Source organism: Pseudonaja textilis, chromosome 7, assembly GCF_049901715.1.
Source record: "Pseudonaja textilis isolate UNSWEBS1 chromosome 7, rPseTex1.2, whole genome shotgun sequence".
Lineage (NCBI taxonomy): Eukaryota > Metazoa > Chordata > Lepidosauria > Squamata > Elapidae > Pseudonaja > Pseudonaja textilis.
This window is the reverse complement of record NC_141996.1, coordinates 57,374,115-57,446,203: the sequence shown is the minus strand read 5'-3', so window position 1 is coordinate 57,446,203 and position 72,089 is coordinate 57,374,115. Positions and strand designations below refer to the sequence as shown.

Sequence of the window (72,089 nt, the reverse complement as noted above, 5' to 3'; positions counted from 1 at the left end):
TCTTTCCACAGTTCTTTACTATAATAATTTTCCTATCTCTTCTACCAGGTATTACTAGCAAATTTATACCCCATTGTTTTAATAGTAATTGCTTTTCCAGGCAGAAAAACTATTTATATTATTGTATTTTTATTAAACTAATAATAAAAATACAATAGCATAAATAACATGATAATACAGGATCTAACAGCAGAGGTAAATTTCCAGGATAGTAAATATAAATGGTTGTCAATTATAGATACAAAATAGAATAGACTGTTGGAGATTAAATGGACCTACAGTATGTACATCTGGCATTAAACCATAGTATTAAGATAGGATGTTGCTTGATCTAAGCATCCCATGGGCCAGATGTGGCCTGCAGGCCTTGAGCTTGATACTCCTGCCCTAGTGTAAACTTCAGATGTTATAGATTGCAACCATATATTTAGGTTCACAAATCTTAGGGGTAATATTTACCAACAACTGCTCGATTTGCAGAAGAGATCACCTTCTTAGACCCAGAAGGCAGCTTCACCCTGGTCTTCTTTGTTTCAGGATTGTGGGAAATAACAGTGGCATAGTTTCCAGAAGCCCGAGCTAGTTTTCCACGATCTCCAGGTTTCTCTTCAAGACAGCAGACAATGGTGCCTTCTGGCATTGTTCCAACAGGCAGGACATTGCCAATGTTGAGCTGAGCTGAAAGGAATGCATTTGCATGAATGAAAATGCTCTTTAGAATACAGTAACCTGTATACAGGGTAACCAGTAACCAGGTTATAAAGGGAGAAGAATTGTCTTAATCTACAGCAATAAAATACTTGGCAAGTTTGGTAGCATGTTTAAGGCTAAGGGTGTAACCTTTTGAGAGCAGCAGATGCTCTTGATGCTTGATCCGTAACAAAGATGTTTGGCCTTGAAGATCTGCCAGACTTTGTTTCTCTTTTCTATTTCATGGTATTTTTTTCCAATACCAACTTTTCAAAGGATGCAGATGTTACAAGAAATCATAAATGGCCACCAATTGTCTTTACTTACCTTTCTTGCCACAATAAACGAACTGCCCTGTATGAATCCCTTCAGCTGCAATGAACAGTTCTGTTCGTTTTTTAAACCTATATGGATCACGGAAAACAACTTTGGCAAGAGGAGCTCCTCGGCCAGGATCATGAATGATGTCCTAGAAAGATATAATTAAAACTTGAGAAGTTTGAGAAGCGCGTGCCTTCAAAAATACGATTAACAATATTACAATTTTACTTAAGAAATATTTACTTGTGCTCCTGCAGCTCAAAATTACATTTTTATACCCACAAAATAATATTGCAAGGCCACAGAAACTAATAAGTACTTCAAGTGCCATGTATTTAATATTCACACTGCAACGATTATATTAGAAAAGAAGGGTATATGTGCACGTGAAAAGTTTAGATGCATTTTTATATTCCTCACCCAGATGGTGTTTGCTATATTTAAATAAGAATTTTAAATTCATATTTTAATTCTTATATGACACTCAAAAAACCTTTCAATCCAATCATAACTTTAAAAAGCCTGAAGCCTCTGTTCACTTTGATTTTAAGCAAACTGTTTGCAAAACTGTTCTCTTGATATTATCTTTTTTATTAGTAAAAACTGTTTTTAAACTTTAATAAAATGTACTCTGTTTCACAGGAACTCTACAACCTGATACTTGCCTTTACAATGCCCTTGATGTAGCCATGTCTTTCAGCAAAATCAATAGCCCTCAGCTTTGCAGCACCCTTTCTGTGTTTCACATGGGCCCTGAAAACAGAACCTGCACCTTTTCTTTGACCTCGTATTACACGGCCCATTGTACACTAAAAAACAATTGGAATCAGTTATTTAGGATTTTTTTATTTAAGAACCAATTATTTAATACCAATTGTAATGTCACATATCATTAAAATAAAAACTGTTAAGCTCCTGACAAGATCATAAATAAATCTACCTTTAGCTCTGGAAACTCAATCCATAACTTTAAGCCACCTCTTTCAGTCCTTTTAATATTGTTGGGATAAAATTAAAGATTTAATCTGTAATAATACAAGGCACCTTGAGTCCCTCAGGGGAAAGCAGAGTATACGCTGGAGAAACAAATTGATTTGAAAATTGTTAAACCAATTCTTTCTTCAAGGCTATTTCTGACTTTCCAACCAAGTTATATTTTACTGCCTGGGCTTTCCTTGTAGTTTTTCCTTTCTAAATACTAATTGATTCTAACTTAGTTTTCTTGAGATCAGCCAAATTGTGATCTTGCAGTAACAACGTACCAATACTAGCTGCAGTGCTATCCATAACTCAAATTTAAACATTCCCTCTACCTAGCATTTCATTTTTAAAACAAATTTCAACTAATATATAAGCTTTTATCTCTCTGTAACTTAATTTACAGTGATTAAATCAACCTGAAAGAACTATGATCCTTTTTAATCTGATCCATTTATCATTTATGCATCCTTAAACCTCCATTTAAAAACATTGTCATTGGTTGTTTTAAACATAAGCCTAATTTTTTGAAAGTTCCAACACATTCTGTGGACAAGTGAATTTAAGAGAAACTGGGGTACTTTTTCTTTTTTAACTTGAAGTTTTTCGTATGCAGTGGCAGTATGAAAATGGAATGTAAATGTTGATCAAAAGGTAAAAATGATTTAATGAGCAGTGGATCAATTGTGAATTATCTTGTACTAACCAAAAAGTTGAAAAGCTGACATGTTATAAATGTAGAGCTTCAAAAACAACTCGGAACGAGATTTTTTTTAAAAAAGACGATAATTTAAACTTTAAACATCTCGGGAACCTCGTTATATTTCTCCAACGTTGCTCGTGGCCCAAAGAGGACCGGCGCTCGTTTGCCGCGGAAACTAACTACAGAGAGCCCGAAAATGCCCGTCCTCCACTCTGAAAGGTTTCACAAGGTGGCAAGCAGCTCAATAACACTCAGAGGAAGGCAGGGAGGGGTCACGGAGACCCGATGGAGACGGATAACCCTCGGACCACTTCCTTACATCGGAGACATTCTTACCTCTGCCGGAGCCTGCCGCAGGAAAAAGAAAGCTGCGGCGATGACGGAACTACAAACTCCTTCCGGCCAAGACGGAAAGCGCCGAGCCAAGCTTTCTCGTGCCTGCTGGGTAATGTAGTTCTGGTACCCTAGAATCTGAATTCGTTCTTGTTTGGTCGCTGTCTTCTGAGATGTGCCGCGTGCGTTCAGCTTGCCTTCCGCGCGGAATTTTTGTCCTGTTTTCCTTTATTTCCCGTTTCATTACTTCCCTTATTTATGTATGTGTTTTTGTTTGTTCATTCAGTTTCGAGGCCCCCCGATTCCTTAAATATGCTGGGCGCTTTACAGATAAAAATTAAAAGAAAAGAAAATACATCAAGAAAAAATACAGCTGCCCGGAGATCGAAACCCCAAGGCCAAAAGCAAAGGGGTTCGATCCATATCCTAATAAACTGCCTCAGGATTACGTACAGCCCCTTCTGCAAGCTTTGAGTACCATCATAAGACCTTAATAAGTCATCATATAGATAATTATAAGTATCAATGTCGCAGAAAAAACACTCTTAAATACATGTTTGTAGTATAATCAAATTTTGACTAGTTTAATAATTAATAAAATTAAATCAAATTTAGTTTTTTTGTGGCCTTTTCAATGACTTATTGGGTACATCCGTTTCAATATTTGGGGAGAAGACAGATGGAATCGTTGGGTTGTGGATAGGTAAGGTCCATAATGGGTTTTATATGTTCCAAAGTAAGGTGGCTGTAAAAGATTCAGAGAATACAAATAATATTCATTAGGTAACAAAACTTTGGCAATTCCAAATTGAATAAAGGTGCTGATCTATGTTTGCAACTATCAATTTTATATATACATGTCGTTTAAACTCTTTTTTAGGCTTTTAGTTCTGAATTAATGTATTGTAGAAGGTTAGCACACACCCTTCTAGAAAAATGAAATATTATAGGAAATATTTAAAAGGCAGAATATTATAACTCCCTGGGTGAGAAAAGGAGAAACATGCTCATGGAAACCAGCCCCCACCTTTGTTAATAGTCCCCAAAAGGCAAAAGACATCTTATTACCACACAAAAGACCTTTAGCTCCAGGGTGAGGAGATTAAATCCAAACAAGGACAAAGACATTAAACCATAACAGGAACTGCCCAAAACCCCTTCATTACATCACCCAGCAAGATTCAACCAAGCTTGGGACTCAAGACAACCTACAAAGTTACCCCTGCATGGCCCCATGGGAGTCTGACAACCAATCAGGATACATTTCTTGCTACAGGAATAGGAAGCAAGTTCAAAGCGCAACAGAGGTTATGAAACTCTCTCCCTCACTCACCCATGTGCTCTTTTTGCTCAGGACCTCAATGTGGTTTTGTCCACCATTAAAACCATCTTTCCATGCAGTCTCCATGTTTCCAGTTTCTTTCTTCCCACTTGGAACTGAATCCAGATGGGCATTTGTTCCAATAGTATTTTGGGAATATTTTGTTCTGAAAGGGAACATAAAAACAATTACTGCTTCATTGATTTGGACAATTGTCCCTTCATTAAAATCTCCCTTTCCAAAGCTGAGCCTATAGATTCCTATACAAGAATGCATGCTCTCTGTATGTGGTGTATTTACTATAGGACCATGCTTATTTGTCATATATATATATATGACAAATAAATAGCATATGTGTGTGTGTGTGTGTATACATACATATATATATATATATATATGCTAATTTGTCAGCTAGCCTGCTGTTTGCTGCTATAGAAAAGGGGGGAGGGATCGGTGGAGAATTTTTCATTGCAGCTTTGCAACCACAGCCTGGATTTTGCTTCTCTCCAAGGCCTTTTTTGTTAGTTCTGGTATGCACGAGCCTCTGGTTGCCTAGCTACAAGGTGGTTGTGCTGTACAATTTGTTTCAAGTTGCTGTTTTCCTATGCTTTGCCTCACAGCTTGCTTGGAATTTCTTGCTTTAGGTTTGTTCCTAGTAAAAATACTTTTCTCTAAATCTATGGAGCTGAGGATTTTTCTTTCCAATTGTTGGAAGAAATGTCCACCTGGGTTCCGTTTCAAGTGAGGAGAAAGACACTGGAAATACAGAGGCTGATTGGAAAGTTGGTTTAATGGTGAAGCAGAACAAACACTAAGCATATGTGATTCTGGATAGCTGAACACATGGAGAAAGTGAATGTTATTTATACAACTCTCTTGGGCCTTTCCCATGAGCTTCCTGTTCTATTAGTTGCTATCAAAGCCCCATGGGGCTATGCAGAGGTCATGTTTGTCTTGAAGTCAAGTTTGGTTGAAACTTGGACTGATGCAATGCAATTCTTATTGTGGCTGAATGGCTTTGCCCTGAAGGATAATCCCATCATCTTGGAGCTGAAGGTCTTTTGTTTTGTAGATAGGCTGGCCCAGTCTTTTGTCTTATAGCAGGCTTGTCCAACCCGCGGCCCATGGGCCGCATGCGGCCCAGGTCGCCTCGTAATGCGGCCCAGTGCCCACCCCAACCTTCGTGCCAGAGCCAGCGAGGAGGAAGAGGAGAGGCAGGCGCGAGGCCGGGCGAGGCGAGCGCCAGGCCAAGCAGCAAGGAAAAAGGCGGGCGCCGTCAGAGCGCCACCTCCTGCTGTTGCCGCTGCCGGCACCGCCGCCGCTTCTGCCCCCGCCGTCGCTGCCACTGCTGCCCCCGCCGCTGCTGCCCCTGCTGCTGCCGCTTCTTTCCCCGCTGCCGCCGCCGCTTCTTCCCCTACCGCTGCTGCTTCTGCCCCCGCCACCGCTTCTGCCCCCGCCGTCGCTGCCACTGCTGCCCCTGCCGCTTCTTCCCCTGCCGCCGCCGTTTCTGCCACCACCACCGCTTCTTCCCCCACCACCGCTGCTGCTTCTGCCCCCGTTGCCGCTTCTGCCCCCACCACCGCCGCTTCTTCCCCCACCACCGCTGCTGCTTCTGCCCCCGTGGCGGGGGCAGAAGTGGCGGCGGTGGCGGGGGAAGAAGCAGCAGCGTTGGCGGAGGAAGGCTTCTGCCCCCGCCACTGCTGCTGCTGCTTCTGCCTTCCAGTCCTGCCTCATCCAGCTGGGCCATTTGCAGGAGGAGAGGTAGGCGTGAGGCGGGCGAGCTTTCTCCCCCCCTCCCCCCCTGCAAAATTTGGCCGGAAAATAAACTGTGATAAAAAAACTGTGATAAAAAACCGTGATAAAAAATAAATAATTTTAAATTAATATTAAATAATAAAAACATCTGACTAACTTCATTTCCAAATAAATTTAATATGTTAACTATGTTTTCTATGGTTTTTTGGGATGATCAGGTATCGTTACTGTTATTTTATTTTATGTGCGGCCCAAACCAAATTTTCATCTTCTAATGTGGCCCAGGGAAGGTGAAAGGTTGGATACCCCTGTCTTATAGATAGGCTGGCACCAAAATATCTGCTGGAAGAAAGGAGCTCGCTGGGGCTGAGTTTCTTTCTCTTTTAGGGGAAATATTCTATCTTTTTAATATTTCCTATAATATTTCATTCTTCTAGGGGCGGGGGTACTAACTTTCTACACTAGGCAGCTCTGACATCATTTAAAATTCTATTATTTTATCACCATTTATAAAAATTTTCCAATTTCTCACCATTACTGACCAGAGTCCATAAACATTAATGCTGCTTTTTATATCGTGATGTAGATATATTACTATTCTAATATAATTCTTTTCTGTATGGCATTAATTCTATGTTGAAATTAGAAAGTGATCTTATCCCAATCAAGTACGCTAATGCTTTTATAACATTCTAAAATACTACTACTGTCAGAAACAGACTTGTATGGTTTTTACAGACTTGTTAGAAGACATGTTGGCCTGTGAAGAAAATACATTCTATATGTTTCTAATCTAGAGGCCTCCAAACTTGGCAACTTTAACACTTATGGACTTCAACTCCCAGAATTCTACAGCCAGCACAGTTGCCAAGTTTGAGGACCCCTGTTCTAATCTCATGAGCTAAGCTGAAGCTTGAGAATTGTATTTAGGAGATAGGATCAGAGGCCTCTGCTATGCTAGAAATCGGCCATAACCAGAATTTACTGATATGATAGTTACTCTAGAGCAGGGGTGGGATTCAAATTTCTTTACAACTGGTTCTGTGGGCGTGGCCTAATTTGTGGGTGTGGTTTGGTTGTCATGTGGCTGACTGTGGCTTGCTGACTGGGCGTGGCTTGGTGGTCATGTGACTGGCTGAGCAAGACTTGTATGTAGATATTGTAAATATTTATGTAAATATTGGATTTTTTATTTAAAAAAGAGCAATTTTTACCCAAAATCAGGCAAAGCAGGCAGGCAGACTGAGTTGCTCACAGAATCACAGATTCACTCAGAGATCTACCTTTCTGCAATCTATTGCCTGAGTCTACACTGGAAAATAGAAGCTTCAGTCCTAAGAAAGGTTCGTCTCTGCTTTTAGATTAGCTAGAAAGCAAGAAATCCAACGATTTCCTGCTTTCTAGCTAATCTAAATACTCATTACAACTGGTAGTTGGAACAGATGATAGTCAGAGGAAAAAAGAAAAAAATAGGAACTTACCAAAAATTAGGCAAAGGCACAACGCAGGCAAGTTGGATGGCGCACATGCCAGGTAAGGAGTGAGGGAGTGGGGAGGGGAGGGGCCAGCCAGTGGAGCGATTTGCCAGTTCTCTGAACTACACAGAATTGTAACAACCAGTTCTATAGAACTGGTCCAACCAGGTAGAATCCCACCGCTGCTCTAGAGACAACCCCTAGGAACTAGGACCATAAAAAAATTTGTAAATAAGGGCAGGGGGAGAAAGAATTAGAATAGTGGGAGATGTAATTGGGGTGGAGATAATGTATTTGTCAGGTTTCCAAGTGATGAAATCAATTTAAAAAGAAAAGAACAAAACAGGTTTTTTTATTTAGGAAAGCATCAAATTGGCAAAGTCCATGGTAATTCCGGATCTGACACAACCCGGAATTACCCCACAATATTACAAGTTAGAAACAACCTCCCAAAGTCACATTCTCCAATAGAAGTAATTCAACATTGCTTGATGTCATAAATCTCCACCTCAAGGGACCCAAGCACGGACAGCTCATTTCCCAAAAGAAAGATTGCCTAGGCAAAACAACTCTCTTTATCTCCATTCCTCCCACCTTAGGAATGTGCCACAGAGAAAGTAAGAAAAAGAATATATACTAAGCCTAACTAAAATTGCTGCACATATTTCAATTTCGGGCTTGACAGTATTCATTTTAGACACTTTGAATAGGTTGTGACATAATTACTAAGCCAATGAGGAAAATGTGGGAGGTAAACTTGTAACAGTACTAGAGAATATAAGACAAATGTATTGATGATTTAGAGCAGGGGTGTCAAACTGGATTTCTTGGAGGGCTGGATCTGCATTACAGTTGTCGTCCACAGGCCGCACAGCCTCCTTCAGTATCCAGCCAGCCAAAACAAGATGTGGGATGGCCATGGGTGGCCCCCACATACCCAGTTTTGGCCTTGGAGTAGTTTAAAGGAGGCTCACTCCTCTGCCTCAGCTGTGCATTTTCAAGCAGCTGCTTGCAAATGCATGACTGGAGCCAAGGAGCAGTCCGTTAAGGTCCAAAACTGCTCCAGGGCTGGATTCCTTGTGGGTGCTGGAAGTACTGGTTTTCCATACATGGGATAAAGTGCCTGGAGTGAGAGGGGAGCGCAGGCTGACAAGGCGGGGAAAGCTGGTACTCCAGCACCCACAAGGAAGCCAGCCTTGGAGCAATTTAAAGGAGCCGCTTGAAAACACATGACTGGGGCGGGAGAGCAGTCCATTAAGCTCCAAAACTGCTCCAAGGCTAGATTTATGGGTGCTGGAAGTACCGGCTTTCCACACCCTGCCAGCCATGCTCCAGGCACCGATTCCCCCATGCACACGGGTTAAAGTGCCTGGAGTGAGAGGAGAGCATGGGCTGATTGGGTGGGGAAGGTGTTCCGGACTTCCAGTGCTCATGCGGGAGGCTTGCAGCAGCAGCAACCATTTGGAGCTTGTTAATAAGGACCACTCCTCCACCCCAAGCATGCATTTTCCAAACCCGGCTCCGGCTGCAGGCATGGGATTGTGAGGCCACGCTTTTCCTTTTGCTCAGAAAATCAGTAGGTAAAAGAGCCGGTGTGTCATGAGGAGAGAGCTACATCCTAAGCTCCATGGGGTTCCTATGGGGGCTGTATAAGGGGCCTAGCAGGGAGATGCATTCCCGTCCCCTTCAGGGGAGATGATTTTGCCAGCGTGGGAGATTCCGGAGAATTGGCAGGGGAGAGGAGAAGGGAAGGACTGGGAATTGTGCCTATTGTATAGGTTGTTTAGCGGTGAGTTTGCGCCGTTTTGTGTGGTCGGCCATGCAAGGCTGGGGCCATCACTTGTGTGTGTGTGTGTGTGTGTGTGTGTATAATCGGGGCATGGGGCATTGTGACTGGATGGTCGCTATCCCACGGGTTTTGCTCCAGAGCCCGATCCAATAGGTATGGATGTGATTTATGCAGCAGCAGCAAAGGGAAGGCCGCCGTGAAAATTTTTGCACATGCACGTGAATGGGGTGGGGGAAATCCAGACTTCTAAATTTTAGATTCTGTATTGTGCTTCCAAATTTGGATGGATGGAGAGAGAGAGAGAGAGAGAGAGAGAGAATCAGAATGAGAATCTGGATTCCAAACTTAGATAGGTATAGGCTAAAAAAAAACCCACCTGATTTCAAAATATTTTATCCAGATTTTCTTTTATTACTTTTTAGTTTTACTGTCATGCCTCTGTCAGAGTCTGACTCCAAGGAGGAAGATGAACAGCTAACAGGGAGTGGGAGTGTGGCTCTGTTGGCTGTGAAGGAAACTGGGGAAGGGCAAAATCTGGCTGGGCAGACCAGGGGAGAGATAGAGCAAGGGAGAGGGAGTTCAGAGGAAGATCCAGACCCACCACCTCTTCATCCTAGGGCATGCAGGGAGTAACAGAGAAGAGAACAACATGGGTTGCATAGCTTACAGGGGAGGAAAAGGCCCTGATTCAGGGGTGGGATTCTACCAGTTGGGACCAGTTCAGTAGAACCAGTTGTTATGATTCTCCGTATTTTGGAGAACTGGTAAATCAGGCCTCTGGCACATGGGTGACACTGCTGCCTGCAGCTTGCTTTTGTACGCCCGCCAGGCCAGCCATTGCTACCTGCCTTCTGCTGCAGCCCTGCCTGAACTTATCTCCTTGAGGGAGTGAGGTTCTGCAAGCCCTGGTCACCTTTCTGCCGCTGCCAGTCACCTTTCCCCCCCCACTTGCCCTTTGCCACCACCACGTCACCTTTCCCTCACCACTTGCCTTTTGCCACCGCCACTGGTAGCCTTCTCCCCCACTTGCCTTTTGCTGCCACTGGTCACCTTTCCTCCACCACTTGCCTTCCGCTGGGGAACAGGTGGAGAGCCTCGTGTAGGCTCCAGTCAGGTTAATGGCTGCTTCTCTTACCTCCTGCTCTAGCTGAGAGACCTAGAGATTTTCCTGGCATGGTGAAATGCTTGCAAGTCTCTCTCCCATTGGAAGCAGCTCCTGTGCAGCAGAGAACCAGCCAGGTTGAATCCTGCTTCTCTCTGCTGCTCGGGAGCAGTTTCCAATGGGAGGGGGACTTGCAAGCATTTCTCTGTGCCAGGAAAAACTCTCTTGCTCTCCCATCAAGAGCAGCAGGAAGGAACATGTAGGGAGGCTCGTGCCAGCACATCTCCCGTTGATTGAGTCTGGGACAGCTGATGGCGGCTGGTCCTGGAAGCCCCGATGCCGCCGGAATCACCATTGCCTTCCTTGCTGCCATCGCCATCGCCGCCTTGCTGCTGCTGCAACCCCCGCCCCCACAGGTATGATAAGCATGAGTCCTGGGACAGGTGCGCTTCACAAATGAGGAGGCTGTTTGCGGAGAAAGGAATATGGAGAAATGCATGACTTTTCTCTGCGCTGAGCTGTTTTCCAGGCTGTTTTCCCCAGCTAAGACTAGATTATCGAGGAAGAGAAAATAACATGCAGCAGATACCTAGCAACATTTAGTGATACTGCAGATTGGCTGTTTACATTGAAATCAGGTGCAAGGTAGTGATAATAGTTGGGCAGTTTAGTTTGGTATTTATTTCAGTAGGCTGATTTTAGAAAGCTAAATAGGATCAGGCATGATAAGTACTTGGCTGGGAAGCCAACACAAAATAGGGTGTGGGGAGGAATGGGGTTGGGAAGGAAAGAAGGAAGATAGGATAAGATAACTTTTATTTTCATTTTTTTATTGTAAGTACACTGGCACACGTTAAAAGTGAAATATATATATATATATAGATAGATCTTTGGTTGTTCGGGTTTTCTCCCGCGTAAGATTTGAAGTATCTAGGCAACGTTTCGATGAAGTCTCATTCATCATCTTCAGGCTTCTGTCTCCAGCTCTGTGCTTCTCAGAGTAATGGAGATTGCAGCTGCTTCCTCCTTTTAACTGCCAGTGGGGGTGGAACTTGATTGGGTGAACACATCTGACTACCAAACCAAGCTAACCAACCTACTCCAAGACCCCACATACAAACCCCTAAAGACAGACCCCACCACCTACCTAGAAAAAACTACCAAATCCAAAATAAAAGCCTCCCCTATCAGTGAAGAAATCCAGCAAGGAATCATACCCAGAGAAAAATCATCCAGATGCCCCAAGCTTTATGGTCTCCCCAAAATACACAAAGAAGGAACCCCACTCAGACCAATAGTCAGCTCCATAGGCTCACCTCTACAAAACCTGGCCAAATTTCTTGCCAAACAACTACAACCCTATGCAGAATCCATCAACTCACACGTAAGAAACTCATTCCAGTTCATCGAGATCATAAAGAAACAAAACTTACAACCTAGCGACCTACTAGTAAGCTTCGATGTCACATCCCTCTTCACCCAAGTGCCAATAAAAGAAGCCTTGACAGCCATCCAAAACAAATACAACCCCCCAAGCACATCCTAGATCTAACCAACCACTGCCTATCCAATACTTACTTCACCTACAATGGACAAAAATACAAACAAATAGAAGGAGCACCTATGGGATCACCCTCTCACCTGTCATCGCAAACCTCTACATGGAACACTTTGAAACACAAGCTCTAGAAAAATACGACCACAAACCCAAACTCTGGCTCAGATACGTAGATGACACCTTCATAATCTGGCCACACGGGAAAGAAAAACTGAACAACTTCCTCACATACCTCAACAGTCTACACCCCAAAATACAATTCACCATGGAAACAGAAGCCAACAATCAACTTCCTTCCTAGATGTCTTGGTATACAAAAGATCCGATGGCTCCCTAGGACACACCATCTACCAGAAGAAAACACATACTAACCGCTATTTACATGCACTCTCACACCACCACCCAGCACAGATCAATTCCGTAGCCAAGACACTCATCTCCAGAACAAAATGCTTAGCCGATGAACAACACCAAAAAACCGAACTACACACTCTCACCAACGTACTCACAGCCAATGGATTCCAAAGAAAGAAGATTACCCACCTAATCCAAAAAGAAGCCCCAACCAAAATCCAAGACAGAGAACAAGAAAACGGAAAAGCCCTCCTCCCATATATAAAAGGCACTACAGACAAAATTAGCAAGATCCTCCAAAAACACAACATCAAAACAGCATTCTGCACAAACAAAAATATCCACCATCCTAAGAAACCCCAAAGACAAAATCGAATTAGAAAACCAAGGAGTATACGAAATCCCTGCACAGCCTGCCCTAACACATACATTGGACAAACTAACAGAAGAATAAGCGCACGCATTGAAGAACATAAGAACTCAATCAAAAAGAAGAAACGACCTCTTCCCTGGTCCAACACCTCAAAGCCACAGGACATGAAATTGATTTTAAAAATACCAGAACTATCGCCAAAACCGAACACTTCAACAGCAGAATAATCAGAGAAGCCATAGAGATAGAAAAACACCCACACAGCATGAACAAACGAGATGACACCTCCCGCCTTCCAGCCATTTGGAAACCCGCCTCATGAACAGACGAGTACCTAACATGAAGAAGGACACTGGACCCACACCCATGAGAGCCACACAAGATGCCACCACCACACTTCCATGTAGAAAACAGACTCCCACCCATTCAGAAAATGAGAAACGACCATGGACCAGAAGCTGCACTGCAGCTGCATCACTACCCACTTCAAACCCTCTGAGCCATACATGAAGCAAACCAACACCCACTATGAAGATGCAGCAGGACCACGAACTAGAAGCCAAACAGCAAGATCACAACTCTCCAGCTCAAATCCCCAGCAACTAAAACTAACCTGAGCACAACCAAGCCCCCTCCTGAACAGAACACGCTCCAACCAATCAGAACACGGCTAACCCCCAACCAATCAGAACACAGCCAAACCCCTACCAATGAGAACACACCCCCACCCAATCAGAACACAGCCAAGCCCCCACCCAATCAAGTTCCACCCCACTGGCAGTTAAAGGAGGAAGCAGCTGCAATCTCCATTACTCTGAGAAGCACAGAGCTGGAGACAGAAGCCTGAAGATGATGAATGAGACTTCATCGAAACGCTGCCTAGATACTTCAAATCTTACGCGGAGAAAACCCGAACAACCAAAGATCTACATATAAATTGCTGAGAACCTCAGAAAACAAATATATATATATATATATATATATATATATATATATATATATATATATATATATATTTGTTTTCTGAGGTTCTCGCGTATTGTGGATCTTTGTATGTGAGTTCTCTTGCGTAGATTCAAAGTATCTAGACGCTGATGAAGTCTCATTCATCATCATCAGCCTCTGTCTTAGTTCTTGCTTTTCAGAGTGATGTGAATTGCAGCTGCTTTTTTCTTTCCAACTGCCAACTCACTGGCAGTTGGAAAGAAAAAGCAGCTGCAATTTCACATCACTCTGAAAAGCAAGAACCAAAGACAGAGGCCTGATGATGATGAATGAGACTTCATCAAACGCTGCCTAGATACTTTGAATCTTACGCGGGAGAAACCCGAACAACCAAAGATCCATATATATATATATATATATATATATATATATATATATATATATATATATATATATATATAATATCCATATCCATATCCATATCCATATCCATATCCATATCCATATCCATACACATACATAACACACATATACACATGCTACACACACACACACAGACACACACACTCATTGTCCATTATGAATACATAGCGGAAAGGAAGAAAGAGTATTGGATACATATGCACAAATGTGTGTGAAAAAATTGCAAAGGAATAGGATTATTAAAAACAGCTTCCAATCTTAGCAGTTATAGATGAGAGAGAGAAAGAGGGATGAGAGACAGAGATAAGGAGAAAGATAGAGATAAGAAAGAGAAAGAGAGAAAGTCTTCCGGTTTGAAGGGCTTCGGCGACAGACAGAAATCCGCGATCGTGCTCAGTTTCTGTCTGGGCTCGCCGCTGGAGCGCACCGAGCTGGCTGGAGCGCGCCGAGCTGGCTGGAGCGCGCCGAGCCGGCTGGTTTTGGGTAGAGGTGGTGAAGAGGGGGGCAGACCACCAGAAGGATTGAGGAGAGCTGCATCTCTCCTCCTCAGCTGGCCATTACTCCCTTTCCCGAAGGCGGTAGCAGCGGTGGTCAGAAATGGCCACGACAAAGAAGAACTCAACTGGAAAAGAACATGCAGGAGGAAGATAAGTGAAAGTTTTGGCTGATGGGGTTAAATTGTAAAAGCAACAACCAAGGTACCCTGGAATTTAAACTTACAAAAAATAACATTGTTCCCAAAGAAGAGTCGGAAGCAGCGAAGGAAAGTGAAAAGGGAAAGGTTTGGCTTTTTTTTTTCTTCTCTCTCTTTCCCTATACTGACAACTAAGAGACTTAAATAAGAAATCGGAAAAATCTGCTTTGACATCAATAGGCAATTAAGCTGAAAATTAAACAAAATGCCAAAGGGATAATAAAGATTTCTGGACATTAAAAACTTTCTTTTTCATAAGCAGGAAGGGAGAGAAAAAGAATAAGGGCAGGATCTGGAAGAGGGAGGAGACTGCCTGGAATTAAAAAGAATCTAAAGTAAAACCTCAACAAGACTTCTAAAAGATACATTTTAACTGAACTTTGCAACTAAATAGTAACCCCAGGAAGAGAAAGTAGGGGAAAAAAAGAGCAAAAAAGAAACAGCTTGTGTGTATTTGGATTATTTGGTGATTTTTGGATTCTTGGTTATTATATTTGAATGACTAAAATCAATCAGGTGGTTGTTTAAAAATTTATACAATGGCACCACTTCTGAATGAATTGAAAATGGAACTTAAAAAGTACAAAGATGCACAAGAAGGGAAGGGTTCTTTTGGCTTCGTTTTTCAATTCTTAGAAATGGAGATTTGGAACTATGAGAAACAACAAGAAAAGTCTGCAAAACAAGAAGACTGGGACATAGAAGAAGCCATCTTTAATGAACAAGTAATTCTATGTGGGGAAGAAAAAGGAAAGGGGGGAAAGAGAATGGAGAATTTAAGACTTAAAAACAACCAAAGAAAAGAAAAATAACTCGAAAAATAAGTATAATACTGGAAAGCAACAGAAAAGGGGAATACAGAAGAGAGAACTAGAGGTAGAGAGACAAGGGGGTAAAAAGGGGAGAGAGAAGAAGAGAGGGAAGAAGGAAAGGAAAAGAAGTTACAAAGGACTGGAGCAAGATACAGAGAAACAGGACCTATTTAGAGATAATGGGTGAAAATCTAAGCGAAAAAGGGATTCTGTAAAGGTACATAAGATTGTATTGTTATATTAGTAATAGAAATAACTTTAGAACATTGGAAACAACGTATGATTAAAATGAGGGATAAAATAGTGTAATTTAGTGAAATGTTTGTGAATAAAATAAGTGAAATAAAATAAATGAAAAAATTGAATTAGGAAGGAACGGGAACATTTTAATTAGTCAATGTTTTATAAAATATAGGTGAAGGGGGGGGAATTAACTATGGAAAGTTTATAATTGTTCCCATAGAAGTATGATATTTAATTGAAAAGTAATGTTAAAGATGTTAAGGCTTTAATGAATATTAATATTAATGCTAGAATTGAATTGGAATGGAATGTTGTTTTAATTATATACATTTATAATTTTGTTTTAAGAATACAGTGTGTATTTTAAGAATGTACCAAGCAGAATCCGAATGGAAGTTATGTATTATATTGAATGTTACAACTTTAGGGAAAAGATATAAAGGCGTCATACTCCAATCAGTAACTACAGGAGAAATTTTGTTTAATGAGAAAAGATAATAGATAATTGAAACAGGACAGACAAAAAAATATAAATACAATGATTTGAATTGAGATGAGATAATTAAAATAAAACTGAGAAAATTAAAAGAGGGGAGAAGCTATGCAGAAAATGTAAAATAGTAATAAGATATGGAATAGAATATAAAAATGAGCATGAACCTGAAATTGTGTCTGTACGAAGAAATGTAACCCGGGATTACGATACTTTCAAAAAAGATGTTTTATTTGTATTTGTTTTCTCTTTGTGAAAACTCAAATAAAATTTACAAAAAAAAAAGAAAGAAAGAGAGAGAGAGAGAGAGAGAGAGAGAGATGAGAGGGAGAAAGAAAGAGACACACAGAGAGAAATACCAGTTTAAAAGAAAATAGAAAAATGACACTTTGAGTTTTAAGGTTGCAGACCCCTGAGTTAGACAAACACTGTTAGGGATACACCCTAGCAGGATCTGCAGGGCAGTCAGTCAGGCAGGCAAAATATGTGAGATAAACGTTTTTGTAGTTTACACTCAGTAAAACAGATACACAGTGCTAATTAAATAGTTTATTCCAGTAAGATTTATATCATAGTCAAAAACAGTCCATACATCATTCACTAGTTCAGTCCATCCAGGGATTATTCTGTTGCAAATTCCAGTGTCGAAAAAGAGAGGTCAGTAAACTTACAAATGTCAGTCCGGTGATATATCTCCTCGCAGTAGAGATACGAAGAACTCAAAAACTCCTCTCTTCTTTCAGCAACTCAGCAGTAGAGGGAAACACGCAGCTAACAAACCATGCAATCCAGTAATTGTCAGTAATTGCCAGCAATCAATCAGGTTCTCTTGCTCCCTCTTATGGTGGTTTCACACACCACACCCAAAATTACATGCTTTGCAGTTTTAAAGTGACACACGCTTAAACATACAATCATAGTTTATATATATTATTTTACCCAAACTACGTTAGGTAACCTTGTTATTCCTAACAAACACCATGGTCATTAAATGAACCTTGTAGTCATTAAGCAAACACTGGTTGTTAAACAAGTCCATTTTCCCCAATGGGCATTTTTTAAAAAAACAATTTTATTGGTTTTTTAACAAACAAACAAACAAACAAAAACATAAAAACATCTGCTCTCTTCAATACTTATATACAAACAGTGTGTCGGTTGGTTCATCAGTTTTGTGCATTCATTTCGCAGTCACAATTACAATTACATTACATAATAACTCTTATTATCAATTCAAACTTATATATCCACATATCATTATTGAAAAAAAAAAGATTTGACTATACTTTTATTCAATCATGCCTTATGAGATAACTATAATTTAAGTAATTTATTCTATAACAAATCATATAATCATACCAATTCTATCTTAAGAAAAAAGAAAAAAAAATTATAAATGTAATGTCAAGTAGCAAAAGAAAAGGGAGGAGAAAAGTCAATAATATTCCTTATTACCTAACATTCTAAATATTCTATTTTTGTATTTCATCATCCAGCCATTGATAGAAAAGGTCCCAAATTGTATAAAATTGTTTATCTTCTTGCTCTCTAATTTCAAATGTCAATTTACTCATCTCAGCACATTCCAATATTTTCTTAATAACTTCCTCCTGCAATGGAATTTTCTCATTTTTCCAATTTTTTGCAAATACAATCCTAGCCGCAGTCAATACATTTACAATCAAGTATTTCAAATCTTTACTATAAACATCTGGTAAGATTCCCAATAAGAAAAGCTCCGGTTTCAAATCTATATGTCTCTTTGTCATTTTTTCCAACCACATGCGGATTATAGTCCAGTATTTTCTAGCATCCTCACAAGTCCACCACATATGGTAATATGAACCAGGTATCTGATGACACTTCCAACATTTTTCCGATTTGTTCTTAAACATTCTTGCTATCCTTGTCGGGGAAAATGCCACCTGTAAAACATCTTACACAAATTTTCTTTATAAGCTGTAGACATTGTCATTTTATAATTTTGCGACCATAATTTCTGCCATTTCTCTAAATCAATCCCATATTCAAAATTCCTCCCCCAAGCAATGATAGTTTCTTTAACTTGTTCTTCCTCTAGCTTAATTCCCAATAAGTAACCATATAGTTTTTTAATCATCTTTTCATCAGTACCTGTCAAAATCTTATCTAAATCAGTCTGTTTATCGTAAAATCCCTCTGTTTTGGAATCTTCATCATACCTTGAGTGTATTTGCGCATATGAAAACCAATTCATCTGTATACCTTGTTCCTCTAATTTTTGTATCGATTTAAGTTCACCCTTTTAATCTAGTAATTCCCCATATCTAACTGTTTGTTCCTTTTTATAGATTATAGGATAAGAAAAAGCTTCTATCGTCGATAATCAAACTGGAATTTTCAAATAGCATTGTTTTTTTATCTTCTCCCAGTTTAACCACAAAGACTCCCATATATAATGTCTTCTAAAATAGCCCTGTATTTTAGTTCCCTTGTACCATAGAAAAGCATGCCAGCCCAACAGCAAGTCATGACCTTCTAATGTCAACAATCTAGTCTTCCTTAATGTTATCCATTCTTTAACCCACATCAAATTTGCAGCTTGATAGTACAACTCCCAATTAGGCAGGCCAAACCCTCCTCTAGTTCTAGCATCTTGCAAAAGCTTTAGCTTTATCCTCGCTTTCTTACCTTGCCATATATACTTCAACACAATTTTATTTAAGTCCTCAAAATAGTCTTTTCCAAGCCTAATTGGTATTGTTTGAAATAAAAATAAGATTCTGGGTAAAATATTCATCTTGATTGTTGAGATCCTCCCTATTAATGACAATTGTAAGTTTTCCCATTTCTTCAAATCTAGGGCTATCTGTTGTTTAAGTTTAATATAATTATTCTCTTTTAATGTACTACATCTTGATGTCAAATATATCCCCAAGTACTTAACCTTGTTTGTAACTTGGATTTTCAGCAAATCTGCCAATTCTTCTCTTTGTCTTAGTAACATATTCTTTGACAAAATCTTTGTTTTATCTTTATTTATTTTCAGACCAGCCACCTCACCATATGTCTCTATCTTTTCCAGCAGCTTCAAGGCTGTTTCTATAGGGTCTTCTAAAATAAAGACTAAGTCATCTGCAAAGGCTTGTAATTTAAATTCTTCCTTTTTGATTTTCATTCCTTTTATAGTTTTATCTTCTCTGATATTTCTATTCAACACTTCCAAAGTCAATACAAATAGCAAGGGAGAAAGGGGACATCCTTGTCTTGTGCCTTTTCTTATATTAATAGCATCAGTAAATTCTCCCTCTATCATAACCTTTGCAGTTTGCTCATGATAAATTGCTTCTATTGCTTGGATAAATCTTCTAGCAAAGCCCATCTGTTCCAATAAAAGTAACATAAATCTCCAATTCACATTGTCAAATGCCTTTTGGGCATCTAAAAATATCAAAGCCATTTGCTTTTCAGGATGTGCCTCATAGTATTCCAAAGTGTCCAGAATTACTCTCATATTATCTTTAATTTGTCTCTTTGGCAGAAATCCATTTTGATCTGGATGAATAAAATTATTCAAATATTTTTTAAGTCTTTCTGCTAATATCGAAGCAAAAATTTTATAGTCTGCATTTAATAAAGAGATCGGTCTATAGTTCTTAATTTGCAGTGGATCAGCCTCATCTTTTGGAATAAGTGTAATATAGGCTTCTGACCATGTTTTAGGTATCATCTTCTTTAACATAGCTTCATTCATAACATCTAAAAGTGGAATGCTCAATGATTCTTGTAATATTCTATAGAATTCTGCAGGCAGCCCATCTGGACCTGATGCTTTCCCGTTATTTTGTTTCTTTAGTGCTTGACTTAATTCCATCATTGTTATATTACTTTCTAACATTTCTTCAGTCTCTTTAGATATTTTAGGTAAGTTTGCATTCTGTAAGTACTGTTTAATTTTTCCCTCATCAATATTCTCTTTCTTATAAAGTTGTCCATAAAAGTCTCGAATAATTTCCTTTTTTTCTTTATTACCATAACAGACTTGACCTTGGTCATCTATTAACTGGGATATTTTCCTCGACTCTTTCTCCTTTCTCAGCTTATATGCTAGCCATCTACCTGGCTTATTTGCATCTTCAAAATAGTTCTGTTTAGCATTCCTAATCTTCTGTGCCAGTTCTTCTTTCTCTATTAAGTCCATTTTATGTTTAGTTATATCCAGTTTCAATTTAATGTCTTTTTTCTGAGGCATTTTCTGTAACTCTTTTTCAAGTCTTTTATGCTCATCTTCCAAGGCTTTAATGGCTTGCCTTTTCCTAGCATTCTTTTTTCTTGTATAATCTATTATCAAACCTCTCACATATGCCTTCATTGTGTCCCAAACATTCTGCGCTGAAGTATCTTCTTTTCTATTTTCTTTAAAGAAAAAGGCAAGTTCTTTCTCGAGCCATTGTATAAATTCCTTCTCCTTTAGGATAGTATTATTTAACGTCCATCTCGATCTTTTTTTTTTGGCCCTTCCATTTAATTGTCAATGGGTTGTGATCTGCCCAAGTACTTGCTTCAATATTTATTTCTTGAATACTAGATATTAATTCCGTTGAGATCCAGATCATATCTAATCTGGACCATGATAGGTGTCTATTTGAATAAAAAGTATATTGTTTGGTTTTGGCGTTTCTTTCTCTCCATATATCTTTTAAAATTAATTCGTCTGTCATTTTAAAAAAGGATTTAGAAAGTACCTTTCTATTATGTTTTGCTGTTGTTGCTATATAGCCTAATTTATTGTCCACAATTCCATTAAAATCTCCCATCATAATTATATTGGCATAGTCCAGTCCAGTTATTTTCATATGTAATTTTTTATAAAATTCTTCTTGTTTATCATTCGGGGTGTAAATTGCAATCAAAAGTATTTTTATATTGTTGTCCATCATTTCCACCATTAATATTCTTCCATCTTCATCAGTGTAGATCAGTTTTGCGGGGATAGCCTCTTTAATATATAAGACCACTCCTCTTTTCTTACATTGAGTCAAAGAAGTAAATAATTTCCCTAATTTTGGCTGCACTAACAATTGTTCATGTTGTTTTTTAATGTGTACTTCTTGTAAACAAATTATGTCAAACTTTAATTTCCCTAGTTTATGAAAAGTCTTCCTTCTCTTGGCAGCTGAATTCAGTCCGTTTATGTTCATTGTTATCAATTTTTTCTCTTCCATGATGATATTTTATATTTAGACTTGGCGGGTCTCATACATCTTGGTTCACGTTGATCTTTGATATCCACCTGTCCACGTACTACGCCTTCTTCTTTTTCCATCTCCATTTGTTCCTCTTGGGATTCAGTTAATAAGACCTCTTTTTCTGCCTCTTCCTCTCTCCTTCCAAAAAAATCTGCGTAGAAGAGTTCTGCTTTCTCAACTGAATCAATTCTATATCTCTGTTCTTGCCATATAAACATCAATCCTTCTGGGATCAGCCATCTGTAATTCACCTCCTTCTTCAATAACGCTTGGGTCAGAAATCGATATTCTCCTCTCATCTCTCTCACTCTTCTAGGTATTTGTTTTAGGACCAGGATTTCTTTACCTTTGTATTTCAACGTCTTCTCTCTTGCCGCTTGTAAAGTCTGTGTCTTAATAGATTTTTTGGTAAATCTAATGTGGACTTCTCTAGGTAGGTTATTTCTCATCGCATATCTTGTGGAAACACGGTATATCTCATCTACTCCATCCATCATCTTTTCCTCTGTTATTTCCAAAGCATCAGCCAAGATTTCTATCATTATCACAGCCAAATCTTGCCCTTTTTCTTCCTCTATATTTTGGAATCTAAGATAAAATTCGGACCTCTCCATCTCCCACTTCAACATCCCGCTTTTTTCTTGTTCAACCACCATTAATCTAGTATGAATATTTCCAATCTTCTCCTCTCTTCGTTTACCCTCTTCTTCAACTTTTTGAATTCTCACATCATATTTCACCATCATCTGTTGGATATTTTCCACCTTTTCTTCAGTCTTCCCTGTTCTTTGTTCAATGATATCTATTTTTGTCTTAAGGTCTTGAATTCCTTGCATGATCATCAGTAAAGTTACTTTTTCTTGTTCTTTATCTTGCTTTAACATTACCTGCGTTGAACGTTGTCCTCCAGATGGTGAAGAAGCAGAAGAAGATACGGAAGCACCCGAGGATATGAGTTTCCTACTCATTTTAGGTGGTTCAAAATCTTCAGACTCTTTCAAATTTGATCCAATCAAAAACGTAGCCAGTTATAATCCAAAGTGGAAAAGTCCAGCAGCAAAAAATCCAATAGTGAGGGAGAGAGAAAAAAAAAGAAAAAAGAAAGGAGGAAAAAAAAGGAAATTCTTCAGGTTCTTCCTAACCCTAATCCAATTATAGTTAAACTTTGAGTTTTAAGGTTGCAGACCCCTGAGTTAGACAAACACCATGGTCATTAAATGAACCTTGTAGTCATTAAGCAAACACTGGTTGTTAAACAAGTCCATTTTCCCCAATGGGCATTTTTAACCGGAAACCAGAAGGAATTGTTGGAAACTGGCAAAAAACATAGAAAACCTCAGTCACAAGACTGTGGGATGTTGCAACTGGTGTGTGTGTGTGTGTGTGTGTGTGTGTGTGTGCATCACTATCAAAACACCAAAAACAGGTCAAGTAGCTCTGGGGAGGTCAGTTGTAAATTAGAACACTTGCTAAGCAACTGGCCATTAAGCGAGGACCACTTATATTTGGTTTGCCAGTTACATGGCCACCTAGCCATGCCCATCCCACTCACATGACCACCTAGCCATGCCCATCCCACTCACATGACCACCCAGCCACACTCAGCCAGTCCCATGACCTCTAAACCATACCCACAAATTAGGCCATGCCCACAGAACCGGTTGTTAAGAAATTTGAATCCCACCCCTGCCCTGATTCCCTTCATTAGCCACACCTGGGAATGAGAGTTTAAAAGAAATGCATGTTGAGTGCGGAAGCTGCTGGGAGCAAATGTGAGTTTATCTTGTGTTGACTTAGTTATCTGTGTTCCTGGCATCCTCCCAACTGTGTTGAATTACTGCTGTTCTTTCACATCTGGAATTCCTTCTCTTGCCCTGCCAGACTAATTATCTCATCTTGCCTTGATTGGATTTATAGTTACAGTTTTTGTTGACCACGTTTTGGACTTGATTCTCTGCAGCCAAAGGCTGTTCCTGGGATAGTTTTTCTCCAGCCCAGAAGGTAACCAGGACAGTGGGGACAAAGTTGGAGCTAATAAAGGGACTCCTACTGATTATCTGACTGTGTTGCCTTTGTGCAACGCCCCAGGTGATCACATTTACTTGTTTCACTTTTATTTATATTTTATCATTCAGATTTTATTTTATATTCCATTCTTAATTTGAATGTTGGTGGAAAGAACTTTATTGCTATGTATGAATTAAATACAGAGGGTTGATATAATTAACTGAATTAGAAATAAGCCAATACAAAGAAATTTACTTAATTTTTTTTGTTACACTACTGTTGTTCCATGTTGATACTTGTTTTTCCTTTTTTTTCTAAATGATATATGCCCTGCTTGCCAATACTTATTCATAAAAACAGTTACTAAAATAAACAAACAAATAAATAAATAAATACAAATAAAATTATTTTACTATTATTGCTACATGTTGATACTTCTTTTTTTAAATAAATTTTATTAAGTTTCCAAATTTTAAAAACATAAAATAAAATTTTATACGTTATCAACATCAAGACATCTTTTGCACCTCCTCACATTTTTCAGTATATGTATTTATTTATTCTTTTACCATTACATCTTACTCTTACTATAAATCAATATCTTTTATCCTTACATCTCAATCTTCTCCATGGTATATTTACATATTTACATATTCCCCCATTCTTTTCCTAATTGCCATTTTATTTTATTTTTATTTCTAAACCATTCACACCAGGTATCCCAGGCCCTATAATAAATTGAATCTTCTCTGTCTTTTATTTTCATCGTTAGCCTGTCCATCTCTATACAATCATTTTTTTTTTTATAACCATGCCTTCCGGTGGAACCCTTTTTTCCTTCCAGAGTTGTGCATACGAAATCCTTGCAGGTGTTAATATATGTAACATAATATATCTATCTGTTTTATTGCATTTTTGTGTTATTATACCTAATAAAAAAGTTTCCGGATTAAATTCAATTTTTTGATTCGTGATTTCTTCTATCCATTGTCTAATTGTATTCCAATATTTTTTCACTTCCTGGCATGTCCACCAGGTATGAAAATAAGTGCCTTTTTCTTTTCCACATATCCAACAATTTGGGTCTGAATTAAACATTTTTGCCAATCTAGCGGGAGGAAGGTGCCATCTGTGGAACATTTTGTATTGATTTTCCTTGTATGCTGTAGATGTAATTAGTTTGTAATTTGATCCCCACATTCTCTCCCAATTTTCCAGGTCTATGTTGTGGCCAACATTTTTTGCCCAAACCACCATCGTCTCTTTGACCACCTCCTCATCCATTTTAAAATCTAGTAGAAAGTTATATATTCTTGAAATCATTTTCTTTTTCATTTCTTGTAGAATTTTATCTAATTGATGCTTTTCCATGCAGAAACCAAATTGTTCTTTGTCCTTCTGATATCTCGCCTGAATTTGCATGTATGGCCACCAATCTATCTTTATATTTTGTTCCTGTAATTCTTGTCTCATTTTTAATCTTCCTTGTGTGTCTAATAGGTCTTTGTAATTCCTCTTTTTTACCAGATCCATTGCATTTGGGTAGATTTGTGCTTCCATAGTTGACAGCCAGTTTGGTATTTTAGTATAATGATTCTTTTTAATCTTGTTCCATGTCTGAATTAATGAATCTCTAATCATGTGTCTCTGAAAATATGCATGCTGTTTACATTTCCCATTCCATAGGAAACTGTGCCACCCTCTCAGCAAGTCGTGACCCTCTATCGACAATACTCTTCTATTTTCCAGGTTGATCCAATCTTTAATCCATACCATAGCTGCAGCCTGATAATACATTTCCCAGTCAGGGAGTCCAAAGCCACTCCTTTCTCTTTTGTCCTATAACAATTTCATTTTTATCCTAGCTTTTTTCCCATCCCAAACAAATTTACTTATTATTTGATCTAGGTTTTATCCAATCTTATTGGTACAGTTTGAAAAAGATATAGCATTTTTGATTGGGTAGACATTTTAATTGCCTCAATTTTCCCCAGTAGTGATAGTTGTAATTTCCCCCACATTTCCAATTCTTTTTTGATTTGTATTATTAATTTGTCATAGTTATCTTTTTTGATTGAAGAGCATCTTGCTGTTAACCAAATGCCTAAATATTTTACCTTTTTCAAACTTTGCATTCCCAATTTTTCTTCTAATTCTTTTTTTTGCTTATCTTTTAAATTTTTAGTCAATAATTTTGTTTTGTTTTTATTAATCTAAAGGCCTGTGACCTTGCCAAATTCTTCTATTTTCTTTATTAATTTTACTCCCGTATCCTCTGGATCTTCCAAAAAAATACTATATCATCAGCAAATGCCTGTACCTTATAATGCTCCTTTTTAATTAAAGCCCCTTTGATTTCTACATTTTTCCTAACGTTTTCTAATAAATTTTCTAAGGTAAGAAGGGGTGACAGTGGGCATCCCTGCCTTACTCCCTTGGTGATCTTGAATGTTTCCGTTCTGTCACCGTTCATTATTACACTAGCCGTCTGTGTCGTATAAATTGTCAAAATCAATTTAATAAATTTATTGCCAAATTGCATGCTTTTTAATTATTGTATTATGAACTTCCAATTAACATTGTCAAATGCCTTTTGCGCATTGAGGAAGACCATTGCCAATTGTTTTCCTGGGTTTGCTTCATAATATTCTATTATATTCAATACCATTCTGGTATTATTTTTAATTTGTCTATTCAGTAAGAATCCATTTTGGTCACTATGAATGATCTGATTAAGGGTTTTTTTCAATCTTTCTGCCCTTATGGACATAAATATTTTATAATCAACATTTAAAAGGGATAGGGGCCTAAAATTTTGAATTAGTTGATGGTCCAAATCTTCTTTGGGATCAATGTTATGTATGTCTCCCCCCATGACTTAGGTAATTTTGCTGTTGTCAGTACCTCATTATAGAGTTCTAATAATTGCATTTCTAATTTTTCTTGGAGCGTTTTATACAGTTCCCCTGGGAGACCATTCGGTCCTGCTGTCTTATTGTTTTTCTGTTTCAGGATTGCCTCTTGCAGTTCTCTTAATGTTATTTCCCTGTTTATCTCTTCTTTATCCTCTTCCGGGATCACAGGTAGCCCTTTTCCTTCTAAGTAATGTTGGATATTTCCCTCTGGTACATCTTCCCGACTATAATTCCTCAAAAAAACTTTTAACAATATGTTTTTTTCTTTTCAGTTTGATGTTGTAATGTACCATCAGCATCCTTCAATTGTTGGGTTGATCTTTCTTCCTTTTCTTTCTTAAGTCTATAGGCTAGCCATCTTCCCGGCTTGTTCGCGTGTTCAAAATAATTCTGTTTTATCTTTTTCATGTCCTGTAACCATTCATCTTGTACTAACATATTCAATTTATGTCTAATCATTATCCTCTCCGTATTTGCTGTCTTATTATGTGGTGCTTTTTCTAACTCCTTAAGAGTATCTAATAGTTTAGATTGTTCTCCTTTTTTTCCCCTTATATCTACCTTTATTATATGAAATTACTACGCCCCTGATATATGCTTTAGTTGTGTCCCATAGGTTTGGAATTGATGTTTGTTGTTTTTTGTTTTCCTTCAGAAAGAACTCCAATTCTTTTTCCATCATCTTAACACATTCTTTTTCTTTTAGGATCTTCTTGTTTAGCATCCATCTTCTGTTTTTTTTTCAATCCTTTCCAAATTATTTTAATGGGATTATGGTCCACCCATGTGTTAGATTCAATTTCTATTTCTTTTACATTACATTCCATTTCCCCATTTGTCCATAACATGTCCAATCTTGACCATGATGTGTGTGGTGCTGAATAGTAAGTATACTGTTTTTTGTCTGGGTTTCTTTCTCTCCATATATCTTTTAATCCTAATTCTTCCGCCATTTGATAGAATACTTTTGGTAATGTTTTCCTTTTCCTTCCCGCCCCCCCCTGGATTTCCATTATTGTAATCTTTTCCTAAATTAGCTATTGCATTGAAATCACCTAGCAGGCATATGTTCTCATATTCCTGTTCTACTAATTTTCTGTATAGTTCAGTATAAAAATTTTCTTGTTTCTTGTTTGGCGCATATATCACTGTCAATAACATTTTCTTATAATTTATATAAACTTCTAACATCAAAATCCTACCCTCCTCATCTGCATATACTTGTTTTGCTTGTAAATGTTTCCGAATGTATACTGCTATCCCCCTCTTTTTTTGTTGGGCTAGAGATACGTATAAATCTCCTAACTTTGGTGCTTCTAACAGTTTATTTTGATGTTTCTGACTTTGTGTTTCTTGAAGGCATATAATATCTAAGTTCAGTTTCTGTAGTTTAGTTATTGGTTTTTTCTTCTTAATTTGTGAATTTAAACCGTTGATGTTAATGGAAATCAATTTGATTTCTTCCGCCATCTTACTCTGTAGTTGTTTCTTGTTGAAGCTTATTTGCTCTCATTTGGTGTCTCATTCTCACGCCTTCTCTTTTTACTTCTTCCTGCTCTCTTTCCTCTTGTTCTGTTTCTCTTTCTTCCACCCGATCTTCTTCTTGGCTCCTACTTTCCACTTCCTCTTTGATGTTCTGGTCTTCTCCTGATACCACACACAGTTCAAAGAATTCCCTCGCTTTTTCTATACTGTCTATTTTAAAAAATTTATCCTGCCATGATATTAACATTCCCTCTGGGATGAGCCATTTGAACAGGATGTTATTCTTATTCAGTTGGGCGGCCAGAAATCTGTATTTCTTTCTATGTTCCCTTATTCTTCTTGGAATTTGTTTCAATGTTACAATTTCTGTTCCCTTGAATATCAGCGGTTTGTCTCTTGTCACTTTGTATATCTCATCTCTCAGTTGTTTCTTTGAGAATCGTATATGAACCTCTCTTGGAAGTCTAAAACATCTTGTATAGTTAGTATATATTCTATATACCTCATCGATTTCCCTTCGTACCTCTTGGCCCTCTTTTTGTAACGCTTCTGCTATGAGATCTGCCATTAATTTGGGCAAGTTCCCCCCTTCTTTTGTTACATTCTGAAATCTGAGGAAGAAATCAGCCTTTTCCATCTCCAAATATGCAATTGCCTCTTCTAATTTCCTGTTCTCTCCCATTAATTTCTGTTCTATTGATTCTACTTTCTTATCTGTTTGTTCAACCTTTGCCTCCACTGCTTTCATTTTATGTTCCGTCTTTACTGCTGTTTGATGGATTGTACTTATCTTCTTGTCTAGTTTCCATATTTTACCTTTCATTTCCCCCATTTCAGTTTTATAGTCTGCATAGTTTCTCACCATTGTTTCTTGTATTGTTATTAATGCCATTTGAATTGTTTGCATATTTCTCCTTCTCAGGATTCAGCATGCCCTCTATCGAACGTTGTCCTGCTGTTGATGTTATCGTTGATGTTGGGTTGGATGTTGTTTTCTTCCCAATCTTAGCGGTAGTTGTCGTGGTGGACATCTTAGGCTTCCCAAATCTACCTATTTTCTTAAGAAAGTCTTTCAATATTATCATCCATTATATCAACTCCCTTCTGTGTTTTCTATGTTTATCTCTTCCCTTTTATCTTATTCTAATCCCTTCAGTTTATCACTACAAGGTCTAATATACTTAATAATGTCTCTCCTTAATTTTATGCACACTTTATATATATATATGTATGTATTTATACAACAATGTAAAACTAAATATCGTTATTGTTTATAATATATAATAGTCTGTAACCCTCTTAATTTTCTGATCTTATTTAATCTTTTTAATAAATTAATTAAGTATAATTCTAAATATAATACCTTATATAGTAAACATATATAATGCAATATAGATAAATATGTGTTTTATTATTTTCTTATATACTATATCTTTATAACTTTCTTATAGTTCAATTAAGTCTATGAGTCAATATATAGCCATTAATTATACATCAATTAATTAATTAGTTGTTATCTGAGGTACCAAATTGTAGAGAGATATAAAGGATATATAGGGTATAGCAGTTATAAAGAATGTAGCAATCTATGAAATAGGATACATAAATTAATTCTTCTTGCAAGCAATCAGAGATATATATGTGTGTGTGTGTGTGTGTGTGTGTATGTACATGTATGTATGTATGTATGTGTATATATATATATATATATATATATATATATATATATATATATATATATATATGCATATATATGTATATATATGTATATATATGTATATGTATATATATATATATAGATAGATAGATAGATATAGATATAGATATATGCATATGCATGGTATTCAGCTTTGTTCAGGTATTTTCCACTTCATTATAGTTATGCTTTTTAAAGTTGTAGCAACGTTTCGGCAGAATCTCATCTGCCATCATCAGGCTTCTGTATAGTGTTCATCTGAAGAGACGAACTGTAGTCTGACTCATAGACAAACACAATGCAGAAGCCTGATGATGGCAGATGGGATTCTGCTCGCAAACGCTATACAACTTTTAGTTTTATCATTCATATTCTCCAGATAAGTTCTTATTTTGTCTTCATTGATTTCTTCCTTTATATAATCTTTGAAAATAGTTTAATATAATATCTTTTTTTCTTTTCAATCTCATGTTTGTGGTATGCCTTTCTTCCTATTAGTTGGTGTATCAGTCTCTTTTTCTTTTTAAGTTTATAAGATAGCCATCTTCCTGGTTTATTAGCGTTGTTCAAAATAATTTTGTTTGGACCTTCTCAAACTAACTTCTATTTTATCTTGTTCAATTAAATTCAGCTTATGTTTGGCTAATATTAACTGGTTTTGTATTCCTTGGATCTTAGGGTTTTTTGTAATTGTATTTCTAAGTCTTTGATTTGTTGTTTTAATACGCTTTTTCGGGCATAAGTTCTCTTGTTTCTCATAGCATTATAGGAAATTGTTGTACCTCTTATAATTGCTTTCATAGTATCCCAAATATTCTGTTTTGAAGTTGTTTCATTATTACTATCTTTTAGGAAATAGTTTAGCTCCTCTTTTTCAGCTTATTGATAAACTCTTCTTCGCTTTACTATTTGGGTATTTAGTGTCCATCTTTTTTATATTCCTCTCCTGTCTCTCTCAAATTAGCTGTATTGGGTTGTGGTCAGCCCATTCATTTGGTAGGATTTTAATTTCTTTTTGGGATTTCATTAGCCAAATCCAAATCCATCCAAGCCATATCTATTCTAGTCCAAATCTTATGTGGATTGGAATAGTATGGAATTGTTTCTCTTCCAGGTTCTGTTCCCCTCCATAAATCTTTTTAAATTCTAACTCTTTCATCATTTCATGCCATAGAAAATTCCTTTTCCCCTTCTTGTTTTTTTCCCATATTACTATGGTCTTTTTGGTAGTCTGCAAAATGGAGTTAAAATCGCCTAATCAAGTTAAATGTTCCTTTTTTCAAAGCCTACTATTTTTTGGTGAGGTGTTTAAAAAATTTCCCTTTCTTCATTTGGGGCATAGATTTGCTACAAGTAAAAATGTGATGTGGTTTATCCAAACTTGTATAACCAGAGTTCTTCCTTCGGGATCCGACCAGGTTAATTCTGCTTTTACATCTTGTTTTACCTATAAATTGTAATTCCTTTTTCTTGTGTTTATCGGCGGAGCGTAAAAGTTTCCTAATTTTGGACAAATTAGATGAAACTTTCATCATTTTCAAATATGTGTGTTTCTTGAAGACATATTAGGTATCTGCGTTATGCCATCGAATAAGTTTTTGAAAATATCCTTTTTCTTTTTGATATTGAATTTAATCCATTTATATTGATGGAGAGCAACTTCTTCCCTCCACCATTTATCTACGTCTGCTTAGACTTTTGCCTAGCAATGATTCGAGTCTCTTCTTGTTGTTGTTGTGGGATTTGCTCTTCTCTCCAGGTTGTGGTTTATCACTTCCTGAAATTGGAGAAAAGTCATTCCTTTTTGGGTTCTGTGACGATGCATCGGGTCCTCCTGTGGTCTCCTTTTAGGTTCTTCTTTAGTGGATTGACCATCCGTATCCAAGGAGCTGTTGATAAAAGTCTTGGGCCTGTTCTATCGATTCTATTTTGATTTTCCTCTCTTTCCATCGTGAATTAACATCCTTCCGGGGATTAGCTATTTAAATTGGATTCCTTTTAGTTTAAATCATTAGCTAGAAATTTATAATCTTGTCTTATCGTCCTCACTTTCTTTGCAATTTGTTTTAAAATCATAATTTCTCTGCCTTTATATGATATCGTTTCCTCCCAGACATTTTCAAAATTAAATCTCTCAGACATCTCCTAGAGAAGCTGGATATGGATTTCTCTTGGGCAGTTGTTGCGTCTGGTGTAGCTTGTGCTAACCCTATATACCTCATCAAACTCTTTAATTAGGTCATCTTTTTCTTTGCCAGTTACATGGCCACCTAGGCACCATCCCCTCACATGACCACCTAGCCATGCCCATCCCACTCACATGACCACCCAGCCACACTCAGCCAGTCCCATGACCTCTAAACCATACCCACAAATTAGGCCATGCCCACAGAACCGGTTGTTAAGAAATTTGAATCCCACCCCTGCCCTGATTCCCTTCATTAGCCACACCTGGGAATGAGAGTTTAAAAGAAATGCATGTTGAGTGCGAAGCTGCTGGGAGCAAATGTGAGTTTATCTTGTGTTGACTTAGTTATCTGTGTTCCTGGCATCCTCCCAACTGTGTTGAATTACTGCTGTTCTTTCACATCTGGAATTCCTTCTCTTGCCCTGCCAGACTAATTATCTCATCTTGCCTTGATTGGATTTATAGTTACAGTTTTTGTTGACCACGTTTTGGACTTGATTCTCTGCAGCCAAAGGCTGTTCCTGGGATAGTTTTTCTCCAGCCCAGAAGGTAACCAGGACAGTGGGGACAAAGTTGGAGCTAATAAAGGGACTCCTACTGATTATCTGACTGTGTTGCCTTTGTGCAACTTTTTTTAAAAATAAATTTTATTAAGTTTCCAAATTTTAAAAACATAAAATAAAACTTTGTACATTGTTATCAACATCAAGATATCTTTTGCATCTCCTCACATTTTTCAGTATATGTATTTACTTATGCCTTTACCATTATATCTTACCCTTACTATAAATCAATATCTTTTATCCTTACATCTCAATCTTCTCCATGGTATATTTACATATTGCCTCATTCTTTTCTTAATTGCCATTTTATTTTATTTTTATTTCTAAACCACTCATACCAGACATCCCAGGTCCTATAATAAATGGAATCTTCTGTCTTTTATTTTCATCGTTAGCCTATCCATCTACTATTTTTTTTTTTTTATAACCATGCCTTCCGGTGGAACCTTTTTTTTCCTTCCAGAGTTGTGCATATGAAATCCTTGCAGCTGTTAATATATGTAACATAATATATCTATCTGTTTTATTGCATTTTTCTGTTATTATACCTAATAAAAAAGTTTCCAGATTAAATTCAATTTTCTGATTCATGATTTCTTCTATCCATTGTCTAATTGTATTCCAATATTTTTTCACTTCCTGGCACGTCCACCAAGTATGAAAATAAGTGCCCTTTTCTTTTCCACATTTCCAACAATTTGGGTCTGAGTTAAACTTTTTTGCCAATCTAGCGGGAGGAAGGTGCCATCTGTAGAACATTTTGTATTGATTCTCCTTGTATGCTGTGGATGTAATTAGTTTGTAATTTGATCCCCACATTCTCTCCCAATTTTCCAGGTCTATATTGTGGCCAACATTTTTTGCCCATACCACCATTGTCTCTTTGACCACCTCCTCTTCCATTTTAAAATCTAGTAGAAAGTTATATATTCTTTAAATCATTTTCTTTTCCATTTCTTGTAGAATTTTTATCTAATTGATGCTTTTCCATGCAGAAACCAAATTGTTCTTTGTCCTTCTGATATCTCGCCTCAATCTGCATGTGTGTGGCCACCAATATATCTTTATATTTTGTTGCTGTAATTCTTGTCTCATTTTTAATCTTCCATGTGTGTCTCATAGGTCTTTGTAATTCCTCTTTTTTCCTAGATCCATTGCATTTGGGTAGATTTGTGCTTCCATAGTTGACAGCCAGTTCAGTATTTTGGTATAATGATTCTCTTTAATCTTGTTCCATATCCAAATTAATGAATCTCTAATCATGTGTCTCTGAAAATATGCATACTGTTTACATTTCACATCCCATAGGAAACTATGCCACCCTCTCTGCAAGTCGTGACCCTCTATCGACAATACTCTTCTATTTTCCAGGTTGATCCAATCTTTAAACCATACCATAGCCGCATCCTGATAATACATTTCCCAGTCAGGGAGTTCAAAGCCACCTCTTTCTCTTTTGTCCTGTAACAATTTCATTTTTATCCTAGCTTTTTTCCCATCCCAAACAAATTTACTTATTATTTGATCTAATTATCTAAAAAAAATGTTTTATCCAATCTTATTGGTACAGTTTGAAAAAGATATAGCATTTTTGGTAGTGTTGACATTTTAATTGCTGCAATTTTCCCCAGTAGTGATAGTTGTAATTTTCCCCACATTTCCAATTCTTTTTCGATTTGTACTATTAATTTGTCATAGTTATCTTTTTTGATTGAAGAGCATCTTGCTGTTAACCAAATGCCTAAATATTTTACCTTTTTCACACTTTTCATTCCCAATTTTTCTTCTAATTCTTTTTTTTTTTGCTTATCTTTTAAATTTTTAGTCAATAATTTTGTTTTGTTTTTATTAATCTTAAGGCCTGCAACCTTGTCAAATTCCTCTATTTCCTTTATTAATTTTACTCCCGTATCCTCTGGATCTTCCAAAAAAATACTATATCATTGACAAATGCCTGTACCTTATAATGCTCTTTTTTAATTAAAGCCCCTTTGATTTCTACATTTTTCCTAACGTTTTCCAATAAGCTTTCTAAGGTAAGAATAAAGAGAAGGGGTGACAATGGGCATCCTTGCCTTACTCCCTTGTTGATCTTGAATGTTTCCATTCTGTCACCGTTCATTATTACACTGGCCGTCTGTGTCATATAAATTGTCGAAATCAATTTAATAAATGTATTGCCAAATTGCGTACTTTTTAATTGTTGTATTATGAACTGCCAATTAACATTGTCAAATGCCATTTGCACAGCGAGGAAAACCATTGCCAATTGTTTTCCTGGGTTTGCTTCATAATATTCTATTATATTCAATACCATTCTGGTATTATTTTTAATTTGTCTATTTGGTAAGAATCCGTTTTAGTTGCTATGAATGATCTGATTAAGGTTTTTTTTTTCAATCTTTCTGCCATTATGGACATAAATATTTTATAATAAACATTTAAAAGTGATATGGGCCTATAAATTTGTATTAATTGGTAGTCCAAATCTTCTTTTGGGATCAATGTTATGTATGTCTCCCCCCCATGACTTAGGTAATTTTGCTGTTTTCAGTACCTCATTGTAGAGTTCTAATAATTGCATTTCTAATTTTTCTTGGAGTGTTTTATACAGTTTCCCTGGGACACCATCCAGTCCTGGTGTCTTATTGGTCTTCTGTTTCAGGATTGCCTCTTGCCGTTCTCTTAATGTTATTTCCTTGTTTATTTCTTCTTTATCCTCTTCCAGGATCACAGGTAGCCCTTTTCCTTCTAAGTAATGTTGGATATTTCCCTCTGGTACGTCTTCCCTACTTTATAATTCCTCAAAAAAACTTTTAACAATATGTTTTTTCTTTTCAGTTTGATGTTGTAGGGTACCATCAGCGTCTTTCAATTGTTGAATTGCTCTTTTTTCTTTTTCTTTCTTAAGTCTATAGGCTATCCACCTTCCTGGCTTATTCGTGTGTTCAAAATAATTATGTTTTATCTTTTTCATGTCTTGTAATCATTCATCTTGTGTTAACATGTTCAATTTATGTCTAATCGTTATCCTCTCCCTATTTGCTGTCTTATTATGTGGTGTTTTTTCTAGTGTTTTTTCTAACTCCTTAAGATTATCTAGTAGTTTAGATTGTTCTCCTTTTCTTCCCTTATATCTACATGTATTATATTAAATTTCTAGGCTCCTGATATATGATTTAGTCATGTCCCATAGGTTTGGAATTGATGTTTGTTGTTCTTCGTTTTCATTCAGAAAGAACTCCAATTCTTTTTCCATCACCTTAACACATTCTTTTTCTTTTAGGATCTCCTTGTTTAGCATCCATCTTCTGTTTTTTTTTACAATCCTTTCCAAATTATTTTAATGGGATTATGGTCCACCCATGTGTTAGATTCAATTTCTATTTCTTTTATATTATGTTCCATTTTCCCATTTGTCCTTAACATATCCAATCTTGATGTTTATACTGCTGAATAGTAAGTATACTGTTTTTTGCCTGGATTTCTTTCTCTCCATATATCTTTAAATCCTAATTCTTCCGCCATTTGATAGAATACTTTTGGTAATGTTTTCCTCCCGCCCCCACCACCCCCCGGATTTCCATTGTAATCTTTTCCTAAACTTGCTATTGCATTGAAATCACCTAGCAGGCATATGTTCTCATATTCCTGTTTTACTAATTTTCTGTATAGTTTGGTATAATTTTTTTCTTGTTTCTCGTTCGGTGCATATATCACTGTCAATAACATTTTCTTATAATTTATGTAAAGTTCTAACATCAAAATCCTACCCCCACCCCCCACCCCCATCTGCATATACCTGTTTTGCTTGTAAATGTTTCTTAATGTATATTGCTATCCCGCTCCTTTTTTGTTGGGCTACAGATACATATAAATTTCCTAACTTTGGTGCTCCTAACAGTTTACTTTGATGTTTCTGGATATGTATTTCTTGAAGGCATATAATATCTAAGTTCAATTTCTGTAGTTTAGTTATCATTTTTTCCTCTTAATTTGTGAATTTAAACCATTGATGTTAATGGAAATCAATTTGATCTCTTCTGCCATCTTACTCTGTAGTTATTTCTTGTTGAAGCTTATTTGCTCTCATTTGGTGTTTGTTCTTATGCCTTCTCTTTCCACTTCTTCCTGCTCTCTTTCCTCTTGTTCTGTTTCTCTTTCCTCCACCCGATCTTCTTGGCTCCTATTTTCCACTTCCTCTTTGCTGTTCTGGTCTTCTCCTGATACCACATACAGTTCAAAGAATTCCCTCGCTTTTTCTATACTGTCTATTTTAAATTTTTTATCCTGCCATGATATTAACATTCCCTCTGGGATGAACCTTTTGAACAGGATGTTATTCTTATTCAGTTGGGTGGCCAGGAATCTGTATTTCTTTCTATGTTGCCTTATTCTTCTTGGAATTTGTCTCAACATTACAATTTCTGTTCCCTTGAAAATCAACGGTTCATCTCTTGTCACTTTGTATATCTCATCTCTCAGTTGTTTCTTTGAGAATTGTATATGAACCTCTCTTGGAAGTCTAAACCATCTTGTATAGTTGGTATATATTCTATATACCTCATCGATTTCCCTTCGAACCTCTTGGCCCTCTTTTTGTAATGCTTCTGCTATGAGATCTGCCATTAATTTGGGCAAGTCCTCCACCCTTTCTTCTGTTACATTCTGAAATCTGAAGAAGAAATCAGCCTTTTCAATCTCCAAATATGCAATTGCCTCTTCTAATTTCCTGTTCTCTCCCATTAATTTCTGTTCTATTTATTCTGCTTTCTTATCTGTTTGTTCTACCTTTGCTTCCACTGCTTTCATTTTATGTTCCGCCTTTATTACTGTTTGTTGGATTGTACATATCTTCTCATCTAGTTTCCATATTTTACCTTTCATTTCCCCCATTACAGTTTTAAAGCCTGCATGGTTTCTTACCATCGTTTCTTGTATTGTTGTTAATGCCATTTGAATTGTTACCTGACTCACCTTCTCAGGATTCAGCATGCCCTCTATCGAACATTGTCCTGCTGGTGATGTTATTGTTGATGTTGGGGTGGATGTTGTTTTCTTCCCAATCTTAGTGGTAGTTGTCATGGTGGACATCTTAGGCTTCCCAATCTAACTATTTTCTTAAGAAAATCTTTCAATATGATCATCCATTGTATCAACTCCCTTCTGCATTTTCTATGTTTATCTCTTCCCTTTTATCTTATTCTAATCTCTTCAGTTTATCACTACAAGGTCTAATATACTTAATAATGTCTCTCCTTAATTTTATGCACACTTTATATATATATATGTATGTATTTATACAACAATGTAAAACTAAATATCGTTATTGTTTATAATATATAATAGTCTGTAACCCTCTTAATTTTCTGATCTTATTTAATCTTTTTAATAAATTAATTAAGTATAATTCTAAATATAATACCTTATATAGTAAACATATATAATGCAATATAGATAAATATGTGTTTTATTATTTTCTTATATACTATATCTTATAACTTTCTTATAGTTCAATTAAGTCTATGAGTCAATATATAGCCATTAATTATACATCAATTAATTAATTAGTTGTTATCTGAGGTACCAAATTGTAGAGAGATATAAAGGATATATAGGGTATAGCAGTTATAAAGAATGTAGCAATCTATGAAATAGGATACATAAATTAATTCTTCTTGCAAGCAATCAGAGATATATATGTGTGTGTGTGTGTGTGTGTATGTACATGTATATGTATGTATGTATGTATGTGTATATATATATATATATATATATATATATATATATATATATATGCATATATATGTATATATATGTATATATATGTATATGTGTATATATATATATATATATAGATAGATAGATAGATATAGATATAGATATATGCATATGCATGGTATTCAGCTTTGTTCAGGTATTTTCCCACTTCATTATAGTTATGCTTTTTTAAAGTTGTAACAACGTTTCGCAGAATCTCATCTGCCATCATCAGGCTTCTGTATAGTGTTCATCTGAAGAGGCGAACTGTAGTCTGACTCATAGACAAACACAATGCAGAAGCCTGATGATGGCAGATGGGATTCTGCCGAAACGTTGCTACAACTTTAGTTTTATCATTCATATTCTCCAGATAAGTTCTTATTTTGTCTTCATTGATTTCTTCCTTTTTATATAATCTTTGAAAATAGTTTAATATAATATCTTTTTTCTTTTCAATCTCATGTTGTGGTATGCCTTTCTCGTCTATTAGTTGGTGTATCAGTCTCTTTTTCTTTTTTAAGTTTATAAGATAGCCATCTTCCTGGTTTATTAGCGTGTTCAAAATAATTTTGTTTGGACCTTCTCAAACTAACTTCTATTTTATCTTGTTCAATTAAATTCAGCTTATGTTTGGCTAATATTAACTGGTTTTGTATTCCTTGGATCTTAGGGTTTTTTTGTAATTGTATTTCTAAGTCTTTGATTTGTTGTTTTAATACGTTTTGTCGGGCATAAGTTCTCTTGTTTCTCATAGCATTATAGGAAATTGTTGTACCTCTTATAATTGCTTTCATAGTATCCCAAATATTCTGTTTTGAAGTTGTTTCATTATTACTATCTTTTAGGAAATAGTTTAGCTCCTCTTTCAGCTTATTGATAAACTCTTCTTCGTTTACTATTTGGGTATTTAGTGTCCATCTTTTTTTTATTCCTCTCCTGTCTCTCCAAATTAGCTGTATTGGGTTGTGGTCAGCCCATTCATTTGGTAGGATTTTAATTTCTTTTATTTCATTAGCCAAATCCAAATCCATCCAAGCCATATCTATTCTAGTCCAAATCTTATGTGGATTGGAATAGTATGTGAATTGTTTCTCTTCCAGGTTCTGTTCCCTCCATAAATCTTTTAAATTTAACTCTTTCATCATTTCCTTACATGCCATAGAAAATTCCCTTTTCCCCTTCTTGTTTTTTCCCATATTACTATGGTCTTTTTGGTAGTCTGCAATGGAGTTAAAATCGCCAATCAAGCAAATGTTCCTTTTTTCAAAGCCTACTATTTTTGGTGGAGGTGTTTAAAAAATTTCCCTTGGTCTTCATTTGGGGCATAGATTGCTACAAGTAAAAATGTGATGTGGTTTATCCAAACTTGTATAACCAGAGTTCTTCCTTCGGGATCCGACCAGGTTAATTCTGCCTTTACATCTTGTTTTACATAAATTGCAATTCCTTTTTTCTTGTGTTTATCGGCCGGAGCCGTAAAAAGTTTCCCTAATTTTGGACAAATTAGATGGCTTTCATCATTTTTCGAAATATGTGTTTCTTGAAGACATATTATATCTGCGTTATGTCGAATAAGTTTTGAAAATATCCTTTTTCTTTTTGATATTGAATTTAATCCATTTATATTGATGGAGAGCAACTTCTTCCCCTCCACCATTTATCTACGTCTGCTTAGACTTTTGCCTAGTAATGATTCGAGTCTCTTCTTGTTGTTGTTGTGGGATTTGCTCTTCTCTCCCAGGTTGTGGTTTATCACTTCCTGAAATTGGAGAAAGTCGTTCCTTTTGGGTTCTGTGACGATATCGGTCCTCCTGTGGTCTCCTTTTAGGTTCTTCTTTAGTGGATTGACCATCCGTATCCATGAGCTGTTGATAAAAGTCTTGGGCCTGTTCTATCGATTCTATTTTGATTTTCCTCTCTTTCCACGTAATTAACATCCCTTCCGGGATTAGCTATTTAAATTGGATTCCTTTTTTATTTAAATCATTAGCTAGAAATTTATAATCTTGTCTTATCGTCCTCACTTTCTTTGGAATTTGTTTTAAAATCGTAATTTCTCTGCCTTTATATGATATCGTTTCCTCCCTAGACATTTTCAAAATTAAATCTCTCAGACATCTCCTAGAGAAGCGGATATGGATTTCTCTTGGGCAGTTGTTGCGTCTGGTGTAGCTTGTGCTAACCCTATATACCTCATCAAACTCTTTAATTAGGTCATCTTTTTCTTTTCCTAACCATTCAGCCAGTATTTCTGCCATCAAATGTTCCAATTCTTCATTTTTTTCTTCAGCCACATTCTGGAACCTTAAATACGCAATGGCTTTGTCCATCTCGAGATGAACCAGTGAGTCTTCCATTTCTCTAAGTACATTTTTAAATTCCTCATCCATCCTTTCAAAGTTAGTCTCCATGCGTGTTGTTCTACTCTCTATATCTTTTATTTTCACTTCATTTTTCTCCATGGCCTGCTGCAGAGACCTTATCTTACCCTCCACCTTCAATATATCTGCTTTCATTTCAGCCTTCAGTTTCCCCATCTCATCTTTCAATTCGCTTATATCTGCTCTAGTTTCATTGTGATTTTTAATCATCATTTCTTGCATTTTAGATATAGCTTCCTGCAAGGATAATAAGGAAGTTTGTATATTAATGTTGGGGACATTAGGCTGCTTTTCCCGTTAAGGACTCCTCAATAGTTTTTTGAGTTGTTGGTGGGGTGGGTGTCAACGTAATCGATAGGGTCGGGGTAGCCTTCCTTCCTGTTTTTAAGGCCATAGTTGTCGTAGATGTCATCTCTCTAAGTATTTGTTTTTGTTGATGCACAATTTTAGATATATTATCCCAAATCACCATTCAGTGTTTGGGTCTTGTATTTAAAAGTCTATTCTCGTATTTCAATTTAATATCTCGCTCCACAGTCTTTTCCCCTATATTATAAATAGATATCTACTACAGTATTCTAGTCTATATAATAAGAAAATTGGTCAGCAATAGTACATCAATTAACACTTTAAGGAATTAATCTTAAATGTCTTAAGTAGTCTAAATAATTTATAAATAGTTTATATCAACAGAGTTTATCCCTCTTTACTATTAATACTTACAACAGTAATCTCTTAACTCTATAATAATAGTATACCCCCCTCTTTCTTTCTTCCCCCCCCCCAAATAAGTAAAATTATGTAAGCTATTTAGGAGATACAATAGGGAGGCAGGGGGCAAAATAATAAGAGAAAGGGTAGGAGAGAGATTACCACAACTTCAGAAAATCAACAAACAAAAAACAAGGAAGTCATCTTAAGGAGAAAGTAGTGCCAAACTAGTAATATTAAGTAGTACCACGTAATAAAGGAAGCAAGTTGGGTGAGCTAATAGTCCATCTTCCAGCTAGAGGATTCTTTTCAGCATTCCAATCAGCAAATGGTGTAATGTGCTGACTAATCTGCAGTCCCGAAACCGTCTTTCCCAGCCTTCTGTTTGTCTCTGCCTTCTTCCTCTTGCTTCTACTTCTTTCTTTGCTTTCCAACTTTTAAATCAACATACAAATCTTCCAAAGTCCAATATAATGCCCAGTTTGTCTTCTCCACAATATTAAATAGATGTGATAGTCGTGTTGTACTCAGATCTGAGGGTTCATCAGACTCGATCCATGCCAGTATTCTTTTACCTCCATCGCCTCCCTTTTCTCAAGTAAAGTCAAAAAGAAAGGTCCGAAAGTCAGATGAAGCCCCTCACAAATTCCGGACCTCCGATCTCCTGGTTTTGACAATCTTCCTCTTTCCCCAGAGCTTCCCTTTCACAGGGTAAAATCTGCGCTTTCACTTTTGTGCTTAGGCTTTTCCGCTCTCCATTATAGTCCTTTTATTTTCCCAGCTGCTTTTCTGGCCACTTCCCGCCTGACTTCTGAAAGGTGCTAATCACAACCAGGAGAGAAGATTTTACGCCGCTGTCATTCTTCTGTCATTCTGCTATCTTCAGTTTTCAAAGGTTCCAAGTTATAAACCGTTTCTCTGTTCCTGTTACTCTCGACCTCGCAGGCTGTCACTGCTTTGCTTATTCACCCAAGTGGCAGACCGGACTTGAAGCTGCCATAGAATGACAGTTTACTCTTCTGCGCCGGGCTCGGGAGCTTCCCTCTTCGCTGTCGGGGGGTTGCCTTCACCACTCTACCGCTCGAGGTTCTCCACGTTGACACAAACCTCTCCAGGGTTCGTGTATCCCTGGGGGATCGCTCCTGGCGCCACAAAAGGTGTTCAAAGACCGCAACAGTCTTCTTCACCTCCGTTCGCCCTGTCCTGCCACCGGAAGTCTCCTTCTAGTTCACATTGCTACAACTTTAAAAGCACAACTATAATGACATGGGAAAATATCAACAAAGCTGAATACCATACATACATACATACATACATACATACATACATACATACATACATATCTTTAGATTTTTTTTCAATATACACTTTTGAATTTAATACTTAGAAATTATTCAGCTTTCTTCTTCTTTCTTCCTTCTTCTTTCCCTTTCTTCTGCACACCGTCACATTACTTTCCTCATTTCCTGTTTCCTCAGTCGTCTTTAACTACTTAGTCACTTTCACTCTCAAATTGCACAGTCACAGCTTTCTATCAAAATGGTTCCACTCTCCGTTCAGCTACAGTTCTCCATTAAAGTTCCAATTGTTCTCTCTAATGTCTCTTTTCTGCTCTGCTAGTAATCAATCCAAATTGCAGAAATTTTAAGTTTTTATTCACAGTCTCAATCTTTTCTTCTGTGGTGCTCTCTCTCAGCTGTCAAACTGTTCTTTTTCCTCCTCTCACTTTCACTCTGCTATCCCCCACCAATTAGCCGCTGTATTCACTCTCTCTGGAGACTCCCTCTGTCAAATTCTTTCACAGGACTCTCTTATCTCAGTCCCAGTCTGCCGTTCTTCTTCTGATGTCTTGCGTTGATCCATTTTCCTGCTTCCTGATCGCAGCTGGCTGTCACAGCTTCGGACCCGCCGTAGATACCGGGTTTCTTTCGCGCTGGATTCAAAGGGCTTCCCCTCGTTGCAGTGGGAGGTTGCTTTCCTCCACTCTGCTCCTAGGCTTTCTCTTCTAATTCATGTGTCTCTCCAAGCTTCACAATGCCTCTGAGAGCTTCCAAGCACGAAAATTTGGATACAGGATTGCAGAGATCGCTCTCCTGCTCTGCTCTGCTGTGACCTCACCACCAGAAGTCCCTACATGTTGATACTTCTATTTGTTTCTCCTTTGCTTTTTCCTATTAGGAAATAATTTTAATTAGGAAATACTTTTTAATAATTTTTTAGTATAGGTTTTGTTTTTATTAATCATAAAAACAGTAGACATACTGAAAACATTAATACATACATAAATGATTTTTTTTGTTACACTACAGTTATTGTTACATATTGACACTTAAGTTTTTCCTTTGCTTTTTCCTAATAGGAAAAAGTAAAGGAGAAACAAACAGAAGTATCAACATGTAACAATAATAGTAAAATAATTTTTATTTATGTATTTTTTTAGTATCTGTTTTGTTTTTATGATTAATAAAAACCAAAACAGATACTAATAAATAAATAAATATATAAAGAATGAAAAAGCAACTCACCAAAAGTTAGACAGGCAACTTGGATAGGCAACTAAGCTGGGGTCCTCAGTTGGGACTAGTCTTTAGCTTGCTGCAGCAAGGATGGCTCAGCGACCGGCCCGGGAGTCAGCACTTGGCTAGCAGCGACGGTGGCAGGAGAAGGTAGGTGACCAGCGGGGCTTGCTGCTTTTGCCTCCTCACTCACCAATCAGTGGTGGAAGGCCAGGCAGCAACAACGGTGCAGTGCACTGCAGGCAGAACATGCAAAGATGGAGGCCGGCCAAAGATGGCAGCCACCGGCTGGGCAAGACAGGTAGTGAGGGCGGCTGGGTGGCCCAGGAGTCAGCACTCAACCGGGGCTGGCAGCGGTGGCAACAGGAGGTAGGCAACCAGCGGGGCTTGCTGCTTTCCTCCTGACTCAGTAATTGGTGCTGGAAAGCCAGGCAGCAACAATGGTGGGCAGAAGATGGTGGCCTGGTGAGGCAGGCAGCGTTGGTGAGGGTGGCTTGGCAGTCTGGGAGTTGTCATTGGGACTCAACTGGGGCTGGCAGTGGCAGCAGGGGGCAACTGGGTTTTGCTTTGAGGTCTCACTCACTGATCTGTGTCTTCAGTAATGGCGGCCAGGAGAGGCAGTCCAGGTGAAGCAGGCAGTCTGGGCAAGGCAGGCAGGTAGGACTGGGAGGCTGGGCGGGTGAGGCAGCTAGCGGCGGTGACAACCAGGACTTGCCCTCACTCACCCAGATCAAGCAGGGTGGCAGAAAGCAGGCAGCGATGGCTGGCTGGATGGATGGATGGTGCTGCTGCTGGAAGCAATGGTAGCAGGCGGGAAAATGTGGGAAGCATAGCACACATGGGGTGGGCATCCACTCACTTAAGGAGGGTCTCCCCGGTCGCTTAGCAAGGATCTCCCCACATGTGTGCACCCTCCCCAGCCCCGCCAAAGCCAGCCAGTGGGTCATGAGAAGGGGAGGAGGAGGAGGGTCACCTGAAGGGAAGCCTCCACCATGGTTGGCACTTGTTCCTCTGCCAGCCCAGATTTCCAAGAAGAAATAAATGCAGTAGTGAAGAGCCCCAAGAGCTTTGCCAACTTGCCCAGCCTCGGCTTTCCGAGAGAGAGATGGGGGGGGGGGGAGACTGGCTGATGGGTGAGCATCTTTGGCAAGGGTTCTCCAGCTTTCTCCAAGCCTGATCCCTGGAGTGGGCATGCAATGTTCAGCAGGGCCAGCCCCCTTTCCTGTTTCCCTGGGCTTGTTAAAGCCATGGCTGGGTGCTGCAGGCCCATCCCCCTTTGCGATGTCCCGTCCTCCCAGATCCCATTTCCAACCCACCAGCCCTCGTGTTAGCGAAGCCAGTCAGTCATGGCCGGGTTGGGCCAGTATCTTGGAGCAGAGAGCAGGTTGCGCATCTCCCAAAGTGACCGAGGCACCCCCAGCACCAAGGACCAGAAGAAGCTCTAGCAAGAGTAAGGCACCAGAGAATCGGCCTCGGTCACTTATCTATTCCTTGCCATCGCCTTTACCTTCTCAGGCCAGGGGAGGAGAGACCATGGGGCAGGGCCAATCAGTGATGGGACAGGGAGCCACAGCAGAGGGCCCCAAAAGCTGCATGCAATTCTGGAACCGTGGGTTGCCTACACCTGTGCTAAAACACCATTTTGAATAGGAATATTTTTTGCAAGGTTATCTGTGGAAGCCAAAAAGTTCATTTCAGCTGGCTGAAGGTATTTTGTGAGAAGGAAGAAGTATTAGATGAGTTTTGCCTCATTTTACATCCTTTTTTGCCACATTAGTTAAGTAAATCATGGCAGGTGATAAGTTAGTAACCTGATTGTTAAGTGAATCTGGCTTCCCCATTGACTTTGATTGTCAGAAGATTGCAAAAGTTGATCACATGACCTTGGGAGGTGGCAATGGTCATAAATGTGAACCAGCTGCCAACCATCTGAATTTTGATCACATGATTATAAGGATGCTGCAAAGGTCATAACTATGAAAAATGGCCATAAGTCACATTTTTCAGTGCCATTGTAACTTTGAAAGTCACTAAACAAACTGTTGTAAGTTGAGGACTACTTGTACATATTAAGTATGTAAAAGTAAAAGGTTGTGGCTGCATGTTATTGTTGGAAGAAATATCCATCCGGTTCAATTCCAAGCTGGGAGAAAGGCACTGGAGACAAAATGGAGGATGGAGTCATCTGATCATTAGCATTCTTTCCAAGAGTCATTGTTGAAGACACTTGGGGATTTATCTGTGCCCTCAGGTCACCTGAATAGTACAAATGTCAGGGTTCCAAATAATATATCCATAATAAACAGAGCTCCAAGGCAAGTAGGTTCCTCAAATAATTGGTTTATTGGACATATATTGGCATAACCTGGTGAAAACCAACTCTGAATATTCCTGCAGTTTTCATTTAATTAAAAGTAAAAGTTTCCCCTTTTCCCAAAAAGTCACATGATCCAATCAAGATCCCATCTAGATGCCAGCTGACATTGCTCCTCCTCTCCCCAGGCACCTGTGGGAATATCCTTGGTTCCCAGAGAAAGTATTTTGTTTTGGCTATGAGACCCCTCTATCTCTATTTCCCCCTCCCTACCCTCAGCTCCAGCGTGGCAACACTGAAGCCTCAAAATGGCCTCGCTCAGGTCAGCTTCAGCGTTGACAGCAAATGGGTGTGGAACCTTCTTGGAACTGCTGAAAGGACTGTGTTGTAAACAGGAGATAGGTGGTGTCACATCCCTTCCCTTCTGTGGACATAGGGCTGTTCAATCATAATGTAGATGGCCTCTTTGACTCCTCTTTCAAACCATACATTTCTATCCAGAATGTGGACTTTGCTGTCTTCAAAAGAGTGATCCTATGTCTTTCAAATGCAGATGGACTGCTGAATCTTGTCCTGATGGGTTTGTTTTCCTATGTTATGCTTTGAATTTGTGTTGAGGTTGTTTGGTTTGGGTGCGAACATGTCTCACTGCATTGTACTACATATATCACATTGCTCAGTTTGTGTCTGGTTGTTTTACCCTTGGGGTGGTCAGCTACTACCTTTGTGTATTTTGGGGTTTCAAATCTATATGTCTATTGTGTTGGTTGAAAATCTTCTTGGCCTTTTCAGATATTCCTGTAACATATTTTAAAAATGTTTTGCCCTTTTTTAATGTTAAAAAAAATAGAAAGCAGAGACAAACATATATACATAAGTAAAGATTTTCATTTTAAAATTCAATTTTTATATTAAATAGTGCTCATTCAAAGTAAAATGAATGCAAATAAAAGTAAAGCAGGTCTGCTCAGAGGCCAAATGTTCTCGAAGGACATCCAGTCCAAGAGTTTGTAATATAACAATCTGGCATAGAATTTGCTGTGAATGTGTAGAAGATTAATTTGGCAGTAATTTACAAGATAACTTGCATTATCATTATATTGGGGAATGAAATCAATCTTTAGGGATAGAAGAGTTATTTATAACTGTAAAAAGTGTGACTAGCACAACAGAATTTATTTTTAAAAATTTTCTTAAAATTAGATATCTACAGCAGTTGCTACCTTGACATAATGTAAATAAACTGAGATAATGTTGAGCCCACTATTCGAGAGGTTAATGTATCATTATAGAAGATAATTTTGACAGAAACTCAAGAAATATGGTACCAAAACACAATTTTTGTAGGTCATAGTCTATGGCTGGAGTCCCCAAACTTGGCAACTTTAAGACTTGTAGACTTCAACCCCCAGAATTCTCCAGCCAGCATAGCTGGCTGAGAAATTCTGGGAGATGAAGTCCACAAAGTTGCCAAGTTTGGAGACATCTGGTCTATGGAATCATTGTCCAGTTCTTTGAAGTAAAGTCCCCCCCCCCCTTTAAATTCTGGTCACTCTGTTAAGGATCAAAGTATATTATCACATCTCTGAGATAATATTGTAATTTGCTTAAATGCACTATGTTGATCTTATACATTTAAGATAGAACATTTATATACTGTATTTTTGGGTGTATAAGACGCATCTCCCCCCCCCCCCGAAAAAATGGGTGGAAATGTCTGTGCATCTTATACAGTGAATGTTGCTTAAACCCCACCCATCAACTGGTATTAGGAATTGATAGTCACCTAACAGTTGGGTTGGAAATACTGTATATAAACCAGGATAGACTTTTAATACTGTCACTTTAAGGGAATGCTAAAATTGTAATTGGGTGTGGTTCCTCAAACAGCCATAAGATGGAGCCAGAAACCTGGGTTATTCTGTTCTGTTGTTGCTGGATGTTCTGATGTTCACTGTTTTTGGTTCCTGCATTTTTCCCTATTGACTGTTGCTGATCGTCATTCTTCTTGGATTGCTGTAAGACTATTTACTGAACTGTTTATGATACTGGACTTTGTTATTTGGATTATCCCTGGACTGAAATACTGACTGCTTTAACCATGTATGACTTGGACTGTTTGTTGGACTTTGCTTAACTGTTTACTGGAAGTAAAACCTACATTTTACTATTCAGTGTATCTGTGTGCTGGTAGTGTGTTATTCAACATCACTCTCACTATGTCTGTGTGCACTCATTCTCCTAACGGGGAATTACCTCAACACTGGTTATGGGCCCAGACTATACCAGGCTCAGATAACCGAGAGTTAGTGTGAATACACAGTACTGTATACAGACAGCTGTTTACTGTTTAATTGTGGGTTACTGTCCTGGTAAAGATGACACAAGACCCATCAACAAGTCTATCACTGATAACCCGGTTGGATGGAACAAACTATGTTTCCTGGTCTATGAAGTGCAGTCTACTTTTGCGTACAGAAGGGTTATGGAATACAGTTCAGGATCCACCAGATGTAAATGCTTGGGATCCAGATGATGAGGACGATGCCAAGAAGCTTGCTGACTTTAAATGGAACAACGAACGAGCTCTTTGTATAAGTGGATTAATACTGAGTGACCAGCAGCTAGTCCATATTCGTGGAGAAGAGTCTGCTGCTAGGTGTTGGGAGAATTTGAAGAGGATTTATGTTCATGACAGTGTAGGAGCACACATACATCTTACACGTAAACTGTTTAGAGCACGTCTTCTGAAAGGTGGAGATATGTTAGCTCATTTGAACTTCATGAAAAGAACTTTTCAAGAGCTACATGAAAAGGAATTGATATTTTCAGAGTTGCATCAAGTTTACATCATTCTTTCCTCATTGGATGAAAGTTATGATGATTATGTATCTTCATTAGAAGTGCTGACCAGAGGTAAACTGACATTGACTGACATAACCGGAAGGTTGTTAGAAGAGGCAAGAAGACGGCTGGATAGGGACCAACTGAGAAAGAAACAACCACAAGAAGAGGATTTTGTGTTCAACTGCCTATACTGTTAGGAAATGTTTTTCTTGTGGGGCTAAGGGACATATAGCTAGATTCTGTAAGAAGGGAAAATGACAGAATACTGGTAATCACCAGAAGGGTAAGAAGAATGTTGGTTTAGCTATGTCTAGCAATTCAACTGTAAACCATGATTTGTGGGGCCATTGTAAACCATTGATCGTGGAGCATCACAATGCATTACTAGAAATAGAGAGAGGTTTGTAACGATGTCCATGAGTAAGCAACATGTATCATTGGCAAATGGATGGAAGATGAAAGCATCTGGTGAAAGTACTGCATATTTTTCTTGTGTAAATTTGCATTTAACTATGTTATATGTACCTAAGCTGAAATTTAATTTGTTATCAGTAAGGGCTTTAGTTAATCTTGGTTATGTAGTAACCTTTACGGGAGATAACTGTATAATAGAGAAAGAGGGTAAAAATGTTTCTGCTACTTTAGAGAATGATTTATATGTTATACATGTTGACCAGTTGCAGATGGCTAACTCGGTTTATAACAATGTTAAGCCACATGACGAATGTGGCTTAACATTGTTATATTTACTGCATTTATATTTACTACATTTACTGCATAGACGTATGGGGCACATTAATTTCAAAATGCTGCAACAAACTGTTAAATTGTCAGAGGGAGTAAAATTAAAATCCAGTAGAAAGTCCTTAAATTGTAATGCCTGTAGTCAGGAGAAAAGCAAGGTTACTCCAGCAAACAGACTGAATGGGATTAAGACCAAAGAACCTTTAGAGGTTGTGTTTGCTGACATAATTGGTCCTAAGAAATCCAGTTTGGGAGGTGCCTGCTATGTTTTGAGTATAAATGACCATTACTCACGATACGGTTTCTGCTATCTCATGAAAAACAAAACAGAAACATTCCAACATATCTTTAATTTGCTAAAGTTTGCAGAGAGAAAAATGAAACATAGGGTAATTATTTTGTTACTGATAACGGGACTGAGTTTATTAACAATAGATTCCAAACTATGTTAAAATTGGCTGGTGTCAAGCAAAAACATTTTGTACCTTACAGGCCACAACATAACTCGTTTATAGAACAAAGCCATGGCTCGCACTATGTTATCTGATTCAGGTTTGCCTGAAACACTGTGGGATAAAGCCATAATGTGTAGCAACCATGTGTTAAACAATGTGGTTAACACAACAACTGATGAATTGCCATTCACTCTTTGGCATGGCAGAAAACCAAATTTAAGTTATCTACACACATTTGGAGCTCCAGCATGGGTGCATATTCCCTCACAAGCAAGACTGAAAGGTTAACATAGAGCTACGAAATTATTTTTCGTAGGTTACGAGACCAACCATAGGTAGTTTAGATGTTGGGATCCAGGCACAGCTCATGTTTACTGTAGCACTAGTGCTAAATTTTTTGAGCACGTTGGGTGGAATAAACTGGAACAGGAATACAACAATGATATTGCAATTGACACCCAAGTAGTCCCTAAAGATAAAATAATTAAACCATCAATAGCCATTAAAGAGGAAGAACAGGCACAGGAGGAGGTAGAAGAACAGGAGCATGTGGAACAGGTGAGTCCACCAGTAAGCCTGTCTTACCTAGACGTTCAACCTGAGTAACACGACCACCTGATAGATATCAGGCTAGTGTTGTATGCCAAGTGAATACTGTTTATGATACTGGACTTTGTTATTTGGATTATCCCTGAACTGAAATACTGACTGTTTTAACCATGTACAACTTAGACTGTTGGACTTTGCTTAACCGTTTACTGGAAGTAAAACCTACATTTTACTATTTAGTGTATCTGTGTGCTGATCTTATGTTATTCAACATCACTCGCACATCTCCCTCTGTGCACTCATTCTCCTAATGGGGAATTACCTCAACAACTGGCCCCCACTCTTCGGCCTCTGCCTCCCAGCAATTTGCCTCCTTGCAGCAAACAGCAAACAGCCCGGTCAGCTTCAGCACAGCCTGATTAGCACAAGCAGCTGATTGTCGGTTGGATCGGCCTCCCGACATCAGCTGTTTCAGGCTGCAGGGATCACGATCGCCTATAGCCACCTCTGCATGCCTCATTTTTGGCCTCCATGTCCCATTTTCGGCCTCCGCACACCCTGTTTTTGGCCTCCGCACATCCCCACTGCCTGGAATACTTCTCCGTCAAAGTATATCAAATGACTAATGAAAGGGTTGTCAAATGAAGAAATGGTCCTCATGGCCTTCTAAAGCATCTCTAAGCTTATTACATTCAGAATGCAATATTGCCTAGTGGCAATCATAGACCAAACTGTTGTATTTTTTTTTCTTACTCCTTTGGAACTGCCATTTCACAATACTAGAAGCCTAACTGGAAAATAATCAACAACCAAAACAGCTTCTTGAAACCTGGACATTTATCTAATTTGTGATAATGCAAAAGAAGATATTTTCATACAAGTTATTTCTCCTTTCAGAACAAAATTAAAGAAGAAAATGCTAGAAGTGTTTGTAAAAATAAAATCCTGAAAATCATGGTATCAATATTATTCATGGTATAAAATTTGCCTGGAGTCTGAAAAAGCATAGGGAATGCTTCCGTAAGATGATTGTAGCAGAAGAAAACTAAATCATTGTTTATTGTAAAGGTAACTATTTCAGTATATTCTTTTTTGTATGCAGTTGCTATTGATGGGTATGAGGAATTCTGCTAAGACTGACTGTTGTTATGGTTTCTATGAAACTATAGTTTCTATTTCACAAATAAGTGCATGAAATTCAGAGCATGAAGGAGTTAATTCAAGACATATTTTAAAACATGATCAGATAAGCAGGCTGCATCTTTGAGTTTATGTGATATATTCTCCAGATTTCTATTCAGTGGTTCAGAGACTCTTGTTGGCTTACAATGTAGATGTACTGTACGTATTTTTTCAAGGGAAAAAATAGAATCCATGGGCAGATTTTCCCTTATTAGTAAACTCATGAATAAGTGTTTTATTGCACAGAATTGCTGTTGATTTGTACTGGATTTATAGAAATGGTTATTTTTCAACTTGCCCCATTGGTCTCAACTAGATTAACTACTTTTTACCATGTTTATCAGTTTGTTGCATTTTATAATGACTTTTTACTGACATCTATTTTTTTTAACCAAGTGGAATCTCATTTTACAAATATTTATCATATTTAGGAATCACCTATCTCCCTCACAGAGGGACTCTCAGCTGTATACAATCAAAATATTAAAAGCATAAAAGCACTGTATAAAATTGAAAAGAGGCAAGCAATATTACAAATTAAAAGGTGGGTAGTTACAAATAGCAATCTTTTTAATATAATCATCTAGGCAGAATTTGGATGGCTGTGACCAGATTCTGAAGCAAGATGTTCAGAAAACAGACAGGAAAATACTAATCGGTACAAAACCAGGAAATACATCTTGATAATAAAGACAATTGTAACTTAGAACAAAAATGATTTCATTGTATATGATTTATGATGATCAGGAATTAACTTAATATATTAATTTCAATTCTCAATCAGCAATCCTAGTTATTTCAATGATAGAGAATAAAAGTCTCTCTGAAGGCTTGATGAACTCAGTCTCAGCAAAAATATTGAAGTGGTCTATCGCTGCTGAGATATTTGTCTTAGATTAACCAACAGTCCTCATATTGCTTGATGGTCTACTCAAGTACTAATCTGGTTCAACCATGCTTAACTAGCTGTTCAAGTGCTGCGACATAGTGTAATTATGACAGTATACAAATCCTCAAGTTTTATCATGAAGGTAAATATATGTGTCCCAGGATAAAGTTGCAGGATCCAATCTGGGTCAGTCACCAGCACCAGATATTTATTCTTCTGAGCTTTTGGACTTAAGCTGGAGCTCATCTTCAGGGAACTTCTCCTTAGCAGAGTGTGACTAAACTTCTGGTCCTGGTATCTGTCCAGATTGGATTCTGAATTTTTTATCAAGTGGATTTTTGTATATTACTTTAAAACTGGTAAGATTTAAAGAGTGTTACGTTTAGGAGAAATAGCTGTTTTGAACTGTTAGCATTTGGTTGTCCCATATTTGACTGTCCCATATTTACTAGATACAACATCCAGTGCTGACACAGCAGTGTATCTAAAAGCCAATGTTCTCTACTGTTCTGAGATTCAACGTCGCCCCCCCCCAAAAAAAACTTCATTGAAGTTGAGAAAAAAAATCAGATGCCATACAGTATCGATGCAACAGAAAAAATGTCTCTGCTGCTTTGTAACGGTCATCAGTATTTTTGCAGCACAGATACCTGGCAAAAACAGTACTTGAAAAGCGGCATAGAAGAGGTTGGCCGCTTAAAATATCTGTGGGAGTAACGGTGACGTGTTGTCAAATCGGATTTACCCTTGATAAGGAACGCGCGGGACCAGGCACAAAACTCATTATCCCTTTATTGTTCGGCGATTCTGCGGGTCTGTGAGAAAGAGATAGGAGTTATTACCCATCCTCGTTGTTGCCAAGGTACCGCTATTTAGGTCACACACAAGGGAGAAACCAGTCACATCATGCCTCCATGACATACTCATATACTCTCGTGCTGTTTTTTGCAATCCTCTAGACGTAAACCTCAAACTCCTCACAGAATCCCTCCCATCTCCCTTTTCGCGACCCAGAGCTGCGCCACTGCAGCAGCGAAAGCCCCTCATAATCTAAGATGGCGGCTAGACTAAGCAGGGCTGTTCACGTGACCTAGAGAGACTGTTGCCAAGAGCAGACTTCTTTTGACAGAAATCTCGCGAGATCGTGCAGGAACCGGTTGACCCACTAGTTTTTATGAAACGAAAACAGAAGGGAGGGGGATGTTAAAGGAGGGGGAATCTCGCGTGAACAGTGCTATAAACTTTGTGTAGGGAAGCCTCGCGGTATCATCTAACGCCTCCTGAATCGGAAGGAGTCCAGAATTTACTTTAGTTCTCGCGGTAGTCTTGGGATTTCTTCACCCTCCCCCCACCTCTTAATGCGGAGCGGAGAGTTCTCCCCGCGATACCTTTTGCAGCAAGCAGAGGTGGGGGGAGGGGATCGAAAGGAGGAAGAAGGGGCGTGGCTTGCGCGCTGAAGTCAGCACGGCGGCTACGAGGGGGCGGAGGAATATATAAAGGCCCGGGTCGAACTGGGGGTGTTTCAGTTAGAGAAGCAATTCTGAGACGGAGGAGGGATAATCGTTGTAGGCGAGACGTGTATTACTTCTGGTGAATTCGAGTTTCTCTACGCGGAGCGGGACCTCCCGGAACGATCTCTCGTTATGAGTCATGTGGCAGTGGAAAATGCCCTCGGTCTAGATCAGCAGGTGAGGGAATTCAAGGGAAAAACAGACGGGTGGGCCTGGAATAGCGAGGGCTTCTCGCCTCTCACCCACTGGAGGCCGATCTGGCTTCGGGGCTCTCTTGTAGTGTCCAACGTGTTCCTTTGCCCTTGTCATACCCTACTATCTTACCGCGCTCCACCAGCTCGGCATGGTTTTTGTGCCGGCCTTCTGGTGGCGCATTTTACTGTGACGCAGTTCCTTTTTTGGAGGCCGCAATTTTGGCGTTGTAGGCCGAAAAATGAATCGGAGGGGGGGGGGGCGGATTGAAGGGCAAGAATCGCGGCGAGGCGTGAAGGATAGGGTATAGCGCCCCTGGGCCGTGTGAGACAGGCCGGGCTTGTTCCGGGCCTTTGTGCGGCTCCGGCGAGTGTTAATCTGCCGGCCCCCCTGGCGGTGTTGACTTTGAACTGCAGCGGGCGGAGGACCACGGCGGCCATCGAGCGGTGACGAAATGGGAGGATGGGTGAAGCGCGTGCGCGGTTCCCCAGCCGGGGAGCGGGAGCCACTTAGCTCCTGCTGCAGCTCTTGCTTCCCGTGCTGGGTGCGCGCGCACGTACAGACACGCGCCCCCCCCCATCTCCTTTGTCCTCAAGGCCCCTATCGGAAAGGGGGGAGGAAGAAGTACCGCGCCTGGAAAGGCGGATTTTCCCTCTTCTCCTTTAGCTCCCCGTTAACATTCTTGCCCGCGGTCGAGGTGTTGGAGAGCGGTGGCAGAGCAAAGTCTTTCGGGCGGTGTGGGCTAGAACGAGCTCCCGAAATGGATCAAGGAGCCGGTCAGGGAAATAAGAGCAGGCGTGTGACGTTGCCGCCGGATTAGCGGCGGGCTAGGAAAGCGCAGTCGCCGTTCGCTGCGGCAGAGCTGGAATGCTGCGGCTGTGGCCTGAAAACGCTGAAAGCAGGCAAGAAGCGACTCCCCCAGCTAGTTCTCTCTTGCCCGGGGAGGCGGCCGCATAGTTTGCGATTTTGAATGTATTTAGACCAAGATCAAGATACATGTTTATACTTAGGCAGTTTTTCAAAAAAATAAAATAATCGACATATCTAGTAAAGCTGTGATTTACTACATAAGGTTCCTATAGCATACAACTATTTCGATGAACGTGATTTTGATCGAAGAAATCAAATCTGCCATAACACATGAAAAGTGGTGTTGTGGAGGATTTGTTTCTATGCAAAATGAATTTAAAACTGAATGGTAGTGGGAAAAAATTGGCATGTTTAATTTCAATATAAAATACTCTGAGGGTACACTATTTTAATTGCTATATTCTATATAAGTACTGATAAAACAAATGAACAAATAACAGTTTTCTCTTGCTTTGATTACTAGTGAATTTGCTTGATTATTTTGAATCAAAACTAAAATTTGGCAGGTTTTCATTTGAAAATGTAGCTAACAATAACTTTTGTGTATTTTTAAGTTTGCTGGTCTAGACTTGAATTCCTCAGACTCTCAGAGTGGAGGAGGAACAGCAAGTAGTAAGTACATAATTCAAGAATATGTTGTTAGGCTTAATAGGTCTTGTGGGTGCCCCATCATTTCAGTAAAAATACCATTTCTTGATGCTTCAAAATCAAGCAATTCTCTTCCCACACCAGTATTTCTTATGCATCTTTAATGTTAAATAATGTTTTTTTTTAAATCTTGCTGGACAGTTGAATGTTAAAAAAAATGTAAAGGGCTGTATGCTTTCTAAATCCAGTTGTATGACCAGACCATCACTCATTCAATTTCTGAATCCTGTAACATTTCTAGAAGATACTTGAAGAATAGGCAAGATTATTGGACTGGAATATCATTTGCTATCTTATTCCTTTTATACTGCCAAAGAGCCACTGTTGACTGAGTTCCAATACTATATTTTTTAAGTTCTGGTAATATTGGCTTGTTGCATAGTGGCATAGTTTCAAAGGAAAACGTTACAGTATGACCATTAATGGGCTTTTTTTAAACTTTCAATTCTTAGTAACTCAATCTGTTAATGGCAAAATAGGTTACATACTGTATTTTTCAGAGTAGAAGAAGCACTTTCTCTCCCCCCCCAAAAATGGGTGGAAACGTCTGTCTTATACAGCGAATACGGGGCTGTTTCTGGCCTCCTGTGTGTCCTGTTTTTGCCCTCCCCAGCGTCCAGAAGCACTCTGCAGGCCTAAAACATGCCCATTTTGGGCCTGAAGAGTGCTTCTGGATGCCAGGGAGGGCAAAAACAAAAACGGGATGTGCAGAAGCAAAAAACTTCCTCTTGTTTTTCTCCTCTATAAACCAAGGTGTATCTTATAGTCTGGTGCTTCTCTGTCCTTGAAAGCCAAGTAAAAGTTATAAACTGACAGCTTCCAATCATGAAAAGTATAAGAAAAATACTGTGATGGATTGTGAATGTCCTAGATACCAAAGTTTTTTAAAGTAACAAGTATTTTTTCTTCCAGAAGGCCGGTACATTCCTCCTCATTTGAGAAATAGAGAAGCTTCAAAGCAGGGTATGTTTGTTGATATAGATTTCAATAGTAGTGCTTTATTTAAACTTGATTCACAGGTGGATATGCATTACAACATCCCATACATTAAATATTGGTAAAATCCTGTACTACAGCTTAGAAGTGATATCTGGCTATAAGTAGCAAGGAAGCATATAAAAAATTGAATTTGCGCACTAACTCAGTGATATTTTTTACAGTATGAAGGTTGCAAGAGAAAATTCAGTTTGAGTGTAATACATTTAGTAGGCTAGTGATTGAGAGTTGTGTTTTCACTTAAGCAGTAAAGCTAATAAAGTAATGCAATTTACTACAACCAGAACAATGGTGACACCCGGCCAACAAAAAATATTGTTTCTTCTGAAAGTTATGATTAAATTCATGGTCAAGTATTCTAATGTGGAATGACATAATTGATAATTATGATAATTTGGATTTCAATTATGAAATGATCCATGATGAAACATTTTGAAAATATTAGTAATAAAGAAATGTAAGTAAGCAGAGACCCAGGTTTAGTGTGAGTGCTGTTCTTTCAAAAAGCCTACTCACTGCTATGTCAATCTATAGGATTAGAAATTTAAAACTTAATAAAAGGGAGTTTTTAAAGCTGTTAATTGTCAGTTAAAATTAATTATTAAAATATTTAATCTTAGATAAAATTAACGTACAGTATCTTTAACTCTTAGTGATCCAAAAAGGTTGTAGAAATGATAATCACATTCTTGAGTTTTCTCCAAGGATCCATATTTCTGGAATTCAATCTTTTTAGCAACTAAATAAATAAAAGGTAAACATTTAATAGAAGCTTTGCTAGAGGTAGATAGTTCTTTTTACCTTTTTGGTGATTTGCAAGAAAGTTGCTTGCCCCCAATTTTTGGGAGGGATAATTGACTGTTTTAAGCTGACAACAGTGAGCAAAATCAAGTTTGTTTCTGTTTGTTGTAGTCTTGTGGCGGTTACATTTAACAATTTCTGTTTAAATGTTAAAATGCCATTTTTATTGTTTCTTAATAGTTGATTTAGGCCAATCTTCCATTTTCAAATTTAAAATTATAGGGTTATTATCAGGTGTTCAACTAAGCCTATAGACTCTTATCTCATTCAGCCGGTTTTGAAAATTTTAGAAAATTTGAATGTTTTTCTGCCATAGTTGAAACTAGAGCAGATATCAGACTACATTTTGGCTGTTTCTTGTCTTCATCGTGGAAGTTACTATAAGCTAGAACTTGGTAGAATTTGAAAAATTGTTTTGACTTTCAGAATTTCCATAACCATAAATAGCTAATCTTAGACTATGGGTTCATATGTGTAAAACGTTAATAGAACTCATAGAAATTTTTTAAAATTGTTGTGAACACATAACAAAGATTAATAAATTAGTGCATCTATTATAATACACAAGGGGAAAGTCATTAGAATGATTTTTAGTAATTTTCTAGTGTGTTTTCATAAATTTTGGCTTATGCTGTAAATGTTAACTATGCTGACTGGGAGTGATCTAAAATAGGGGTGTCAAACTTGCTGTGTCACATTGCCGTCATGTGATGTTTCACGGTGTTTTTTCCCTTTACGGAGCTGGGTGGGAAGTGGCCTGCATGTGACACATCTGGCCCGCATGTGACACCAGTTTGACACACCTGATCTAAAATATGTTGGGCCTTGTGGGAGAGTTCACTGAAAGATCTGACATGGGCAGTGGTTCTTGTTACTTCAAATTCATAAGGTAATTTTGGGGCCTTTTATGGAAGTAGTGAGAAATGTTTGATATTTCTTACTGTCCTAAGCTGTTGATTGGGCAGCTCCTTCCTTTTTTTGGAGCATCCTGTTAGATTATTGGGGGGGTGTCTTCATATTGGCTACAAAAATTCAGAGACTTGCTTGTTCTACTTCTCCAGATGTGAACTCTACTGTTGCCAAAGGTAAACTGATATATTTGTAGAAACTACATTTCAGAATAAGGCTGCCAAAAAGTTGTTAGCACTGTTGGGGACATTCTATAGCAGAATGTTTTAATATGCTTTCAAACTGAATCATAATGCTGGGAGTTTTCATGGCTCTTTTTCAGCATACAATACCCATAACTATACAGCAAACTACTATACCAATTCGATGCCATCACCAAGAAGCTGTAAGTTGGTGTCAGGCTGGGGTGATTTTAAAGTTTGTTGTTTGGGAGCATGCCTATAAGCAGTAACTTGCAATTAACAAACAGTTTGAGCTTTTTCTTCAAGCACATTCTCAGGCATGTCATGCCTTCTTTGCCTCAATTTAACACTTTTCTCAGTTGGTGTAACATGATTAAGAAAATAGTCAGTGGAAAAATGTTAAAATTATTTTGCTCCTTTCAAGTTTAGTACTTTTTAGTAATACTTTTATTAAACCTATAATTTAGCAAATACCAGAATCCACTTTTATAGACTCATGGTTATGTGGTGAGAAAGTTATTAGTTCTTAAACAAGACATCAGCATGGTAACAAAAAAATTGAAATTCACTTTCATTAATTTTAAATTCTCAAGTTTATGGCCACAGTACTTTTTATGGCTACATATACTAAAACATTTTCTTCACCAACAATGTGGTAATGTTTCCTTTGTCAATAGTGTAAATCTATTCCAAGTTTTAATTAAAACACAGGTTTTCTGTTTAGTGGGCATATTCATATAATGTTATGTGCTAACATAATGGCTGAATCTTTCAAGGTAATTATTCAGCAGGTGGCTTAGTACTTTTCCCACTATTAATAACTCCTTTATCTATGAACTGGATAAGTTTCTGAAAGATTTAAAAATATAAATTTGAACAGCTTATTCAAAATACTATAATAAAATGAATGACAGATTTTAAAAATAAAATTTGTTGATATATTAAATATTGTCAGATACAATAGGACAACATTTGGGAAGCACTGGACTAATGTGATATTTTGAAGAGGAAAATATTTCATAACATTCAGTTTTCCTTAAACTTCCCTTTTTAAAGAATTGTATTTAGGATTGGAGGCCTGTGGAGAAACAGGGAAGTATTGTTTGTTTCAATCATCCCTGGTTTGTGGGGAAAATTCCTTTAGTTGTAGCAAACACTGGGGGAGCTTTTACCACAATCTTAGCTACTGTTAATAGTCATGTTTTCCATAGATTAACCAGGGTATGATTCTAAAACTTTTCACAATGTTTGTAAAGATAAACCAGATAACTAACCTTTTACTGGAACTCACGAATGAAGGCAAATATATGTGTCCCAGGATAACGTTGCAGAATTCAATCTGTTGTGGTCACTGGGATCAGAGATTTAGTCTTCCGAGCTTTCGGACTTAAGCTCTTGACGATGGGCTTCAGCATGACTCTGAAAGCTCGGAAGACTTAATATCTGGTCCTGGTAACAGACACAGATTGGACCCTTTTCATGAATAATAGTTACAGACTTCTAACATACTGTATAAGCAGCTTTTTCTTTAAAAAAAAACTGATCTAAAAAATGCACCTTTAAGCAGTGGCCAGTCAGAATTGTGCTTTTAAAAATTGCTACATGCTTAATTGTATCTTGAGCTTAGCATTGGACCTTGAGTTTAGTGCTGGACTTGCTTCAAATTGACTGGTTTTTATTTGGATATGCTTCAACTTACTGCATGGCAGCAATATTGGTATACAAGATACCTAGCTATAGTACAAATATAATTACAATAAGCTAAAGTTAGTACAGCTACATAATTATCCATAAACTTTGTTTGCAGCTTTTGTGAACATAGATGTAGAAAACCTGCAATTTTAATTGAGTTCCCTTTTTAAAAAAAAGAGGTGCCCTTAAATGTAAATTTGTGGCAACAAAAGTCACACTTACAATGGAGCTTGCAAAAACTATTTGCTGGCACAAGTGACATTTAACACTTTAATTGTTTAACTTTTTATTCTCTGCTAAAGATTCCCCCAGCTGGGACTCTCGTGGAGGTAATGGCTATATGAATGGATATGATCGTGACAGCCGGATGAATGGCTACGATCGTGATCGCGGTGTGTTTGGATCCAGAGGAGGATCTGGACGTGATGACAGAGGTGGGCGTGGGGACCTGTCACTTCCATCCAACTTAGTGATTAAATAGTGATTAAAAATAGCTTAAGGTAGGGCAAAATATGATGCTCATGGAACTTATGGAAAATTCTTCGAATTTTCTTACTGATCAGCTTTAATGAGCTGCCTTCCTAAACTGAAATGCAAGTTCTGAAATTTTAATGGGTCTTTAGAATCCTTACCACATTTGAATATAATCAATTTGAATCCTAGAGTCAAAACTTTTCATGTCAGGGTTTCTATTAATGACTTAGCAATATTGAACTTATTGCCCAATAGTTCCAATTACTGTCTTCAGATTTTATATGTCAAGGAAGGTATACATTCTCAAAATCTTTCATTGTTTGACTGTTTCTTCTTTACTGGTGTCAGTATGTGGGCAAATACATGAAATTTGAAATGATCTAGTTTTCAATTTGTTGTGAAATTGTCAAGTTTTGAATGATAATATGTTCAGTATGGGTTGCCTAATGGTTGACCTCTAGAGATGTGCCATAGGCTGATTTGTCATTGAACAGAAGGAACAGTATCCGGGGTGGGTGGGGTTTATTCAGCTTGAACGGATCAACAGCTGCTGGATGTTGAACACCATCTCATTTTTTGCTGTCAGTGCCATCTTAGTTTGATGGGAATATGGCTTACTTTGAACCAACCCAGAAATTATATTTGGAAGACTGGTGGCTACTTGTTGATGTTAATGGTTCGTCTCAATATATTTCTTACCTGTAAATACCTTTGGAAATATTTAATAATGGATTGTATTATTTGTAGGATTTGATGGTGGATGGAATGCTGCCAGAGACAGGGATGCATATAGTAGCTTTGGTGCAAGAAGTGAACGTGGATCAGGAAAATCAAGTTTCTTTACTGACCGTGGCAATGGCTCAAGAGGAAGGTAACCACTTTGCTTAATTTTAAAAATGCAAATCCTTACTAGTGTATTGCCTTGCAGAAATGTGATTATATAAGTTTTAATAAAATTATTACATTAATCTTAGTATGCAACTGCTCTGAATTGTTTAGTATCAATAGTTAGGGGTGTATATGTGTATTTTAATTAGGAAAAATACTCTGCATTTCATATAAGATTGCTTTTGGCTAATAGGTTATTTAGTTCAGAATTTTTGAGAAATTATTTTTGGTTTGCCATATCTAAAATCTTACATGGGTACTTTTCTCCTTTATATTCAAAGCACATTTTGTAACCATTTGGCTTGGTTACAGAGTATTTTGAAGTTTAATATTTATTTTTGCATCCCCATTTTCCATTAGGATGCATGCTCAAGGCAGCATGCATGTTTTCCTTCCTTTTATCCTCATAAGAAACCTATGAAGCAGATTGTACTGAGTGAAAGAATAGTTTAAGGTCATGAATGTTATGACTGAAAAGGGAGCTGAATCCAGAGCTTGGTACCCAAGAGTTCCTAATTAATCACTAAGAATTGAGATGGAATAAATGCAGTCTGAATGGTCAAAATCCTTCTAGTTAGTTGAATCTTCCTATAGCAAGGGCAAAGAAACAGTTTAAATGCCTTTGATAGCAGAAAGCTAAAATCTGCAACCCTCAAATCAGCATGATTCCCAGAAGTTTCTTCCTTAGCATGACAGAAAACTGAAATTATTAATTTCTATAGTCACATTAATTAATCAAACCTGGTCTTTGGATTATATCTTTGTGAAAAGCAAAATATGGGCGTCAGCCTCAAATAATGCAATTTGCTTTAAAGCAAAATAATATTTTAAAGCTGCCAACTTGCTAGGTTGCTTTAAAGCAGCACATACATGTGGATTTCATGCTATACTGTATGGTGTTTAGATTTGATGATCGTGGTGGAAGAGGCAATGATTTTGATGGTATTGGGAGTCGTGGTGATAGGAGTTGCTTTGGTCGATTTGATCGTGGTGGAAACAGTCGTTGGTGTGATAAAAATGACGAAGATGATTGGTCAAAACCACTTGCCCCAAGTGAACGTATGGAACAGTAAGTATTAAAGGCTTACTTGGCAACCTTTCAATGAAACATTCAGTGCTATATGATACAAATGGACTTATTTTCATTCTAGGGAACTATTCTCTGGGGGGAATACAGGCATTAATTTTGAAAAATATGATGACATTCCAGTTGAGGCAACAGGCAACAATTGTCCTCCACACATTGAAAGTGTAAGTACTACCAGTTTCATAATAAATTTACTTGATAATCTATGCGGAAATTGTAAAAACTTTTATATTGTAATAAATTAGTACTTTTTAATTGATTAATCCTTCAGAAAGGACATTGGTTCCATTTTTTATGCTAGTAGTTTTGTTTGGAAAGAGGATACCTTATTCTTTTTAAACTTGGTCATCTTATTACACCTTATTGTTAGCTGTTAATGAAGTGTAGGTGCAGGTTTTTATACTCAGTTTATATTTGTAAATAGTACAGTATACATATAGATAGCGTTCACACAGAAATAATATTAATGCTTAGGACTACAGGCACTAAGGAAATTAGAAATTAGCATATGTCTCATGTATTGGGCTTTGGTTATATAGAACTCAACAGTTGGCTATATTGAGGTTTTTGCTAAATAAACTGAGAATGAAATACATTTTAAATATGCAGAGAACTGGAAAGAAATGGGGAACTCCTACAAAGCTAATAATTGAAAAAAAATAATGGATAGGTTAATGTAGTACTAAAATACGAGTGCAGATGGATTATTTTTAAAAGAGTACTGTAGAATTTAGGTGGTTATACATTTGCTAATGTTCCTTGGACAGATAAACACAGGAGTCTTCAACTTATAACCACAATTGAGCTCAACATTTCTTTTTAATCCAGGCCTCACTTTATGACCCTTTTGCCACACTTGTTAAGTGAATCACTTGCAATTGTTAAGTGAATCTGGCTTCCTCCATTGACTGCATGTCGGAAGCTGTCTGGGAAGGTTACAAATGGTGAACCTGGGACCATGCAGCTGTCATAAATACATGCCATTTGCCAAGTGCCCAAATTTTGATCATTGAACCAATTTCCGTAAGTGTGAAAAATGGTCATAAATCACTTTTTTCAGTGGTGGTGTAACTTTGAACAGTCATTAAATGTATGGTTGTAAGTTGAGGACTACCTGTATGTGTTTTCTACACTGAGTGCATTGCATGAGCACAGCATGCTCAAAAACAACCTTAAGCATACTGCTTCACCTAAATTGGTTAATTCCTACATTTTATTTGTAAACGAGACTGGAGTTGATTGCGTGGCACAGTCCAATTTTTAAAAAACAAATTCTGGGTTTTTTTTTTAATAAATTTTCTTCAATGGAAAAAAATTGCATCCAGGAATTATAATTAGCTTCTTTTGATTATGTACTATACATGGAAAAAAGCTGTTCGCCCCAATGTCAAGCTTAGAACTAACCTTCTGTGACTATATTTGAATTGATTGGCAGAAGTAGCACTTGGCCACCTCAAAGTCAAATTTGTAACAAGACTTTAAATCAAGCAAGTTGCTTCATAAGCAAGGGCATTGGGTGGGTGGAGGGCTCCATCCATTCATGATCAAGCTTCTGTATGAGTGCAACACTGGCTAATAAGTTAGACTGATGTAGAATACTCCTATTTTATAACTGAAATACCTTTGCAGTTTAGTGATGTTGACATGGGGGAAATTATCATGGGGAACATCGAACTCACCCGCTACACTCGACCTACTCCTGTTCAGAAATATGCTATTCCTATCATCAAAGACAAAAGAGATCTGATGGCCTGTGCCCAGACAGGTAATTCTGTAATGTTATAGTTGCATGTTCTAAATGAAGTAAAAGTAAAATTTAGTAACTGAAAGCCATGCTGTACAAATTTTGAACTCCTTCCTTTAGAAGCTTTGCTAATTATTGTATTTTGAAGTACAGTTGTGTTGAATAAATACTGAGAAATAAGCCAATGCTGTTCTTCAAGTGGAAGGGTTTGGGTAAATTGCAAAGATCTGCTGTTTTGCAATTGGTTGTAATTGGTTAACTACCACTAATTTGACCTAGCATGTGATATATTTGGAATAAAAACCATTTGCAAGCAACACAGATTTTTTTATAACTTGGAATAATAACAATAGCGTATGATTAAATTTGTTTTCAGAAATAAAAAGACTTTGCATTGCTATCAAATTTTAATGCATCTTTTTCTCTAGGTTCTGGGAAAACTGCTGCATTTCTTCTGCCCATATTGAGTCAGATATATACAGATGGTCCAGGTGATGCTTTCAGAGCCATGAAGGCAAGTGTATGGTTTGCAGTATATAAATACTATCTATAGACACTCCCAGTAGTGTGCATTTTGTCATGCTTTCTCCAGTTGTTAGTTCTGTGTTAATGTTGGCATTTGTGTGTGTATAGAATGAACTGTTTCTGTTTGAGAATGTAACTCAAACTCATTTGCCTCTGCAGAAGAAAATTGTGCACCAATTTTGTTTCAGCACAAAAATAGCTGCAGAACACAGATAGGTCTTGACTTACAACCATTCATTTAGTAATTATTTGAAGTTATAATGGAGTTAAAAAAAGTAACTTATGATAATTTTTCACACTTAATTGTTGGTTGTGTGATCAAAACCTAGGTGGTTGGCAACTGGCATCTATGCCTGATATTTATACTGCTTGATCCACCTTTTGATTTGCTTAACAACTGGCAAAATGTAAAATAAAATGCAACTCACTTAACTGCCTTGCTTAGCAAAATTTGTGCTCAATTGTGGTCGTAAATTGAAGATATGTAATGCTGTTTAACTTAAAGGAATTAATTGGGCAGAACGAAAAGTGCATTACATTGGGCATACCTTCAGTGACGTCTTGCTCTTGTAACATTACAGGAAAATGGAAGATATGGACGCCGTAAACAATACCCAATTTCATTAGTTTTGGCTCCAACAAGAGAATTGGCAGTGCAGATATATGAAGAAGCTAGAAAGGTAAATGTTACATACTCCTGGGAACTTATTAGCAGATCACAGGGTATATTCTAAAATCTGAAATTTCCTTCCCTCTAGTTTGCCTATCGTTCCAAAGTCCGTCCTTGTGTTGTATATGGCGGTGCTGACATTGGTCAACAGATACGTGACTTGGAACGTGGTTGCCATTTGCTTGTGGCAACTCCAGGCCGCCTTGTAGATATGATGGAGAGGGGAAAGATAGGCCTGGACTTCTGCAAGTAAGTAATGCAGTTCTGTATGTTTATAAGATGATAAGTTTTGTAATATTGATAAACTTGAATACTTTGGAACGTCCTTGTCAGTATGGAATCCTGGAACACTTGATGTGCTATTTCATATTTTCTAGATACTTGGTTTTGGATGAAGCTGATCGTATGCTTGACATGGGTTTTGAGCCTCAGATTCGTCGTATTGTTGAACAAGATACTATGCCACCAAAAGGTGTCCGTCAGACAATGATGTTTAGTGCTACTTTTCCAAAGGAAATCCAGGTATTTATGCATGATATTCATCTTTCCAGTAAGATTCAGCACATTAAAGGGAAACTGATACACTGAAAGTAATTGTCTATGGTAAACCCAGCACTGCTGTTCCAAAAAAACAACTGGATTTTCTTGGGTTTTTTTCCTTGAAAATGTTTTACTTCTCATCCAAAAAGCTTTTTCAGTTCTGTGATGAAAAGTGAAATGTTTTCAAGGGAAAAAAAACAAAGTCCATTTGCCTTTTGAACAGCACCTTTGGGACACGCATGAACTGGATGACTGAGAATCTCCATAGACATGTCCATGGTAAACTTGTTAAAAAGAAATAAGAGTTATTGAATAGTTTTCTTTTGAAGAACTTGTCTATAGTTAAGTCCCAATTGTTGAGATGCTTCCATAGAGGTTTGTGGGGATTGGTAAACTATGATTAGATGCATATTGTTTATGCTAATTAACTGCTATTTTTTAGATGCTTGCTCGTGATTTCTTGGAGGAATATATTTTTCTGGCTGTTGGCCGAGTTGGCTCTACATCTGAGAACATCACACAGAAAGTAGTGTGGGTGGAAGAGCCAGACAAACGGTCATTTCTGCTTGATCTCTTGAATGCCACAGGTAAGAATTCCAGCATAAATCTAATGTAAATCTGTGTGAGCTGGGGAGAAAAATTCAGACTTCCTTCCTATTTTCTCCTCTAATTGACTTTTTACTTCAATCTGCCTGCAGCTAGCTTGCCTAGTAACACTGTTTTAATAAGCACTGCTTTATACCACATGGTGCTGTATTGACAGATAACACCTTTAGTTAATGAAATTCTTTGTATATATGCAGGCGAGGATTCCTTGACTCTGGTGTTTGTAGAAACTAAAAAGGGAGCAGATTCTCTGGAGCATTTCCTGTACCTTGAAGGATATGCTTGCACCAGTATCCATGGCGATCGTTCTCAGCGAGATAGAGAAGAAGCATTACATCAATTCCGCTCTGGCAGAAGTCCGATCTTAGTTGCAACTGCAGTAAGGACATATTTGGTTGTATAGCTATGTGTGTCTTTTTAATTTTATCTTTGAGAATTCAGGATTCCCCTCTTGTCTTCAATAGGTAGCGGCACGAGGACTGGATATTTCCAATGTTAAACATGTCATAAATTTTGATTTGCCAAGTGACATAGAAGAATATGTGCATCGCATTGGCCGTACGGGCCGTGTAGGAAATCTTGGTAAGAGAGCATTAATTTTGATGGGTTTTTGTAGTTACTAAGATCTATATATGTAGAAGTGCTGAATAACGTGAGACTATAGCTACCCAGAATTTTGTTAACCTCTATTTGAAAAAAGGCTTTTCAAAATAGTAGTGGACATTGATTAGGATGCAAATACTTCTAAGAAGACCTCTTACAATAAAGGGCTGTAGGGAAAGATGTATGTATGTATATATTCTTGAGAGAATTGATAAGTTCCTTGTAAGGCAGTAAATGAACTGGTTTTGGAAAATTCTTAATTGAAATCTGCATTGGATAGCTTTATTGTGCTTCTGAGAAACTTTCACATTGAAGAAAATATTTGTGAAAAAATAGTATCCCAGGTTTACAATTTTTATACTTAAAACATTTGAATAATATCCCCATTTAAATGCCTTTCATTTTGACATGCTTTTACTTTCAGTGTTGTAAATTGTTCACTGTAGAAGGAAAAGCCCATCAATGGCTTATTCTTCACACAAAAAGGAGAACAGATTTATTATAAATGCAATGGTAAATCTGTTACTAAGAGCTCATTATGAGTGGTCAGGAAGGACTATCTGCTTTTAATTGGGTTGTTTTGAAAATAAGTATAGATAGCTGAAGATCTCATGTTCCTTTAACTTTTCTGTTAGGTCTTGCCACATCCTTTTTTAATGAGAGGAACATAAATATAACAAAAGACTTGTTAGATCTACTTGTTGAAGCTAAACAGGAAGTACCATCTTGGCTAGAAAACATGGCGTATGAGCAACAACATAAGAGCGGAAGCAGTCGTGGACGTTCCAAAGGGTAATATGAATGAATTAAGTTTTTGAGTAACCTGCCTTCCAGGTAGTTGGCTAGAGCTTCACTCTGTTTTATACTGTTTACATTAAGCTGCAAGCTGTTCTGCTTCCTGTGTTTTTTGCTGCTCCAATATTCCTTTGCATTCTGCAGAAAAGTAGGGTATGAAGGGACTGTTTCACTTTTGAAAGACCAGAGGAAATGGTAATAAATAGACTACTTGTTTGTTAGATTTATAGCCCACTTTTCTTATAAGAGCTCAGGGCAATTTGCATGGTGTTCCCTGCTTATTGTGTTAAGACTTTTCGGCTTGGGGAAATTAGATGCCAGTTCAGTTGAAATTTTGAAATAAGATTCTGTAGAGCATGAAGAATAAATAATAGGTTTAAAAAAAAAAAACTGAACAATTTGAAAAAATAGCTTTTGCTTGATAACAAGTGTGCACTAGCAAAATAGATACAGAAAATAAGAATTAATTACACAGTTTATTTCATGGAATTCATGGATATTTCAAATACTGTCTTACCTACCTTTCTGTATTCCTTCAGCCGCTTCAGTGGAGGCTTTGGTGCCAGAGATTATCGAACAAGCAGCAGCAGCAGCGGTGGGAGCAGTAGTTTTGGCAGCAGTCGTGCAAGTAGTGGTCGCAGTGGTGGTGGTGGTGGTAGTCACGGAGGTAGCAGAGGTTTTGGAGGTAAATCTTTTGTGCCATTTAAGTTGGGATAAAAGGTGATAGAAAAAAATCACAACACGACAACAGGGTTATGTTAAAATGTCTTGTGAACATTTTCATTGTATCCTTACCTTTCTTATTTTTTGTTTTAATAGGTGGCTATGGCGGCTTCTATAACAGTGATGGATATGGAGGAAACTATAACTCTCAGGGGGTAGATTGGTGGGGCAACTGATCTGCTTGCTGCAGATTCTTAGCAAACAAGCTAATATGGAAACCACATGTAACTTAGCCAGACTATACCTTGTGTAGCTTCAAGAACTCGCAGTACATTACCAGCTGTGATTCTCCACTGAATTTTTTTTAAGGGAGCTCAAGGTCACAAGAAGGAAAGGAACAGAAGCCCTACTTTGAAGAAGGTTTAAAGACTCCATTGTAGTCAGAATTAACTCCTTTACCCACTCCCACTCCTAAACTGTATTTATAATTTTGTGACTGAGGATCATTTGTTAATGTACTGTGCCTTTAACTTTAGACAACTTTTTATTTTGATGTCCTGTTGGCTCAGTAATGCCCAAGATTATCAATTGTCTTTGCAAAATTATTCAACTTGGGCCTTATAAAAATCAAACCTTGGCACACAGGTGTGATACAACTTACAGGGATCATTGATTCATCCACTTTATCTGCAAAAACAAAAGAAAAAAACTTGTGCGGTGGCCTACATTAGGGCTTTGATACTTGGAGATTTGAAAAATAAAACATCTTGAAGCATATCAATGGAATTAGTTTCTAATGTGGCAAAACTGTACAAAGTTAAAGTTGATTTGCTCACTCTATCCTGGATAGGTACTTCGAACCTGATTGTCTTTAAAAAGCCATTCCAGTCCTGATAATGAGGTGATGTATGGATTGCATGCATACAAGCACTGTTTTAAAATAAATGCAAGTAAACACAGCAATTCCAGTGTTTAGGCAGATTATTAATGTGAGCTAGCCAATAGAAGGCGGAACATTACAGGGAATGTTTAAAGGTCTGAACTTGAAATAGTTTTTAGGAGAATTCATCTACTTAGACGTTTCAAAATTGCCTGCCATATTAAGTTGAAATGGTAGAATGGCTGACCATAACAGTGAAGGTCCATTTTTTTAAAAGGGCCTGACTGATTTTTTTGGTCTTAACGCATGCTAGTGTTGATGTTTTTTGGTCAAGGGGGAATGAACAGGAAGAATTATGCAGCAGGCTTTATTTTAATGCAGATTCACATTACTCTGTTCAAGCTGCGTTGAAGTGTTAACTGGCTTACTGTAGACTTGTAAAATGGCTCCAGAAGAATAACAAATTCTGAGATCACAAAGGTTGGAATGTACATAACTGCGCAAGGTTCAATTCTGCTAACAAGTGCAGTTTTAGTCAGTTTTAGTTGCATAGGTTTCCATTGTATTTAGTCTTGTTAATGCTGATCTGGCCAAAGATGAGTATTTCCAACAGTAAAAGGCCTCTGTCACTTAGTATCTCTGAGATACCGTTTGTTGCCAGAGCTATAACCAACTCTTTCTCTAAGTGGCATAGGACAACAGCAAAATCTCCTAAAGTGCAATAGATCTTTTCAAGTGTATTGTGCCTTGTACTAAACTTTAAGTAGGTGCACTTGACAGTATTTGAAGTCATTTGTTATGGTGCTATTTCAATTAGTCTAGATTTAGGCCCTTGTACATTTTGCCCATAACTTTTTACAAAATACTTCTTTTATTGCACATTCAGAGAATTTTATATGTCTTGTGTGCGTGTCCTTAACTTCCAATCTTATTTTGTCTCTTAGGAGACAACGCAGCTTGGCTAAGGAGAAGGAACTAGATTCTAAAACTGGGACCATGGGAATAATGGTTGGGAAGAAAACTATTTGCACACGACAGATTTCTAGATACTTTTTGCTGCTAGTTTTGTGTAATATTTATTGAACATTTTTGACAAATATTTATTTTTGTAAGCCTAAAAGTGATTCTTTGAAAGTTTAAAGAAACTTGACCAAAAGACAGTACAAAAACACTGGCACTTGAATGTTGAATGTCACCGTATGCGTGAAATTATATATTTCGGGGTAGTGTGAGCTTTTAATGTTTAAGTCATATTAAACTCTTAAGTCAAATTAAGCAGACCCGGCATTAGCAGTGTAGCCATAACTTTCTGATAGTAAAACAAAAATTGGCAACTTTAAAATTAAACATGCCAAGGTTTTGATACACTTGTCTTAAGATATTAATGAAGCACTTCAAAACACTGATATGAAGTGTCCAGATTCTCAGATGTTCGTTGCGTGAGTTTTTGTTTAGTTGTGTGGTTTTTTTTTTCAGTGAATGTCTGGCACATTGCAATCCTCAAACATGTGGTTATCTTTGTTGTATTGGCATAATCAGTGACTTGTACATTCAGCAATAGCATTTTAGTGAGTTTTACAACCAGCAATATTCTTCAGTTGTGATAAAGATTCAGTCATATGCAAAGAATGGGTTTAAACTTGCTGAGTGTAAACAATATGAACGTCAGGTCACTGTAGGTTTAGTAATTGCTTATTGTATTAGTTTAGATGCTAGCACTGCATGTGCTGTGCATTACTCTCGGTTTTAATAAAATAAAAAGTTGAAATGCAACCTGTGTAATTTTGATTCTTATAAGTGAAAAGGAGTGGTTTATCATAGAAAAAAATAGATGGATAAAAAAAATGATCCTGCTTTTCGTAATAATCTGACTAAATCTGGGGATCATAAACGGAACTTTCAGTGGGACTTTTTGGTTTGGGGTAGACAAAGCCATTTATTGGTTTTTGGTATTTAATCCAGTACAGATGTAAGTTTTTACTTGAATAATAAGTAATAGTGTGGGTTGCAAACTGTAA

General features: G+C 37.6%; 2 protein-coding genes and 1 long non-coding RNA gene across 8 annotated transcripts in view; 1 reads left to right on the top strand and 2 right to left on the bottom strand.

Annotated features, from left to right (window-relative positions):
* Positions 1 to 3,056, bottom strand: part of RPL8 (ribosomal protein L8) — a 14,450-nt gene extending 11,394 nt beyond the window's left edge. The window contains exons 1-4 of the mRNA XM_026713621.2: positions 3,029 to 3,056; positions 1,677 to 1,820; positions 1,018 to 1,159; positions 460 to 678 (exon numbers count right to left, since the gene is read on the bottom strand). Of these exons, the coding sequence (XP_026569406.1) occupies positions 460 to 678; positions 1,018 to 1,159; positions 1,677 to 1,814 (499 nt within the window). The 5' untranslated portion in view covers positions 1,815 to 1,820; positions 3,029 to 3,056. The remainder of the gene's footprint in view (positions 1 to 459; positions 679 to 1,017; positions 1,160 to 1,676; positions 1,821 to 3,028) is intronic.
* A 49,058-nt stretch (positions 3,057 to 52,114) lies between these two features.
* LOC113444789 (uncharacterized) lies at positions 52,115 to 53,873 on the bottom strand. Its single transcript, XR_003375296.2, has 2 exons — positions 53,719 to 53,873; positions 52,115 to 53,610 (listed from the first exon to the last, which is right to left on the bottom strand). It is a non-coding gene; the product is annotated as an uncharacterized LOC113444789 (long non-coding RNA).
* Positions 53,874 to 54,314: 441 nt separating this feature from the next.
* Positions 54,315 to 71,844, top strand: DDX3X (DEAD-box helicase 3 X-linked). 6 transcript variants are annotated; one of them, XM_087937699.1, is made up of 19 exons: positions 54,315 to 54,483; positions 55,923 to 55,980; positions 56,932 to 56,979; positions 59,045 to 59,107; positions 60,899 to 61,030; positions 61,818 to 61,941; positions 62,863 to 63,027; positions 63,110 to 63,209; positions 64,675 to 64,810; positions 65,218 to 65,303; positions 65,896 to 65,994; positions 66,073 to 66,233; positions 66,362 to 66,506; positions 66,967 to 67,111; positions 67,328 to 67,509; positions 67,595 to 67,712; positions 68,369 to 68,525; positions 69,068 to 69,213; positions 69,348 to 71,844. In XM_087937699.1, the coding sequence occupies exons 1-19, from the start codon at positions 54,439 to 54,441 to the stop codon at positions 69,425 to 69,427; spliced, it is 2,190 nt and encodes a 729-aa protein (XP_087793825.1). In that variant the 5' UTR covers positions 54,315 to 54,438; the 3' UTR covers positions 69,428 to 71,844. The 6 variants fall into 6 exon arrangements, with proteins under 6 accessions (XP_087793825.1, XP_026569452.1, XP_087793826.1 ...); XM_026713667.2 differs by having other exon boundaries at positions 56,929 to 56,979; XM_087937700.1 differs by lacking the exon at positions 59,045 to 59,107.
* Positions 71,845 to 72,089: the final 245 nt, after the last annotated feature.

Bases quoted from the DNA above. Each gene is read 5' to 3' on its own strand.
- DDX3X (XM_026713667.2), top strand. From the start codon at position 54,439: ATGAGTCATGTGGCAGTGGAAAATGCCCTCGGTCTAGATCAGCAG. The intron at 59,108-60,898 runs GTAAGTTGGTGT...TCTCTGCTAAAG, and splicing joins GATGCCATCACCAAGAAGCT to ATTCCCCCAGCTGGGACTCT. The intron at 63,210-64,674 runs GTAAGTACTACC...ATACCTTTGCAG, and splicing joins GTCCTCCACACATTGAAAGT to TTTAGTGATGTTGACATGGG.